The 72,089-nt window shown below is 33.6% G+C and overlaps 3 protein-coding genes across 7 annotated transcripts; all 3 read right to left on the minus strand.

Annotated features, from left to right (window-relative positions):
* Positions 1-374: 374 nt before the first annotated feature.
* Positions 375-2,792, minus strand: LOC139873528 (AT-rich interactive domain-containing protein 1-like). Its single transcript, XM_071861453.1, has 3 exons — positions 2,449-2,792; positions 544-1,107; positions 375-452 (listed from the first exon to the last, which is right to left on the minus strand). Exons 2-3 carry the CDS (start codon positions 1,022-1,024, stop codon positions 445-447), a joined length of 489 nt encoding a protein of 162 aa, XP_071717554.1. The 5' UTR covers positions 1,025-1,107; positions 2,449-2,792; the 3' UTR covers positions 375-444.
* A 19,155-nt stretch (positions 2,793-21,947) lies between these two features.
* LOC139873184 (uncharacterized) lies at positions 21,948-30,845 on the minus strand. Its single transcript, XM_071861118.1, has 2 exons — positions 30,623-30,845; positions 21,948-22,628 (listed from the first exon to the last, which is right to left on the minus strand). Exons 1-2 carry the CDS (start codon positions 30,654-30,656, stop codon positions 22,186-22,188), a joined length of 477 nt encoding a protein of 158 aa, XP_071717219.1. The 5' UTR covers positions 30,657-30,845; the 3' UTR covers positions 21,948-22,185.
* Positions 30,846-31,913: 1,068 nt separating this feature from the next.
* LOC139871669 (protein NRT1/ PTR FAMILY 8.2-like) lies at positions 31,914-36,094 on the minus strand. 5 transcript variants are annotated; one of them, XM_071859392.1, is made up of 6 exons: positions 36,042-36,094; positions 35,744-35,846; positions 34,239-34,410; positions 33,920-34,137; positions 33,270-33,823; positions 31,914-32,915 (listed from the first exon to the last, which is right to left on the minus strand). In XM_071859392.1, exons 3-6 carry the CDS (start codon positions 34,381-34,383, stop codon positions 32,030-32,032), a joined length of 1,803 nt encoding a protein of 600 aa, XP_071715493.1. In that variant the 5' UTR covers positions 34,384-34,410; positions 35,744-35,846; positions 36,042-36,094; the 3' UTR covers positions 31,914-32,029. The 5 variants fall into 5 exon arrangements, with proteins under 5 accessions (XP_071715493.1, XP_071715491.1, XP_071715489.1 ...); XM_071859390.1 differs by having other exon boundaries at positions 34,239-34,426; XM_071859388.1 differs by having other exon boundaries at positions 34,239-34,426; positions 35,725-35,846.
* Positions 36,095-72,089: the final 35,995 nt, after the last annotated feature.

Consider the following 72,089-nt stretch of genomic DNA (forward strand, 5'->3'; position numbering starts at 1 on the left):
CTCACATAGCCATTGATGAGCAATCTTACCTACAAGCTTATTAAGGTGTTGACTATCATAAGCATTAGATATTTAGATTTACAAGAACTTCTATCTAAAGTTTTCAACCTTGACTATGGATCCCCTTCTATGATTTTAGTTGGGAGAACGAAAAAAAACATTACGGTGAGAGGAACTATGAAGCTCATAATGAGCATTGAAAAGTTTAAACCTATATGAGTTTCTGATTTCACAAAAAAAAAAAAAAAAAAAAAAAAAAAAAAAAAAAAACACAGATAGATGATGCTTATCTTCGGCCGTTTAAGTAGTTGACCCTCCTAATTTTAGAAGTGGACCCTAAACCGTCAGGTTGAGCCCTTTTTTGTGTGCCTTTTGGACAAGGACGCGTTTTCTCTTCTTCATTGTCTGTGTCTACTGATGTACAGCCTGACCTGGTTTGCATACCTATTCTTCTAGGGAGGTATACGTTAAAGTAATAGCTCACTATGGTATTACGAGACTTCGATGGAAAATATTCCAAAGCAAGTTTTATAAAATTATTACCTTCTTTAATTGGATTTGCTTTTAGCATTCGGGCAAACTTCTGCTGCTCTGATTGCTTCCATAAGTTTGCAACAACTTCACCCATCTCGTCAAACTTCCAAATCTTGAAGGCGGGTCCCAGATCTTTCTTAAGGTGTGCTGTTTTCTCGCTGATGTGGCGCTTGACACAGAAAATAGATCCTGGGTTGTAGCAATCACAACGGTGAGATCTCCCTCTTCCAATTACATCCATTTCAGTTTCCGGGTTGGTACATTTGTCGGACCAAACTACAGTACCCAACCATTTTGAAGAGTCTGATTTACCGAAAATTTTGTTGGAGTATTTCCTTTGATGTGGGCCAGTCCACTCTGGCACATTAGTTTGAAACCGTGGTCCAATAGGAATAGCCAACTGCTTATTCTCATCAACCATGTAACTAAACCAGTCATTTGTAGCTGACTTTTGGTGTTTCGGACTCGTATGCTGTTTTGATTTCTTCATGCTTGAAAAGTTCAAAACTTTGTCATAAAACAGTGCAGCACAATATTTTCCTTCCAGTAAACTTCCTGCTCAAAGGTTAATTCCTGATTGTAATAAAAAAACACATAATACTTATTTAACATTGATGTGGTCAATAATATTGGTATGCAATATAACATATAGACAAAAAAACACAAATTCAATTACTATAGATATGCAGCTTTAGATACAAGAACATATTTCTTTTCTACAAATATGTTTGCAATTCGGCTGCCCTTTCAGATATTTTGTTGGTCAGTTGCAATTAGAAAAAGAAATTATATGACTATTTATTTCTAAACTGACACAGGTTATCTCCAAGTACACAGGTTATTCCCGACTAGCAACTTTTATAACCTTGGGGGTCCAACTGACATATACCACTGAGGGTCCAAAAGTGCAATCACATAAGCCTATCAAGTCTAAAAAATAAGTTGTTACACTTATTTCTAAAAAATTACTCGTGTCACAAGTGTTACATTTTTTCCAACTAGTTTACACGCAAAACTACAGGGATAGTATATAGACAAAGGTTGATTAGACTGAGCGTGATCTCGACAGGGCTCAAACTCGACTCGATATGTTTAAGGATAGATCAACGGAGCTCGAGTTGATCAATACTAGGTCAACTCATTTGCAGCCTATTTGAATTTTATAACTCAGCACCATGATTTAAAAATCTAATAGATACAAATGGACCACAATAATTTACAAAGCTGATATTTAACCTAAATTATTACTTTATCCTATATATATTCTACAAATAAGAAATAACAGTAAAGTAGTCAATTATCCCAAGATATCTTAATGGTTGGGGTCATAATATCAAAGGTCTCACTTCGAAACTTACCAAACACATATCTTAGGGTACCCCGAAAACGGGTCACAGGTTAACCCGGTTGGGCAGTGTACATCATAATAAAAAATACTCCCATCCACGGTAGCATCAATAGGGAAAACCATATCTGTCAACTCTATTTATATTTAACAGTTGAAATATTATCAAATTCTTTTTGACTATAACAAACCGTGAGGAAACATGTGCTTTCAAATCAAAGGTCAATTATTCCCAAACTTTTAGAAGTACAAGAACACATTATAATTTATTATGTATTATACTTATATAATACATATACATATTACTCCATATTATATCATATTTCGTATATATAAACATAAATGCATAATTATGCTATTAGCTAGGCTTTTAATATCTGAAAAGGTCGATAAGCTCATTTTAAAACTGTTACGAGTTGATCTAATTCCCTCCGTTTATCCATAAAACGCGGATTTAAGCAACAAAATGAAGGATGCAAATTAATTAATAACTAGCGCCGATTATTTCGCGTGTGATGTATTAAAAAAAAGGAAATACTGAATTAATAAAAATAACAGATCTAAATTACCTTTTTATAACATTTCGTTGATAAATCTGGAACTCAATTCAGCTCCGCGGCTAACAAATTGATAATAGAATCTACAATTAGACTTCAAGCTTTGATGAGAGAGTTTAATTTGTATTTTTGATGTGATTAAAATATATTTATTAATGTTGTGAGCACAAATTTTCAAATTTAATAATAAAAGGAAGAGACGTTGATGGAGAAGATGAAAACTGTTGTCAGATTGTAGTGATTGAATGAAAATCTACAATAAAATTTCTATTTCATAATTTTTAATGGAAAATGAAGATTTGTGGATGAAAGGATCTAAGAACCCTAGAAAAATTTTATTTTAGAGAGAAAAAAAAAATTAGAGGATGGTGGGTATGTTTGGCAAAACTATTTGATAGTTGGATTTTAGTAGGTAGCTGAAAGCATTTAGTTATATTTGAATGTTTGATAAAGTAGTTTGAGCTGTTTAAAAAATTAATAATGTGACAAAAATGGACACGAGGAAAAAACACGTTATCACAATAAACCAAGGTAGCATGAGAGAGAGGTGAGTGAAGTTCGCGAAGTAAAATATGTCTCAGCAACGACATTAGCAACCGCTCGATAGTCAATTTCGGTACTCGAACGGGATACGATCGCTTGTCTTTTAAAAGACTAAGATAGAATATTATCACTAATGAATACACAATACCCAGAAGTAGAGCGACGAGTATCAGGACAACCTCCCCAATTAGCATCAGAGTAGTCAATGAGTTTCGTGGTGGAGGACGGAAAGATCTGAAGCCCATTATCAAATGTCCAGCGAATATAACGCAACACGCGTTTAAGAGCACTGAAGTGCGGTTCCCTAGGTTATGCATAAACAAACACAATTGTTGAACAGCATACGTAATGTCAGGTCGACTAAATGTCTAATATTAAAGTTCACCAGCTAAACTGCGATATAAAGTAGGATCCGTGACCGGAGGCCCATTAGGTCCAAGTTTGGACTGTGTATCAACTGGAGTGCTACATGGGTTACAATTCGACATATCAACCATGTTCAAAATATCAAGTGCATATTTCCGTTGAGACAAAAACATACCCTGCGTGTTATGAGTGGCATATATCCTCAAAAAATAATTAAGCGGTCCAAGATCAGTCATGACAAATTCTTTGCCAAGAGAGGTTATAATCTTCTGTAAAAGAGAGGTGGACGAAGCATTGAGAAAAATATCATCCACATATAGTATAAAATAAGCATTATGAGTCCCATGTCAGTAAATAAACAACGATGAATCACAGCGAATTAGTAGTAGGCGGGATGCTAGGGATATCGGTGTGGTGGTGGAGTGGATGGGGTTGGAACTCTCCGGGTATGTTGAAAAATGAATACGACGGAGAGGAGTTTGGTTTCATAGAACCAAATGGAAATATAGTCTCATTAAATGTGACATGACGACTGATGATTATCTTCTTGGTTTCAAGATCAAGACAACGGTATCCACGATGATTGGATGGGTTGCCAAGAAAGATGCAAGAGCTGGAACATTTGGCTAGTTTGTGAGGTGTGGGATTGTGTGGGTAACACAAGCAACCAAAGACATGAAGATGAGAAAGTTTAGGGTTTTTATTAAAAAGTTTAGTAAACGCTATATCATTCGAGATGGAAGTGGAGGGAAGTGTGTTTAAAAGGTGTGTATTCATGTGAAGTGCCTCAATCCAATATTCATGAAATGTCCTGTTCATATTGATTATAAACGTTCCATATTAATTGATTTCGTCGCGAGGTTTTGCCCTCTATATGAGACGTTTTTCAAAGACTGCATTCATTTTTAAAACAACCATAACCTTTATTTTATCGATAAAGGTTTAAAAAGCATTACGTAGATTATCAAATAATGATAATCTAAAATATACCGTTTTGATGTGTGCATGGTAGTATACGAAATAGTTATATTTTTATTGCGAAATACTATTAAATATGCTACAATTTTACACAAGTTATTTATTTATTTATAGAATGGGATATACCTAAACCTTGCTACAACACTTATAGGCAGTGTATCTAATCGTAGAGTAGTGTAGTTTTTAGTAAGTCCGGTTCGTTCCACAGGGATACAACTAAATTTAACGCTATATTTATTTTAAACTATATTTGTATAAATATATATATAAGTAGTATTATTATTATTATAAAAGGGGGTTTTTACCGTTTAGTGACCGGTTTGTCGATTTTATGCCTTAAGTCACAATTAAAACCTAATGTAAAATATTAAAAATAAATATAACTTAATTTAAAGCGTAAAGTAGATGACGATAAATAAAATTGCGATAATTAAAAAGTACTATAATTAAAAGTGCGATAAATAAAATAACGGTAAATAAAAGTGCGATGAGATATAAAATAAAGGAATTATGCTTATTTAAACTTTCGTAATCATGATGTTTGACGTGTTGATTTTAATTTATTACCATGGGTTAATTGTCCTTTGTCCTGGATTATTCGATATGTCCATCTGGTTTTTGTCCATAACAGTCCATCAGTCATAAATATAAAGTGTGAGTGTCCTCGTCAAATTATCCTTATACCCGAAGTCAAATATTCTAACCAATTGGGGACTTAAACTGTAATAAGGTTTTAATACATTGTTAATGATTACACCAGGTTATCGACTATGTGCAATCTAAGGTTTTAATACTTTATTATCAATTACACCAAGTGTCCTTGTATGTAATCCACCCCTGTTTTAATGAGTCCATTGACTATTAATCCATTCCCGTGTCCGGTTAAATGAACGATTATTAGTATTTATAAATATCCCGCCCATCGTGTCCGATCGAGTGTATATGGTTATTTATAGATACGTCAAATTGTAAATCTCTATATTAAATTAACGAACTATTATTCAGTTAAACAAATATAAAGTCCATTAATAGCCCATAGTCCAATTTCCACAAGTGTCGTTCTTTTGTCCAAACCCCAATTATGGTCCAAAGCCCAATTACCCCGTCTTTAATATTTAGCCCAACATCACGATTACTTCGATTTAAATAAGCATAATAATAACTTAGCTACTAGACATTAATTTAAAAAGGTTGAACATAACTTACAATGAGTATTAATCGCGTAGCGTTACACGGACAGAATTTCGACTTACACACTTACAACATTCGCCACTATAACCTTATTATTATTAATCATAAATTAAAATTAAAATTATAAATATAAATATATATATAAATTGAGAGAGAGATAGATAAAAGGTGATGTTCATCGAGCAGAATTCGCTGCCTTTTATAGGCCCACGTTTCACTGTACAGCTCCGCGAGTGCGGAGCTTTTGTGCTTCACAGCTCAGCGAGTGCGGAGGTTCGACTTCCAGCTCACACAATTTGGATCCTAGCTTGCCGACGGTTTTTAATATATAAATATAATATATATAATTTTATAGAATTAATTATATATTATATTATATTTATGTGCATAGTTAATTTGTAATTTTAGGTCCGTTGCGTCGCGCGTTGATAGTTGGTTCATGTCTCGGTTCCGGATTTTCGAACGCCTTTTCTTATAATTTAATATCTTGTACTTTGCGTTTCGCGACTTGTACTCTTATAATTTTTAGATATTTCTCATCAATAATTTGAACCACTTGAATTGTACTTTGTACTGTTTAGCTTTTTGGTCATTTGCGTCTTCAATTCGTCGAATCTGTCTTTTGTCTTCACCTTTTATTATTTAAACGAATATCACTTGTAAATAGAACAATTGCAATTAAAAGCTTGTCTTTCTTGAGGGATAATGCTATGAAATATATGTTCATTTTTAGCATTATCAAATATTCCCACACTTGAGCGTTGCTTGTCCTCAAGCAATATAGAACTTGAAATTAAATCACACTTCACTCGAATCACTTTTTTTATTCTCACACTTTGTACAACAGTGATTTTAATACGGCGGTATAAACAATGATAGTAACGATGTGGTTTACAGTCCCACATGACTTATTAAAATTTAGATCCTTTAAGGAAATTGGATATTTATGAAAACATTTGATCTTTTGAAAATTCAATCTAGCTTTTACCCTAGATAAGTTTTCCGGAATAACCCTTCATTGGTGTTTGCAATATATTTTTGTGAGTTTTGTGGGTTTCAGATTTTAAAATTTTAGCTCAAAACTTGGGGTTTTGTGTCACCCACTTGCTAATCCTTGTATTAGGAAAGCAACACGTCCAGTTTACTTGCTCCGTATATTACCTTTCGGTAAACGACCAGTTGTAAAGGAAAGCGATGAACAAGAAACTGTTAAGGCAATGTCTAATGACATGCAGATAATTATGGTCAAAAACGTGTCGAATGCAATTACTATCCTTTGTAGGAGAAATAGTAAAGATCACCCTATATCTTTTCGGTCTGGCACAAGGTCCTGTCTTCGACCATGCTATGCAACCACCGTTCTTAAGTTGACACCCGATTTGGCTCAGGTGACCTAATGAATTCCAGGTGAATTCCTAGGATTTTACATTCAATGGTAATGAAAGCATTAAAAATAGGGTTTTCAGAAAACAAATCGGTTTGTAATTTGATCAAAATATTTTCTCGTTCAAGCTCGAGTTTAGATATCATTAAATTCCATGAGTTTGTAATTCTCAATCTTTAAGGTCAATCTCAAGGATTGAGTAATATCAGGCTTAAAAGCTGATTTTTAATCTTTAAGGAGATTATCCTTTCTGGGGGTCTGATTCATTAGTCTTATCAAGCTAATTTGCACTGCGCCCTCCCCATTTTACGAGACATGTCCTCTCATGGTTAGGATAAGTCTGACCACTTGGCGACCCTGTTTGATGCTGAGGTTCGTGGATTTCCTGCTGATTTTAGAGATGACTTTTCTACATTTTTCGTCAACCTACAGCTGGTATGGACGATAACTTCTTGACCTAAATCAAGAAGCGCGTGTCTTTTTCGGAAGACTTTACTTCCTTTTAATGATGGAATTGATTCATCGTGTAGATCCATCTTTCTTTTAAATATATTACAGTAATTCGGGTAAAACTGATTAGTATCGACCAAAACAAAAGTACCTGCAATAATCTTGTACAAAATATGTGATATATGTTTTAAATAACTTGGTAAATTCTTCCCACACTTAGCTTTTATTTATTTTTTTTCTTTGCCTTTTTATTCTCCTCTATTCCATTTTAAATGAATTCTAACGTTTTGGGTTGTTTCTCCATTTATGTCCTTTCCGAGGTAACAATAATTTCGATAATAAAACCTAGTTTTATCGTTCATAAATATGTATAAACATGATTTTGAATTCATTTAGTTGAAATTTTTTTCAAATTTTTACAAAATTTGGCAATTAAACTAAGTGTAAACCCGAGAGAATTTATAACCCTTCCCCAGACTTGAGATCATGTAATGCCCTCATTTACATGAAATCAGACTATAATTATAAATTCATGAGGGTGATTAGTGTAGAAAAGTGATTAAAAATACCGAGTTTGCAAACATATTATTTTATATCACATTTGATATTTTATGTCTTGTCGTTAAAAGTAGTAGCTTTTGCTGAACTTAATTTCAGTCTTTGAAAATGCAATGTTTTACCCTGTTTTGTACATAAGATAAACTACAAACATACATAATATTTTTATTATTTTTTTATAAAATCTTTATTTATTAAAACAATTTAAATGAATAATTTTTTTAAAATTTTGTTTCCTTTTACTTTAGGTAGTTTCGGTATGTTTACCTAGTCCGTCCCTCGACAAAATTTAAAATTTATCGTTTTTAAAGCGATTGTTTTAAAAGCAAAGATTTTTGGGTTTTTTAATTTTTTTGGTATACTTTAGATCAATAAAATTAAAAATAATGATAACAAAATTTTTCGCCCCGCCCTCGGGTAAAGCAATTTCGGTTCCATGACCTAGTCTTTAACTTACGTTGAATTTTTAGAAATCATTTTTTAAACTTAATGAAATAAAGTAATTTTTTTGTTTTTAAATTCACACAAAACTTAAATTTAAAAATGCATATTAATTTCATACAAAATCTACAAAACAAAAATTTAGAATGGGGGGAGAAAACTAGTTCTTTAGTGTCTGCTAGTGGAAAAGACCAATCAGATTCCATTCTCGGAACTACACGAGAACAGAACAACTAACTCTAGACAACGTTATTTCTTAGAACATTTGAATCTCCCCACACTTAGGTAGCTGTAGTGTCAAATTTGTGATTAACTTCATTGTCAATTTCTCTTGGACCATAATCAACTTGCATATCTGTGACTTTTGCTTTAAGCCATTGGTCGGATTCCTGTGTAATATCCACAAATTCAAGTAGTTTCGCCTTTTTTTAGGCGATAGATTAGATACTAACCGGTTACATAACTTAAAGTTCTCCTTGGTTCTAGCATCGCGAATCCGTTTAATAAGTTTCTTCATTGAACTATTAATAACGGGGTCGTTTAATTTCGCATCAACAACGGGGTTTTTTGTTATCAGGTCATCATTAGGTTTTACTTCATCTTCCCCACACTTAGGCGTTTTATTATTGTTAAGCACTACCGTTGGAGTTGGTAAAACAATATGGTTCTTTCCAATCATTTTTGTTGGTTCAACGGTTTTGGTTGGTGGAGATTTAGCCTTTCGACTCATAAAGGTGACCGATTTTTCATCATTACTAAGTGTCATTCTACCCTTTCTTACATCAAATAACGCACCGGTGGACGCTAAGAATGGTCGACCTAAAATTAGAGGAATGTTTGAGTCCTCTTCTATGTCAATGACAATAAATTCGACTAAAAAGATTAAGTTACCCACTTGAACGGGTAGGTTGTCAGCAATTCCAACTGGGTGCTTAATGGTTTGATCAAAGAGTCGAACACTCATCTCTGTTGGACTTAACTCACCTACTTCTAATCTCTTATATAATGAAAGAAGCATAACACTCACACTCACACCTAAATCTGCTAGTGCATCATACATGACACAATCACTAAGTAGACAAGGAACAATAAATTCACCCGGATCACCCACCCTGGGTGGAGGTTTTGGTGGAACTGTCTTCACCGGGTTTATCTTTACGGTTTTTGTTTCTTGTACTTTCTTATTCTTCTTCTTTCCAGAGGTATCACAAACTTTATTACCTATTACTTGTTCATACTCAACTCCTTTTCTTGGAAACAGGATGGGTGGTCTGTATGGTGCCACCACCGGCTTTACATACTCGGGTAGTGGTGATGGTGTTGTAACTTCTTCATTGTTACTCACATCTAAAACCTTCCCATCTTCTGAAGCTGGTTTTTCAGAATTCGTTGATACCATATTAACATTCTCATTCCGAGGATTTACTTCAGTATTACTCGGTAGCTTTCCTTGTTCCCTCTCACTCATCATGCTAGCAAGAGTACCTACGTGTTTTTCTAGATTCAAGATGGAAGCTTGTTGAGTTCTTAATGATTGATCAAACCTCTCATTTGTTTGGGTTTGAGATGTAATAAATTGTGTTTGAGATTCCATTAGCTTTGCCATCATTTCTTCCAGATTTGGCTTTTTCTCTTCGGTTTGTTATGGTGGTTTATACAAGCTAGGTCTTTGTTGATTGAAAGTGTTGTTTTGAGTTGGTTGGTTATTCGGACCTTGTTGGTTGTACGAGTTATTGTTGGGTCCATTTGGATTGTAAAGAATGTTTTGTTTTCGATTAAAGTTTGGCCTTAACGGTTGATAATTATTTTGATAATTATTTCCCAGCCTTTGGTTTATGTAGAAAACATTCTCACGCTGTTCCATCATTTATTCAATGTGACAATCTTTCGTTAAGTGTGGTCCACTGCATTGCTCACAACTGATTCGTACCGCGTGAATATCTTTATTCATCTTTTCCATTCGTCTCTCGAAAGCATCTATTTTTGCGGAAACATAATCAAAGTCATGGCTAGAATCGGCTCTAGCCGTTTTAGATGAACAAAAAATATCTTTTTCTTGATGCCACTCATGCGAGTGGGAGGCTGTGTTATCAATGATTTTGTGAGCTTCAGTTGCGGTTTTTTTCATAATGGAACCACCAGCTGCTATGTCGATGTCTTTTCGTGTAGTAATGTCGCATCCTTGGTAGAATATTTGTACTATTTGATAAGTGTCTAAACCATGTTGAGGACATCCTCTCAACAATTTTCCGAATCTTGTCCACGCCTCATATAGAGTTTCATTTGGCTTTTGCGTGAATGTAACAATTTCTCCTTGAAGTCTCACGGCTTTAGATGCCGGAAAGAATTGTTTAAGAAATTTTTCAACTAAGACATCCCATGTATCAATCGCCCCTTCAGGTAACGATTCTAACCAATCTTTGGCTTCTCTCTTTAAAGTCCAGGGAAACACCATGAGATAGATCTGTTCATCCTCAACTTCTCTGATTTTGAATAGAGTACAGATCCTATTAAAGGTTCGAAGATGTTCATTTGGATCTTTTTTTGACGTACCACTATATTGGCATTGATTAGTTACCATGTGTAGGATTTGTCCTTTGATTTCATAATCTGGTGCATTAATGTCTGGCTTAATAATGGCGTGACCTTGGCCAGTGCGTGTAGCTCTCATTCGGTCTTCCATACTTAGAGGTTCCAGATTCTCTATGATTGAATTTGTTGAATCTGAATCACTAGATGATTTTGATTTAACGATTTGTGGTTCAGGAGGAATGATTATTGGTTCAGGATCTTGGAATTGTCCTTGAATATCCTCCGGGTTCTCAATTGTGACGTCGGGTTCAAAAAATAGATTATTGGAAATTTGAATTGGAGTACTTGTTCGACTAGATGATGATTCTAAAGAAAAATTAACGACGACAATATTGGCTAGATGACTTGATCGAGTTACAGGTGGTGAACGTATGAAAGGTGGTGAACGTTTTGCTCGGTGCATTCACTGAATATCTTATTAGTTATAAAAATAAAAATTATATAAGTTATCAAATTAATAGACTTTTCTAATTTTGCCCACGTTTCGAATAGCCAATAGATGCAGTAGGTAGCCAGGACCCTTTAAATCGGAAGCCCACAACTCGCCACTAACAAATCCAACTATTACTACGAACCAGAAAATTTGGATGTCTATCAATTTAACCGCTTAAAATAATTTTTCGTCGAAATTTAAAGAAGATAAAAATCTATGTCCTAAAAACTAGAGCGTAGAAATGAGGAAGAAAAAGCGTGCGTCGAAAAAGGTCGAAAAATAAAAAGTCGAAAAATAATAATAAGAAAGTAAAGCGTCGAAACTTAAAAGGTCTAAAAACTACAAATTAAAAATTGCGTCTAAAGGTATTAAAGCTTAAAAGAATTCTAAACGGAAAACGGCAATTACTTAAAAGGCACTAAAATCTATTAAATATTAAAGCGATAAGCGACGTCGTAAAATTCTAAAGCGCCTAAATCTTAATCTAAAGAAAAAGCACTTAAGGGATTTTACGGCAAAGCCTAAAAACTAGAAATATAAAAATAACTACAGCACAAACTAAGTTTAAACTAATTACAAACGATAAATATACAAATTACAAATTAAACGATAAAAAAATACAATTTATAAAAAGAAAATAAAAAAATGATAAAATTATTTAGTTTTATAAAAATATTATTTTTGTATTATTATTTTATAAAAGTATTAATTTTATAATTAATAAAACTAAATAAAACTTAAAAATACAAATATAATTAAAACTAAAACTAATTAATATTTAATTAAACCCTAATTATAATTAATAATAATTAAATTATAACCCTAATTTCGTAATAAATGCAGGCTGAGTGTTTGACCTGTCAGACGGCTCCGCGAGTGCGGTTTTACGTGCCAAAAAAGCTCCGCGAGTGCGGAGTTACGCAGTCTCAGATTGATGCAGGCCAAAATATGCAGGTTCAACGTAATTTTTTTTTTAACTCTATTCCTGATTTTAATATATTTAAAATATAATTTAAATAAAAATTATATTTTAAAAATTACTTATTAGTTTTATAACTAAAAAAATTACACTTTTTAATTTCGTACTTAGAAATATATATATATATATATATATATATATATATATATATATATATATATATATATATATATATATATATATATATATATATATATATATATATATATTTATGTTTTTATATTTTTTTAAAAACTTATATATTTTTACAAAAATAGCTTAAAAACTTAATTTTTTTTATATATATAGCGTTTCGCTTTTTGTTCCCCGGCAGCGGCGCCAAAAATACTTGATGTGTGCATGGTAGTATACGAAATAGTTATATTTTTATTGCGAAATACTATTAAATATGCTACAATTTTACACAAGTTATTTATTTATTTATAGAATGGGATATACCTAAACCTTGCTACTACACTTATAGGCAGTGTACCTAATCGTAGAGTAGTGTAGTTTTTAGTAAGTCTGGTTCGTTCCACAGGGATACAACTAAATTTAACGCTATATTTATTTTAAACTATATTTGTATAAATATATATATAAGTAGTATTATTATTATTATTATAAAAGGGGGGGTTTTACCGTTTAGTGACCGGTTTGTCGATTTTATGTCTTAAGTCACAATTAAAACCTAATGTAAAATATTAAAAATAAATATAACTTAATTTAAAGCGTAAAGTAGATGACGATAAATAAAATTGCGATAATTAAAAAATACTATAATTAAAAGTGCGATAAATAAAATAACGGTAAATAAAAGTGCGATGAGATATAAAATAAAGGAATTATGCTTATTTAAACTTCCGTAATCATGATGTTTGACGTATTGATTTTAATTTATTACCATGGGTTAATTGTCCTTTGTCCTGGATTATTCGATATGTCCATCTGGTTTTTGTCCATAACAGTCCATCAGTCATAAATATAAAGTGCGAGTGTCCTCGTCAAATTATCCTTATACCCGAAGTCAAATATTCTAACTAATTGGGGACTTAAACTATAATAAGGTTTTAATACATTGTTAATGATTACACCAGGCTATCGACTATGTGCAATCTAAGGTTTTAATACTTTATTATCAATTACACCAAGTGTCCTTGTATGTAATCCACCCTTGTTTTAATGAGTCCATTGACTATTAATCCATTCCCGTGTCCGGTTAAATGAACGATTATTAGTATTTATAAATATCCCGCCCATCGTGTCCGATCGAGTGTATATGGTTATTTATAGATACGTCAAATTGTAAATCTCTATATTAAATTAACGAACTATTATTCAGTTAAACAAATATAAAGTCCATTAATAGCCCATAGTCCAATTTCCACAAGTGTCGTTCTTTTGTCCAAACCCCAATTATGGTCCAAATCCCAATTACCCCGTCTTTAATATTTAGCCCAACATCACGATTACTTCGATTTAAATAAGCATAATAATAACTTAGCTACTAGACATTAATTTAAAAAGGTTGAACATAACTTACAATGAGTATTAATCGCGTAGCGTTACACGGACAGAATTTCGACTTACACACTTACAACATTCGCCACTATAACCTTATTATTATTAATCTTAAATTAAAATTAAAATTATAAATATAAATATATATATAAATTGAGAGAGAGATAGATAAAAGGTGATGTTCATCGAGCAGAATTCGCTGCCTTTTATAGGCCCACGTTTCACTGTACAGCTCCGCGAGTGCGGAGCTTTTGTGCTTCACAGCTCCGCGAGTGCGGAGGTTCGATTTCCAGCTCACACAATTTGGATCCTAGCTTGCCGACGGTTTTTAATATATAAATATAATATATATATATAATTTTATAGAATTAATTATATATTATATTATATTTATGTGCATAGTTAATTTGTAATTTTAGGTCCGTTGCGTCGCGCGTTGATAGTTGGTTCATGTCTCGGTTCCGGATTTTTGAACGCCTTTTCGTATAATTTAATATCTTGTACTTTGCGTTTCGCGACTTGTACTCTTGTAATTTTTAGACGTTTCTCATCAATAATTTGAACCACTTGGATTGTGCTTTGTACTTTTTAGCTTTTTGGTCATTTGCGTCTTCAATTCGTCGAATCTGTCTTTTGTCTTCACCTTTTATTATTTAAACGAATATCACTTGTAAATAGAACAATTGCAATTAAAAGCTTGTCTTTCTTGAGGGATAATGCTATGAAATATATGTTCGTTTTTAGCATTATCACGTTTACATACGACCATTACATAATGGTTTACAATAAGAATATATTACATCAAAAATAAGTTTCTTGAATGCAGTTTTTACATAATATCATACAAGCATGGACTCCAAATCTTGTCCTTATTTTAGTATGCAACAGCGGAAGCTCTTAATAATCACCTGAGAATAAACATGCTTAAAAGGTCAACAAAAATGTTGGTGAGTTATAGGTTTAACCTATATATTATCAAATAATAATAATAGACCACAAGATTTCATATTTCAATATACATCCCATGCATAGAGATAAAATTCATTCATATGGTGAACACCTGGTAACTGACATTAACAAGATGCATATAAGAATATCCCCTATCATTCCGGGAAATCCTTCGGACATGATAAAAACGAATTCGAAGTACTAAAGCATCCGGTACTTTGGATGGGGTTCGTTAGGCCCAATAGATCTATCTTTAGGATTCGCGTCAATTAGTAGATCGGTTTACTAATTCTTAGGTTACCAAGCAAAAGGGGCATATTCGGCTTCGATCATTAACCCATATAATGTAGTTTCAATTACTTGTGTCTATTTCGTAAAACATTTATAAAACTGCATTTATTCTATCCCAAAATATTAGATTTTAAAAGTGGGACTATAACTCACTTTCACAGATTTTTACTTCGTCGGGAAGTAAGACTTGGCCACTGGTCGATTCACGAACCTATAACAAATATGTACATATATATCAAAGTATGTTCAAAATATATTTACAATATTTTTTAATACGATTTAATGTTTTAAATATTTTCAGTCAGCTGTCCTCGTTAGTAACCTACAACTAGTTGTCCATAGTTAGATGTACAGAAATAAATTGATATATATTATCTTGACCCAATCCACGACTCAGTGTATACACATCTCAGGCTAGATCACAACTCAAAGTATATATATTTTTGGAATCAACCTCAACCCTGTATAGCTAACTCCAACATTACTGCATATAGAGTGTCTATGATTGTTCCGAATAATATATATAGATGGGTCGATATGATATGTCAAAACATTTGCATACGTGTCTATGGTATCTCAAGATTACATAATATATTAGAATACATGTATAATACAATATAAGTTAGCTAGGATATGATTTGTATAGATTTGTTACCAATTTTCACGTAGCTACAACAAGTAAAAATATCCAATCTTGTTTTACCCATAACTTCTTCGTTTTAAATTCGTTTTGAGTGAATCCAATTGCTATGGTTTTATATTGAACTTAAGTTTATGAATCTATACAGAAAAAGTATAAGTTTATAGTAGGAAATACAGGTTACAAGTCATTTTTGTAAAGGTAGTCATTTCAGTCGAAAGAACGACGTCTAGATGACCATTTTGGAAAACATACTTCCATTTTGAGTTTAATCATGATTTTTGGATATAGTTTCATGTTCATAAGAAAAATCATTTTCCCAGAAGAAAAACTTTTAAATCAAAGTTTATCATAGTTTTTAATTAACTAACCCAAAACAGTCCGCGGTGTTACTACGACGGCGTATATCCAGTTTTACGGTGTTTTTCATGTTTTCAGGTTTTAAATCCTTAAGTTAACATATCATATAGATATATAACATGTGTTTAGTTGATTTTAAAAGTCAAGTTAGAAGGATTAACTTTTGTTTGTGAACAAGTTTAGAATTAACTAAACTATGTTCTAGTGATTACATGTTCAAATCTTCGAATAAGGTAGTTTTATATATATGAATCGAATGATGTTATGAACATCATTACTACCTCAGGTTTTGTGGATAAACCCACTGGAAATGGGAAAAATATATCTAGCTTCAAAGGATCCTTGAATGGCTTGAAAGTTCTTGAAGTAGAATCATGACACGAAAACAAGTTCAAGTAAGATTTTCACTCGAATTAAGATAGTTATAGTTATAGGAATTGAATCAAAGTTTGTATATTAGTATTACCTTGATTTGGAATGATATCTTACTGTAAACAACAAGGATTTCTTGAGGTTGGATGATCAATTTACAAGATTGGAAGTGAGCTAGTAAACTTGAAAGTATTCTTGATTTTTATGAAACTAGAACTTGTAGAATTTATGAAGAACACTTAGAACTTGAAGATGGAACTTGAGAGAGATCAATTAGATGAATAAAATTGAAGAATGAAAGTGTTTGTAGGTGTTTTTGGTCATTGGTATATGGATTAGATATAAAGGATATGTAATTTTGTTTTCATGTAAATAAGGCATGAATGATTACTAATATTTTTGTAATTTTATGAGATATTTCATGCTAGTTGCCAAATGATGGTTCCCACATGTGTTAGGTGACTCACATGGGCTTCTAAGAGCTGATTATTGGAGTGTATATACCAATAGTACATACATTTAGAAGCTGTGTATTGTACGAGTATGAATACGGGTGCATACGAGTAGAATTGTTGATGAAACTGAACGAGGATGTAATTGTAAGCATTTTTGTTAAGTAGAAGTATTTTGATAAGTGTCTTGAAGTCTTTCAAAAGTGTATGAATACATATTAAAACACTACATGTATATACATTTTAACTGAGTCGTTAAGTCATCGTTAGTCGTTACATGTAAATGTTGTTTTGAAACCTTTAGGTTAACGATCTTGTTAAATGTTGTTAACCCATTGTTTATTATATCTAAAGAGATGTTAAATTATTACATTATCATGATATTATAATATATTAATATATCTTATTATGATATATATACAGTTAAATGTTGTTACAACGATAATCGTTACATATATGTCTCGTTTCAAAATCATTAAGTTAGTAGTCTTGTTTTTACATATGTAGTTCATTGTTAATATACTTAATGATATGTTTACTTATCATAATACCATGTTAACTATATATATATATATATATATATATCCATATATATGACATCCTATAGTTTTTACAAGTTTTAACGTTCGTGAATCACCGGTCAACTTGGGTGGTCAATTGTCTATATAAAACCTATTTCAATTAATCAAGTCTTAACAAGGTTGATTGCTTAACATGTTGGAAACACTTAATCATATAAATATCAATTTCATTTAATATATATAAACATGGAAAAGTTCGGGTCACTACAATTCAGGTGGCAGGCGAACATGAAATAGGAAGGAGCAAATACTGTTATTAATAATGCGGATCATGCGTTCCGCCATACCATTTTGTTGAGAGGTATGTGACCATGAGAAACGATACTCAATGTCATGGGTGCGAAAAAGGTCATGGAATGAGGCGTTATTATATTCACCCCTGTTGTCACACTTGAAGGCTTTAATTATGGTGTTGAATTGGTTTTTATCATATGTATTAAAGTGTAAGAATGTAAAAAAGGCATTAGATTTCTTGTGGAGAGGATATATCCATATAAATGTGTGAAGTGGTCTAATAATAACATGTAATATTTAAAACCACCTATACTAAAAATGGGAGATGTCCATAAATCAGAATGGACCATTTCAAAATGTTTAGAAACAATAGAAGTAGAACGAGAAAACGAAAATTTAACATGTTTCTCTGATTGGCACGCATGGCATAAAGTTTTCATCGAGGCTTTATTACAATTAAAAAACTCACGCGAAGGAACTGTTACTAGGAGTTTTTTTGTAATAAAAATCGCCTATACATGAACAAATAAAAAACGGCCGATCAAAGATTAGGCGGCGGTTTGTTTGTAATTAAGCGTAGGGTTTAATTGGATGGGGAAAGAAAAAGTTGAGAATGAAAGAACATGAGAGAGATGATAAAACACAATGAGTAAAATTCTCTCCATTTCTTTAATAACACTATCTGGTAACATGAACACCGACGACTAATAAACTTGCATAGAAGAAAGAACTGACGTTATAAGTTGCACTCTACCCGCGAATGACAAGAATTTATTATTCAAATCATCGATCTTCCTTTCATTCTATCAATAAGACCCTTGCAATCCTTATGAAATAGTTTCTGCCAAATAAGAGGCACCCCAAGATATATGACAGGCAATGAACCTTCAACAAACGGCATAATCGTCAAGATAGCAGTTTTAAGAGTCTGATGTACATTGGCGAAAAATGAAGTACCCTTTTGGAAGCTAGGAACCAACCCTGAAAATCTTTTAAAGTCTTCCAGGGCATTCGCGATAATAGTAACAGAACCAATGTTAGCGTGCACAAAGATAAAAAGGTCATCAACAAATCATATATTCACAATTTGTTAGCTCTCGCACTTAGGATGAAACTGGAACTCTTCCGTCATACTAATGTTATGGTGGATCTGTAGTGTCAGAATCTCTATAACCATTGTAACCAAATAAGGAGACATTGGATCTCCTTGCCTTAACCCACGTTTTCCTTTGAAGTTCTCATGCAAGTCCGCATTAATACAAATAGAAAAAGAGGTAGATGTAACGCACTTCATTATCCATTTAATCATGGTTTTATGAAATCCATGTAACACCTCCAGTAAGAACTCCCAATCGACTGTATCATTAGCATTTTGAATGTCAACTTTGAAGGCACATCTCGGGACACCCCTATCCAGATGATAATTGTGCACCATTTTTTGCGTTAACATGATATTATCCGAGATTCTCCTTCCTGGCACAAATGCGGACTGATTATCACTAATGATGATGTCCAACGAATCCTTGATCCTGCTCGTTATGATCTTACTAATACATTTGTACAAGACATTACAACACAAAATTGGACGATTATCATTCACCTTCAATGGAGATTCCACTTTCGGCAATAGAGTAAGGATTGTGTGATTACTTTCCGTGAGTAACTACCCATTTACAAAAAAACTCTTTGATTGCACTACACACTTCATCCCCAACCATGTCTCAAGCCTTTTTAAAAAACGTGGACGAGTAACCATCCGGGCCAGATGCTCTATCTTCCCCAATACCGAACATAGCCATCTTAACCTCATCATTCGACACTGGTCTTACTATATTCAAAGCCACATCAGGTGCAAGTTTCGAGGTAAATAGCTACTGATCCAGCTCTTGTCTAGAAGTTTGCATATCAGACCCCAAAAAGTTTTTAAAGTGTTGGACAAAAACACCTGGTACCTTAATGGTGTATCCTATCGTATACACGCATAAAGACACAATATTCGCATGAAAATAGCATCAGGAACACTGAGAACAATGGTTTTGTGAAACTGTCCGTCAAGCGTTCTCCGCTGTGCAGGCTGCTTCCGTCATGCATAAGCCCTGAAGGCCGCCTAGCGCTTAAGCCCTGACCGGAGAACGTCACATCCAGCGCATATTTCGGATCACGAATAACAGAACTTATCATCATCTAACACGTGTCCCCAAATAATCCGGTGGATCTATCACTATAAATAGACCCCTTGGGTCGTCATTTTCCACATTCAGACATTCTGACAACTTGTGAGCAGAGATTTCACCTTTCTCTCTCACATAGTACTTTCTCTCACTAGAAGTCATCCGGCTAGTAGCTCAGCGCTCAGCGGACAAAAGATTGATTAAGCCACCCCACAATTTTATATACTTGTGAACCGGGTCTGCAGGGATTATTTCCCGAGGGTAAACATCAATCGACAACACTCTCCCATTCTTAGCCAGATACTTCTAGTATTGTGCTGATACACTAAGCCTTACCTCATAAGGAAATAGGTATCAACATACCTCATTTCCTTCAACTAAAATTCCATCACTATTTTTATGGGGTATTTTTTAACGTGTTATTTTTCTTTTTTTTGAAAGGCAATAATTTTATTAATAATAAAATAAAACTAGCAAGAAGCTAGTAATTACAACAATAAAAGAACTAAAAGCGATTTCACATTACACACGATATCACGACAAACACATTACAACTCGATTTAAAATACATCAATCTCGAATAAGCTAGGCTCTAATTCAACAATCCAAGGAGCATCCCGATATACCAATCAACACCGCACTGTACCACTTAACGGCAATCACTGGAAGAAAGCGTGTAAACCGATGAAAAACCAACCACGACTAACACAACACCCGAGCCTAAAACCGAACAGTTTGAAACACGCTCAATCTAACCTAGTGGTGGTACCGTGAAATGTAAAGAAGTATGCGGATAAATAATCTAAGATCGTCAACTAAAACCATATATCGCCGAAAACCAAAATCCACAACATGCACTCGAAACCACGACTATCAACTCGAAACCACGACTATCAAACCCGTTTGAAATGAACACAAAACTACGACCCGAAACTACAACCATTAACCGCCGACAAACACCACCTAAACCCTCGAAAACCCACCATAAGTCACTAGTACCGGCCAACAAATCAAATTAAACTAAGCAATGACAGTAGCAAGACAAAATGGACTAATAAAAGCAGAAAACATTACAGTGGGACTATAAGCAATCTTCTACCAATCTTCATTCTCTTTGAGTCTGAGTGTTCTGAAACCAACAACCCAACCTATCGATAGATCTGGTTTGCATTTTGGAACCACGATCTGCTAGCGACAACCAACCAGATACCACGAAAAAAAGTTTGCAACGATCAACCGTAATACCTCGAAAAACCGATTACCAGAAAACCCGATTGGAACCACGACTTATGGATCTACACCATATCCATTGGATCTAAACCACGACCCGATTAGAACCCGAATTTGGACCAGTTGGTCGGAACACCAGAAACTTCGATTAGAACCCGAACGGAACCACAATCCACCAAAATGACCTTAACAGTTGGTCTAAACACGATTTGAAAATCAGCGACGAAAAACCGATACACTCGAATTTAAAACTGAAAACAATAGCGAAAAAGCAAAAGGAAAGAAAAGAAGAAAAAATAAAGGACAAAGGGTGAGGGAGATGGTCCTCCGAACCGCCGGAGGAAAACCGACGGCCGGAGGAGATGTCACAGGGGAGGCGGCGACTGAGTTTAAGCTAGGGTTTTTTTACTTTATTACAAATCAATTAATATAAGGAATATTGTGAAAATGAAGGTGTGGGCGAAAGTGAAGGTGCAAAAGAAGATGGAGGTGAAGGTACGAAAAAAGGTGAAATTGAGGGTTGCAACAAAAATTAACGTGTTATTTTTCTTGTCTAGTAATTATGTGGTTTTTTTGTGTAGTAATTCTGTGGTGCTTGGTTCGATAGATTTTGTTTTGAGGATGTTACTTTTTCGCAAAGTCGTCGTATATGCTAACTTCTTGTTATTGTATCCTATATTTACAAAATCACTTGCCTTTTAAAAAAATAATTAAAAAGAAGTTAATACAATGACTGAATTTTCTTAAGATGTGTAAAATAATTACAATACTCTATAAGGGATTTACCAACTCAAGTAAATTGATTAAAATTGCCACAAGTACCATTCAAGACGATAAATTTAAACAAATATATCCACAAACAATATCATCAATAAGTTATAATCTACTGCTTTAATATAATTCAGTTCAACAACTGACCATCTTCTCGATCTGTATGAAATCAAGATACAAATTCATCCAACAGCCAAATATCAATACTTCAATCAAAAAGTTGATTCAACCCAACATTATTATACTTGCATCATCAAGTCCAACTCCAAAACATTCCATTTTACCTACAAATCATATCCTTTATCCCTAAGTTCTTGAACAACTTCATTCTTCATCCTCAACCACAACTTAAGTGCTTCCTGATCAAACTTCTCTTTCTGCAACTGTTTCTGATAATTTTCCGGGCCCAAGTCCATTTCTATAGTCCCTTTTGCACTCACCATTGTTCCGATCATCCCACCTTTCGCGATGAAATCAGTCATGGCCTCCTCGTCACCAGGGTAAGGGTAATTAATTCGTTGATAAAGGTGTGCAAGTTCTTTCTCTTCTTTAGGTACGGGTTTTAGTGTCCACCAACCAAGTGGGGATGTTTCGTTGAACAACCACATGGCACCGAATACGGTGTATGTGCATAAAAGTGCTTTGCCTATTTGTTTCCAGAAGTAGTAATCTTCCTTTCCTAAGCCTATTTTCTTTAGGTACTTCTCGGCAGTAAAAGATTTAGTAACTGAAAAAGAGTAATCAACGTTACAAGACTGACTCATGGGTACAATTAAGTATCAAGTTTAATAACTCTAATAAGTTCTCTAACAAGAATAGAATTCGAAATACCAATCAGATTATAGGGTATACGAAATAGAAAATGCTCAAGAACTAAAGTTGAACCTCCGAACTTAATCGAGTGGTGCCAGCACCATGGTAGACAACTTGATAACTTTAAGCTTATATGTAAAATCTTAAGCAAATAGTCATCATAAGTGTGTTCTTTCGATGCATTACCCAATACGCACATATAGTTGTTGAGACTGACGCGAGAGTCTGAGGGCATCCTATCCTTATAAAAATTAAAGGCCCAAATCATTTATATTTATATATCCTTAAACCTTAATATAATAGTAAATCCTAACTCTCATTCAATGATAAAATGACTAGCTAGTGTGGTCATGAATGTAAGCTGAGCAGCTGAACCATTCATATCTCATGTTCTTGATTTTTCTCATTCCTATAGTCATCATCATTGGCATACCTGTCGCTGATTAAGATTTTGAATTCGGTTCAAGTATGAGGGTATGCACTACTAATAACAAAAAGGTCCAGGTATGCACTATAATAGGAAATTTGTTATAAAAGTAATAATTGGATGATAATTTTATTATTATTATAGATATTGCATAGTATATTTTTTGAGTATAAATAGGTGTGTTGAGTTAGAGTTTATTGTATGTATTTTTTGGTTAACAAAAACACTCTCTCTCTCTCTAGATTCCAAATGCCACCAAACTCTCATTGTACATTTTTCTATAAATAAAAACCAATTACTCATACCTTTTGTTCAACCTTTGTTTTCTCCGTTTTACAGTATCTCTATCTCTATATACCTTCTACAGTCAAGAACCACTAAAGGTAGTTATAAGCCTACTGAATTATAACACGTTATCAGCACGATTATCTCAACATTTATACTAAATATGGTTGGCTCTGCCACCTAACTAATATATGGTCGGTTATACCACCTAAATGATATATGGTCGACACTGTCGCCTAATTTACATTTATGTTATCTAACATTTATTTATGTATACTAACATTTACATTTATGTTATCTAACATTTATTTATGTATACTAACATTTACAGTTATGTTCACTAACATTTATATTTATGTTATTTAAGTTATATATGGTCGGTTATACCACCTGAATTATATTTTCTGTAATCTAACTCTTATTAACTTCACTAACATTTATATTTATGTTAATAAGACCTCATGATTGTACGCAACACGTCATTTGACAACACGGTACTTTATGTACGCAACACGTCATTTGACAACACGGTACCATGGGTCGAGATTAATTCCGATCAATACGAATACGATGGGGTCTTTATATGTTATCTAACATTTATGATTACTTATGCAATTAATCATTATTTATTTCATGCATACTAATGTTTATTCTTAAATTTATAATCTTAAAAGTTAAAATAAAAAAAGTAGTTTGTATTTTTATTAAAAGTAAATCTTAAAAGTTAAAATAAAAAAAGTAGTTTGTATTTTTATTAAAAGTAAATCTTAAAAGTTAAAATAAAAAAAAAGTAGTTTGTATTTTTATTAAAAGTAAATCTTAAAAGTTAAAATAGAAAAAATAGTTTGTATTTTTATTAAAAGTAAATCTTAAAAGTTAAAATAAAAAAAGTAGTTTGTATTTTTATTAAAAGTAAATCTTAAAAGTTAAAATAAGAAAAGTAGTTTGTATTTTTATTAAAAGTAAATCTTAAAGGTTAAAATAAGAAAAATATATTATAATAATATATATTATAATAATATATATTATAATAATATCATTAATAATATAATATAATATGAACCTATATTCCCTTATGATTTTATTATTTGTAATCATACCATTATTCCTTTGTTTACTACTTATGAATCTAAACTAATTCTAATTGCATGTTGTTATTTATCTACGAAAAAAAAAAATATTATGATTATGATTATGATTTATGTTGTTCATCTTTCTGAAAATAGAAAATGTCAAACTTATCAAAGCTTGAGTTTGATGCCTTAGACGTATCGGGAACAAACTACACATCATGGGTTATGGACGTAGAAATAAATCTTGGATCATTGGGTATTCTAGAAACTTTAAAAGAAAATAATACTTGTTCCGATCAAGATAAATTAAAATCAATTGCTTTTATTCGCAAACATATTGATACCACCTTAAAACATATGTTTCTCACTATCAAAGATCCACATGTTTTATGGGAAAGTATCAAGAGTAGATTCGATAATCAAAAGGAAATATTACTTCCAGCTGCGAGGGAAGAATGGAGAAATCTAAGGTTCCAAGATTTCAAAAAGGTAAGTGAATACAGCTCGGCCATGTTCAAGATCCGTTCAAAGCTTCAATTCTGTGGTCAAGAAATAAGTGATGCTGATATGATGGAGAAAACTTTCTCCACAATGCATTCTGCAAATATAACTGTGCAAGAAAATTTAAGATTGCAGAATTATAAAACTTTTTCCAAACTTCAAACTTATCTCTTAGTTGCAGAAGTTAATAAAGAATTACTGATGAAAAATCAAGAATCTCGTCCTACCGGTGCGCTAGCATTTCCTGAAGCTAATGCTATTAACAATAATAATAATAATAATAAAAGAAGAAATGCACATGGACGAGGGCGTGGAAGAGGTCGTAGCCATATTGGCCAAAACCATCATCATGGAAATTACCATAACAATAATAAAAATCATAACTATGTTCGAAATCACCCTTATGGTAATGGTCATGGTGGTGGTGGTGGTCGTGGTGGTCGTGGTGGTCGTGGTCGTGGACAAAGAAATAATAATCCACAAAATTATAAAATCCAAACACCATACAATCCCACAAATCACAATGTTGAAGAAGGCTCTTCAAAGAATGTTGAAGATTCTTGTTACCGATGTGGTAAAATTGGCCACTGGTCTAAAAACTGCCGAACAAATCAGCATTCTATTAATCGGTATCAAGAATCTCTAAAGGGAAAAGGAAAAGAAGCAAATCTTGTGGATGACCTTGATACAAAAATCACTGAGCCAACTTGTGACTACTTTAATGAATAAATTTCTAATATCTATATATATATATATATATATATATATATATATATATATATATATATATATATATATATATATATATATAGATATCCTATTATATGTTCTCGTTAAATAAATGGTTGTAGATTTTCAATCTACACCATATCTAGTTTACTACATATTTCCTTATTATGTGCTATCGTTTGTAACATGTTTTGAATGTAATATATTGATGAATTATATACTCATTATTTGTTTCTCATATTTTTTTTGAAGTTCATGATGTATACTGCTGGAGTAAAAAATCAGTCAAATGGTGGAGATATTTGTATTGCAGACAGTGGTGCCACTCACACCATACTCAAATCTAAAAAATATTTCACAGACTTGAAAGCAACGGAAGGAACTATACATACTATATCAGGTCCTGTGGACTTAATAAAAGGAATGGGAAAGGCAAAATTCATGTTACCAAATGGTACGAATTTTCTGATAAATAATGCCTTATTTTCTCCCATGTCAAAGAGAAATTTGTTAAGTTTCTCTGACATATACCAAAATGGATATGATTATCAGTCAGTGACAACAGAAAATGAAAAATATGTAAGTATCACTGATAAGAATCGTGTAATTGAAAAACTACCAAGACTTCATTCTGGTTTACATTATACACATATAAATGTACCTGAAGTAAATGTGGTAGTTAAAGAAAAATTATGTGATCCTGTAATGATCAGTTTGTGGCATGAGAGATTAGGTCACCCAGGATCAACAATGATGAAAAGAATAATACAAAATACACATGGACATCCATTGGCGGATCAAAGGATCCCTCATGATGCACTTATCCCATGTACATCATGCTCACTTGGAAAGTTGATAATAAGACCATCACCTCTTAAGGTTGAAAAAGAATCACCAATGTTTCTTGAAAGAATTCAAGGTGATATATGTGGACCAATTCATCCACCATGTGGACCATTTAGATATTTTATGGTTCTAATAGACGCATCTAGTAGATGGTCTCATGTTTGTCTATTATCAAGTCGAAATATGGCATTTGCAAAATTTCTTGCTCAAATTATTAAATTGAGAGCACATTTCCCTGATTATACTATTAAAAGGGTGAGACTAGATAATGCCGGTGAGTTTATGTCTCAAGCATTTAATAACTTTTGCATGTCTATTGGGATTATTGTTGAACATCCCGTTGCCCATGTGCATACACAAAATGGTTTAGCTGAATCATTAATTAAACGATTGCAGCTAATAGCTAGACCATTGATAATGCGAACAAAACTCCCAGTATCTGTATGGGGCCATGCAATTTTGCATGCTGCATCATTGATTCGCATTAGACCAAGCGCAAGTCATACATATTCTCCTTTGCAACTTGCTTTTGGTCATCAGCCAAATATTTCCCACCTTAGAACATTTGGTTGTGCGGTTTATGTCCCTATCGCACCACCACAACGCACTAAAATGGGTCCTCAAAGAAGGATGGGAATATATGTTGGATATGAAACATCTTCAATAATAAGATATATTGAACCCATGACGGGTGATGTTTTTACAGCACGTTTTGCTGATTGTCACTTTAATGAAACATTATTCCCTAGATTAGGGGGAGAAATAAAAAATAAAGAAAATGATGTTTCATGGTGTGAACCTCAATTAATGTATCTTGATCCTCGCACAAAAGAATGCGAGATCGAAGTTCAAAAAATAATGCATATGCAAGAACTTGCAAATAAATTGCCTGATGCATTTACAGATACAAAAAGAGTGACTAAATCATATATACCAGCAGCAAATGTTCCAGCTCGAATTGAAATTCCAAAAACTGGCAATAATGTTATTCTTGAGTCTTTGCCACGCCAGAAACGTGGGAGACCAATTGGTTCCAAAGATAAAAATCCTCGGAAAAGAAAATCAGCTGATAATGAGGTAAAAGAAAGTGTTCAAGAAGAACTACAAATCAATACTCCTTCTGCAGAGGAGATTGATGATGTCAATACGGAATTTTCAATCAATTACGCACATTCAAAAATATTATGGAACCGAAATGAAATGAAAAATCTTGATGAGATATTTTCATATAATGTTGCATATGACATCATGAATGATGATGATGATCCAGAACCAAAATCTGTCATGGAATGTCAAAATAGACATGATTGGGATCATTGGAAAGGAGCAATACGAGCTGAATTTGAATCACTCAATAAAAGAAAAGTTTTCGGATCTATCATTCTCACACCTAAAGATGTGAAACCTGTGGGATATAGATGGGTTTTTGTGCGAAAAAGAAATGAGAAAAATGAAGTTACAAGGTATAAAGCTAGACTTGTAGCTCAAGGTTTTTCTCAAAGACCGGGAATTGATTATGAGGAAACTTATTCTCCTGTTATGGATGCAATTACTTTTAGATACTTAATCAGCCTGGCAGTTTCTGAAAATTTAGAAATGCATCTCATGGATGTTGTGACTGCTTATCTTTATGGATCACTTGATAGTGATATATATATGAAGATACCTGAAGGATTTAAGATATCAGAAGCAACCAATGCAAAACCCAAAGAAATGTACTCAATCAAGTTACAAAGGTCTTTATATGGGTTGAAACAATCGGGTCGCATGTGGTATAAACGATTAAGTGATTACTTGATAAGCAAAGGGTATACCAATAATCTTATTTGCCCATGTGTTTTCATTAAGAAAACAACATCCGGATATGTGATCATAGCTGTTTATGTTGATGATCTTAATATCATAGGTACAAATAAAGAGATCCATGAAGCCATTCAACTTCTAAAGAAAGAATTTGAAATGAAAGATCTCGGAAAAACCAAGTATTGCCTTGGTTTACAAATTGAACATATGCCTAATGGTTTACTTGTACATCAAACAACATATACTGAAAAGATTTTAAAACGTTTTAATATGGACAAGGCAAAACCATTAAGTACTCCTATGGTTGTTAGATCACTTAATGTTGACACTGATCCATTTCGTCCCTGTGAAGATCATGAAGATATCCTGGGACCAGAAGTACCATATCTTAGTGCAATTGGAGCTCTTATGTATCTTACAAATTGTACAAGACCTGACATTTCTTTTGCAGTTAATTTGTTGGCAAGGTTCAGCTCAGCTCCTACCAAAAGACACTGGAATGGGATCAAACACATATTTCGATACCTTCGAGGAACTACTGATTTAGGATTATTTTATTCTAACGAATCAAAACAAGATTTGGTTGGTTATGCAGATGCAGGTTATTTATCTGATCCACATAAAGCTAAATCTCAAAATGGATATGTATTCCTAAATGGAGGTACCGCAATATCATGGCGTTCTCAAAAACAAACACTTGTTGCAACATCATCAAATCATGCCGAAGTAATTGCATTACATGAAGCCAGTCGGGAATGTTTTTGGTTGAGATCAATGACACAACTCATTACTGATTCTTGTGGACTAGAACGCAATAAAAGTTCAACAACTATCTATGAAGATAATGTAGCTTGCATAACACAGATGAAAGAAGGGTATATCAAAAGTGACCGAACAAAACACATACCCCCTAGATTCTTCTCATACACTCAAAATCTCATTAAGGACAACCAGATTGAAATGAGATATGTTCAGTCCAGCAAAAAATCTGCTGACCTTTTCACCAAAGCACTTCCAACTGCTATTTTCAGAACACACGTTCATAATATTGGCATGAGGCATGTTCAGAAGATGTAACAACTCAGGCGTTGCCTACTTGAGGGGGAGTCAACTCTATGCTGCACTCTTTTTCCCTTAGCTAAAGTTTTATCCCAAAGGGTTTTCTTTAGCAAGGTTTTTAACGAGGCAGTACTAGTTATTCACTAATAAAATTATCATCCAAGGGGGAGTGTTATAAAAGTAATAATTGGATGATAATTTTATTATTATTATAGATATTGCATAGTATATTTTTTGAGTATAAATAGGTGTGTTGAGTTAGAGTTTATTGTATGTATTTTTTGGTTAACAAAAACACTCTCTCTCTCTCTCTCTTTAGATTCCAAATGCCACCAAACTCTCATTGTACATTTTTCTATAAATAAAAACCAATTACTCATACCTTTTGTTTAACCTTTGTTTTCTCCGTTTTACAGTATCTCTATCTCTATATACCTTCTACAGTCAAGAACCACTAAAGGTAGTTATAAGCCTACTGAATTATAACAAAATTTTTATTTTTATGAACTATATTACAATAATAGTTGGTCAATTATGCATTAGGCTACCACATGATACTTATCATATTATCATCGACTTTTTAAACAATCAAACCTATGCAGTGGCGGAACTTGAACCCGAATACAGATGGGGCGAGTGTAAAAATTTAATAAATTATTCAAAGTCAGCACGGGTAAACACTAAAAAAAACCTTATTTTTTGGTAATTTTTATTTTTAGTGTAAATTTTTTTTTTTCCCGTTAAATCTAGGTGGGCAGATACCCCTTTGTCCCTTTGTGATACACTAAGCACCGCCACTGAACCCATGACCAATTCATTTCATTATACATATAAATGAAGGTTAACAATTGATATATAAAGAAATTTGAAAGTGTATTCTAAACGTTATCTGTTCATACTTCATAGTAATCACCTGAAAGAGCGTAAGATTAAACTATTTGGGCCAGACATTTTAACAAACAGTTGGAGGGCAACGATCGTAATAGAAGCTGCACAAGCCCAAAGTACTACTCGAATTTAGTACCCTAAATCCTAATCAAAATCTCATTTCACATCGATCACCAACAAAGTGACCCACAAAATCACAATCATTCACAAGAAGAAATGAAAACACAAATTCCCAATTCAACGTTACAGAAAAATGAAATTTAGAATAAGATAAAAACATAGGGTTTAATTAATTACCTGTTTCTACAGTTCTATAGCTTTTGCGAACCATCGAGACGACCAGATTACAACCTGTTTGAGTAATATTACTTCATAAAAATAGGAATTTTAATGGAATAAAATAGTGAGTAAAAATACCCCAAGTATTTTCTGATACTACTCCGTGTCTGTACTATGAAATAAAATCACATATTGTTAGTTTAGCAATTTTTTTATTTGAAATCCTTTATGTTTAATGCTATTACACATCACCCCTTCAAGTTGTGTTAACAAATTAAACTTAACTTGTCTGACTAAAGATTTGATCGGTCAAACGGGTTAACGATAAACGGGTTATGACGTTATGTTCTTTATGTTCGGGCTGACCGGATAAGGAAAGTAATTGTTTGCTCAGATATACGCGAGTACGCGACCTATTGGGCTTATCTGGCTCCAGAAGGAAGTCTGAACTCAAAGTCAGTGTCTGAGCTTTAATAATAGACTGTTTCGAACCCTTTCTCAAGTTTTTTTTGCTTACTCTTTTATGGGACAACTTACGTATGAAAAAACATAACAATTCTTTTCAATAGTTTTAGTAGTTTTCATTACACATTTAGGTAGTATAGTTACAACTTATATTTCTTGACAACTCGCTTGTGTGCCCTTCATATATTATTTTTTTTTTCGTGGGACTTTACGTATATATAATATATCTATACTTTTTGTAGCTTTTTCACATGCTTTATTGCTCTATATGGTTACATGTTTGTATTACATTATATAGCATTTAATTTATACGTACTTACATATCACATGTTTTTATGCTAACATAGTTTACTTATTTGTCTATGCCTACATAGTATACCATCTATTTTAAACTGCATACTTTACCTACATGCTTCTTACCAACATGTTAACGTATACTTATTGTACTTACTTGACTTGTTATACTTACTTATTTGACACTCACATTTTTTTACTTATATGCTATATTACATTATATTGTTATATGCTTTATTTACCTATAATATCGTATTGGAGTATACTTTATTCATGGTGAAGTTTCTTTTTTATCAAATTTTTTTATTTTTTTTTACTTCAAATATCGGTTTTCATGGTTCTTTCTGGTCGGAGGTCCCTATGAAGCAGCCTCTCTGCTCTACAGAATAGGGAGGGACGACTTCCTCTACCTGAGGACCGATAGGTATCCTAGGTGGAGGAATGACTTCCCTTTTACTTTAGGGTAGAGGAAAGGACTGTTTACATCTAACCTCCTCATACTCCACTTCAGTGGAATTGGGTATTGTTGTTGTTGTTGTTGTTGTAGTTACAACTTAAAAATCAAAATGCAGGGTTACAATAAAAAGAAATGAAATTGAAATAGTACAATACATACATACAATAAATAGTAAACAAGAACTATATATTTAAAGAGAACAGATAGTTTTACTGCTCTGAATTTGTAAGTCTTTCAGTTGAAATAGTACCATTGTCCTTAAACTTGCTAGAAATGGTTCCAACTGGTTTCTTATAAGTGTACCATCTCGAAATCAGCAGAAAAACCCCGAAATTCAACACGCTAAGGATCGCTAACAACCAAAAGAAGTTTTGTAACTGACCATGGTTCAAATTATCCGGTATCCAACCGGGCTTACCTCCTTTAGTACTAATATTCGTTACGATCGTTACAAGCAACGAGCTCAAATAACTTCCAAGCGCAACAGTAGTCAACGATAACGCCGAGCACAAACTCCTCATCGAATCAGGAGCTTGCTGATAAAAGAATTCGAGTTGTCCAATAAACGTAAAAACCTCAGCACAACCAATCAAGAAGTATTGTGGGACTTGCCAAAAAATCGACATGGGCATATTTTGGAGATCGTAATAATTGTTTCGTTTAACAATTCCAAGTCGAACGACTTCCAAAATCCCCGCGGCTAACATTGCGAATATCGAGATTACTAGGCCTGTTCCCATTCTTTGGAGCTGGGTCAGGCCTGATTTATTGCCCGTGTATTTTCGGGCAACGGGTACAAGGATTTGGTCATAGACCGGGACCCAAAAAATGACACTTAACGTGTCGAAAATGCTTAGAGCTGCTGGTGGGATTTGGAATGAGTTAAGATTTATGTCCATGTACGAACCTTGTAACACGAATAGGTTACTCATTTGGCCATAAACTGTACTGAAGATGATCCCGGTGGCCCAAATCGGAAGCAATTTGATTATAGCTTTAAATTCTTCGACTTGGGTCACCGTGCAAAGCTGCCATGGATCGACAGATTCTTTTACATGATCCGATTCCAACTGCACTGCAGCCTTGTCCAAGAAACTGTGAATTGAAAAAATATCAGTTCTAAACTTTCATAACCATCATCATTAGGTCTTTATATTTTTATTTTTCAAAATTTTGTGGGTCCAATAAGAGTACCGGTGAATATAGCTACAAGGTTGTGGGTTCCACGGTCCTCACTAGTTTGAATTTTTTTCTGTTACAAAGTATCATTCAAATTGTATTGGGCACGACTAAATTTAAAGATAGGACTCCATATTTCTAAAAATAATGGTTTTATGCAAGTAAACAACCATTCTTTGAATTATTTTTTTTTTTTTCCAAAGCACTACTCAAATTGTATATGACCATTTGGAGTTTTAATTCTAGAATCGCTACCGAATAAAAGCATACCTGAACTTTTTGGTATGGTCAAGCTTGCGGCTTCCTACTATAGCGGACTCGTTGTCCCTAATCTCATACAAAGTTGACTTGTCTGCAGGCAAGTCAACTCGACGTTTCTTCCAAGAAGCCACGATGACCTGACAAATGCGGGTCAACGGGCTTCCACCAGGTTTCTGATTTCGATACAAACGAGTACCCGAAAAAAATGAGCAAACAGCAATCGCCATGGCGACAGCCGGGATTCCAAATCCCCATCCCCAACCCACATTATCTTGAATCCAAACAAGAACCGAAGACGCGATTAATGCACCAATATTAATTGAAAAATAAAACCAATTGAAAAAAGAGCTCTTGTGCTTCCTTTCCTTTTCATCAGCATCATCAAATTGGTCAGCCCCGTATGAAGACACGCACGGTTTGATACCCCCGGTTCCTAGAGCCACCAAATAAAGCGCAACATAAGTTACAGCCACTTGAGTAGTGGTCGCATAACAATCCTCTTTCGATACACATTTTGGCTTTAGACCCGTAACAGATGCTGATATCGTCAATAATGTCATTCCCTATACATATGACATCACGAAAAAAATCCAAAATCCGTATCAAGATAGCCTAAAGTTTCTAACTTTAAGTCATAATTTAAATGATATTTAACTTACGAAAACATATATGACCGAAAAGATTGCAATAGTCCAGTATCTGCCTAGATATGCATCCGCAGCGAATGCGCCTATCAATGGCGTTATGTAACATGTTCCTGACCAATTTGAGAGGTTTCTTGAGGCTGTAGCACTATGTTGATTAAGATTATATTTGAAATAAAGCAATAGATTTGTGCTCATTCCATAATACGCTAATCTTTCACAACATTCGTTTCCTGCCAAAACACGAATCAACGTATTACTATGCATATGTAATATGTTGATATTAAGTTGTCCAAGAAAGGTACAAGTTTTAAGGCATAAGTTACAAGTGTACCAAGAATGTAAGGACAAGCTCTCCAAGTTCCTGTAGTGTTTTTGTTAGCAGGGTTGTTCTTGTAATCAAGTGTGCCATCTTTAGTGTACACATCTTCTTGTTCTAATGTCTCAATCTTGTTGTAAGTATCTGGTGCATCTGCCATAATTTTGGGTCTCTTTACTCCCTTTAACTAAATCAATTAAGACCTGAAGATTTTAATCTTTGAAATTAGTGGTAAAACCCTGAGAAAGATTCACATAAGTACAGGGTTTAGTAATAACTGATATATGGGAAGTTACTTAGCCATCTAGCAGTACAGTAAATAAATAAATAAATAAAGTTACTTGACCAAGAAATCAAAAGCTTCAATTCCTAGTGAAAATGGTAAAGTAGTTAAAGGTATATATGGGATGATTTGATATATCGTTTTTATGCTCGTAATGAAGTTTGACTCACGACCTCTTGTTAAGATATTAGTAACTTAACCACCAGGGCGGATATTGGGGCAGGCAACGCATAGGGCCAAATATCCAAAAGGGTCTCAAAATTATTGTCCAACTTTACACAAATGAGTCCATTTAATTTTATATTACGTTTTCTACAACTGTTATTTTAATTGATGCTAGTACCTACGATGTTTTTGTTAGTATTATTGAAATTATTATTTTTGAATACTCGTAAGAAAAACTTTTGTATAGAAACGGTAATTGAACAGAGCCTATTTATTCAACAGAGCCATGAAAGTTACAGGCCCTGTTAACCACTAGGCTAAATTTGGATGATTTATTGTATATACATTCACACATATTTACGAGTACAAAATTGGCTGTCGTTAGGTACATCTAGATTAATTAATTGGTTCCTCACATACTGCTAGGCTGTCAGGTCCTTTGGTTCAACTAACACTACTTATCTTATGATTGTACTCTAGAAATTTTTACACTTTAACTAGTGAAATGACCCGTGGAACCACGGGTTTGTGTAAACGAAACAATTTAATGATATGTTTAGGCATTAAGTGAACGTAAATGCTAAAGTTATTTAGTTTAATGACCCGTAGAATCACAGAGTCCGACTAAGAAACTTGTCAGCTGAACATTTTATCAAACACCTAAAATGCATATTAAACAAATCACATCTAATCAGAAGAGATAATATTGGTTGTCATTTTATTTTAAAAATGTAAATTAAAATATAAATTTAGAATTGGTTTCTTTCTGTCTAGCTTTTATATCTTCTCGTACTGAATTCAAAATAATTAATTAAAATAATTCAAAATTATATAATTTTAATAATTAAAATAATTATAATTATTAATAAGATTTAAATATAATTAATTAATAAAATTTAATTTTAATTCAAAATTATTTAGATTTATGACATCACCTACCATGCTTAGATTTTTTTCTTTTTTTTTTTTTGAATTTTTCTTAAAAAATAAATTAGCCTGATAATGACATCATCTTTGTAGGATTTTAATATTAATTATAGATAGATGACTTGCAAAGAGAGGTTGACTGCACCTGCTACAATTCTTGACTTTGTCACTATGAAAGTCGAGTTCAAACCGTCATACTTTCTATAAGCGTAACAAACTCAAGCTTGAGTTGACTCCAATATATGTCCCTGCTTATGCTTATGAAAAAGAAAACAGTAACTGAAAGATGAGATATACATGAGCTGATCTAAAGTTGACTTGGCGTGGGAATAATACATCAGAAAGAAAGCTGAAATAAATGCAACTTTTTTTAGTGGAGGAAATGGATTACAAAAGTTCAATTATTAAATTGGGGTATTATTTAAAACAGGATTGCACTAAACTGAAATGGGAAATACCATAACAAGGTCTTCAATGGCAGTGGGTGTTTTCTTGCATAATGTTGAGCTGATGAGAAAAGGGTTTAAACTAGTATTTATGGATTTAATCAGACGGAGATACTTTTGTTTTGATGTATATTTTAATTTTTATTTTTTAATTTTAATTTTTATTAATATTATTCTATGATTTGAAATGGTTGTGAACTTTGGTTGAATAGTTGCAAGCAATATTCACTATTCAGAATATGAGGATGTAGAAAGGTTGCTCATAACTCATTACTAACTTTTAAATTACATGCAGTCAAAACAGAACCAGGGCCAGATCAGAATTTTAAAAGATTGAGGTTTTATCTATTCAAGTTATTCCTAAAGGATAAACATTCTTACTAAGATGTATGCAGTCTATCAAGCTATGTCATGAGTCATGACTCAGTTTAAAAAGGTTATATGTGTTACTATTATGATTGTTTTGTTAATAAAAATAGACAGGAAATTTTAAGAACTTATAAGGTTGTCATATATAGCCTAATGGTATTTAGATAACCCTTTCAATTAAGTGGTTTATGGTTCAAAATCGGACATGTATTTATTTGTGAAATTCGTGTATGGGTATATGAGTTTGTCTTTTAAAAAAAAAATACAACAAACTCAATGCTGCCTACCTATTATCTAAGACTTTTAGGTACAAAATTTAATGCCGAAACTTATCAATCATAGTTAACAACCCAAAATAGATTCAAGTTAAGTTGTTTTTTAAAAAGTCAAATGTTCACATTTGAAATTGCCGTTAGAAAAAAAAGAAAGTCAAATGTTTACATTAGAAATGACTTTGTTTAGACAAGAAAATATCCAATATAAAAAAGATTGCAGTTAATTTTTTTTTTTTTTCTTTTTCATATTTGACAAAATACAGTTGAAGAACTAAAGTACAAAGAGAAAATCCAAATGCATGGCCTGCAAATTCATTGGAATAGTCGTTGAGCTATGTTAACTAATGATAAATATAAGGTTGTTGCTCGTTTTATAGAGGGTCCTAGCTGTCAAATATCATCGAGTTTAAAATCTACAACAATTAATTCATCATAAACTTAATTTTATATCATAACCAGTACCTTGTGTCATCTGTTGACACATTTATTTCTTGTTTTAGACGTACGGTTAAATCATGTTTTCACATACCATTAGATTGATTTGAGGGCCGGAAATTATGATGTGCAAGGTGTGCCGTCGCACATGACCCTATATATATATATATATATATATATATATATATATATATATATATATATATATATATATATATATATATATATATATATATATATATGGAGAGGATCCACTGAGAACTTTTTAGTGTGAGAACTCTAGGAACTCCAAAAACACTGAAATTCGAGCAAAAAATGTGCACGGGCGAGGAAAAAAAAAGAAATTCGAGCAAAAATCAAAAACACGGACGAACAAAAAATTCATAATCGAGAATTTTTTTTTTTCGAATTTCAAAATGTAGAACACATTTTTGTTCGAATATCAGCGTTTTTGTTCGAATATCAGTGTGTTCTACATTTTTTTGTTCGACTATCAAAAATGTAGAACACAAAATTGTTCGCCCACCTTTTTTTGTTCGAATATCACTTTTTTGTTCGCCCTTGTCCCATTTTTTGCTCGAATTCCTTTTTTTTGTTCGCCCATGTCCAATTTTTGCTCGAATTTCCCTTTTTTTGCTCGAATTTCCCTTTTTTGCTTGAATTTCAGTGTATTTTTGAGTTCTCAGGGTTCTCACACAAAAAAGTTCTCATTTAATTCCTCTACTATATATATATATATATATATATATATATATATATATATATATATATATATATATATATATATATATATATATATATATATATATATATATATATATATATATATAAAAGCCATAATATTTAGCCTAATATTAGTTCATTTATTAATTAAGAATATAAATTAAAAGTTAAAAAGCACAATCAATGTCGACTTTACATACCTAGTACTTATTACTTTATTAGAAATACTAAACTTATTATTATGTATTAAAATAATTTATATGCAAAGGGTCTATTTTTGTTTATTGAAAATGACCTATAAAATTGATAGAACAACCCTGATTGATTTGTTATTACTTATCAGACGTCAAAGATTAATTACGCTATCCATTTATGGGTGCACAAATTCTTTATTGGATAGATACACAGATAAATACATATTCGAATATAGTTAAGTGTCGGACAGAGATACAATAAACCTTTAAAGTTGAGGTAGTGAGTTCAAATCTTATTGCTATATCATACTTTTACTATAATAATTTTCGGCTTAACTAAATTAAGTTGAGTAATGCATACAACATGTTGAATATGTAAATAATTACCTGAGTTGATAACTAGGTAGTCCTGGCTATGTCAATGGATTTGGGATGGATGGATAGATGAACGAATCAAGTAACGAAAATGATCGTTTCACTTGATGCACTTTCTAGTTAAGAAGTTAAGAAATAGAACTTATTACTCTTACTACTATTATGTTTGCATTGATTGATAGAAACAACATACAAGCAAATAATGTTACGTTATTGAAATGCCTATCCGTGTCAGTAATGGTATTCACTTTACTAAGCACATTGGTTTAGTTTTGACTGTTTTAGTTTGAGTGAGCACGGAGCTTAAAAAATTTTCACAAGTACTTTCATGAGTACTAAAATGTAAAACGGAGTATTGTTGAAAAATCGTGTGTACTTTTAACAATTCAGATTAACTTAGCGGATAGTTAAAATAATAATCTTTTATTATTTTATGAACAAAATTTTACAAGATTAAATATTCACTTATTTAATGAAACATGCACACGATTAATCTTTCCCAATGATCCAGTTACACCATAATAATTGTCATGAATATAAAACAAAAGAGGAGTTAACGATATACCTTTCTTGGAGAAATTGATGAGACGGAGAGAAACTTAAGATCAAAAGTATCACCGTCTCTTTGGATAGTCCACACTACACTTCAAACGACCGTCAATGGATGCTAGTCCAAACTCAAATATCGTATTAATATAATCCAATTATATTAATACATTAATCGATAATACTCCGTATGTGTATGTTGTGAGATTTATCAAAGGAAAGCAAAACTAAAATCTTATTTTTTCTCTTACTGATCACATAACCCAACGATCATATATATATGAATATATGATATACTCCGTTTGTTTGGTACCAAAAAAGCAAATCAAAACAATATATATTTTTCGATTTCTATGTCGGATGTAATATCATAAAGTTGTATTTCTCAAATACTTTAGGGGTATGTTATGTAACTTATAATTAATAATTTCTTTCATGTGAATAGTAAATTAATTAATTTCGTTTTATTTACTATTCATATGAATAGTAAATGAATTAATATCGATTTCAAATAATTTTGTTTTAACAAAATATTTTAACTTATTTTGTTACTTGAGTAATATATATACATCATATATATATTTTATTTGACGTCTCGGTGTATATGTGTGTGACCCCGAAGGCTCAAAATGAAGTTGGCCATATAATTATATGTTGTACCTTGCACATTAATCCTACAGACTCCCACTTGTGCATGGCACAACACCAAGTAACTATACAAACAATGGTAAGCGTCTAGCAATACGTCACTGTCCCCAAATTCACGTGAGGGTAGTTTCTCAGAACTGCTTATAGTAAGTGTTAAATGTCATTCGTCCATTTGTTTCAGATACTTTAGTTAAACTTGAGATATGGATCATCGGTCATTCTCATTTGTTTAACAAGTTTATTTCTCGATCTTAGAACTGAATTAGATCACCAAATTAATTAAGTATCATCTTAAATACATCTGGGTGCGACCACACAAATATCTTATTCATTCATCGAAGAGCTCAAAAGTATCTAATTCCAAACATTTCGGAGGAACAAATCCTATTTTGCATACACGTGTCTATCACGAGCTTTAGATTATACCCAAGAATGGCCTTTATTACAGTCTTATTCAGAACAGCATTTAACCATATCAACGTATAATGTTCCACACATCAAAACTGACGTGCACCTCAAGTCTAAGGACATAAAGACATAATCACTAAAAGATTCACTACTGACAATGATCCATGTAGTGACATCTCGGATGGGCCATTTCAATATTCATCATCAATGAATACATACGAATTTTGGCCTCTACAAGTTAACTATTTATCATCAATAAATATAACCAAAACTTCATATTAATCTTAATTCATGATATTCCCATAACATGATTGATTATGGAGATTTTGAATAATCAACAATTACTCATGGATTAAACATGCTAATATAGAACACGGTGATATATGAAAACGATCATACCATCAATATATCAATTCATTATGATAAAACTGTTTAATGTTCCAAAAATATCCAAATACTAAATTACAAATTAAAAATATCAGCAGCATAACGAAGTCCAATACTACTAGCATGATCATCATGCTTGTTGTGTGTCATGGATTTCGTGAACGGGTCAGCCACATTATCATCTGTATGAACCTTAAGAATACTAATATCATTCCTCTCAACGACTTCTTGAATGTAGTCAAACTTTCGAAGAATGTGTCAGCTACCTTTACGTACAAGTGATTCTTTCGCAAGTATATGTGACGACCCGAAAATTTGCGAACAAATTTAAACTTAATTCTTATATGGTTTCGACACGATAAGCAAAGTCTGTATTGTTGAGTCTTGATTATATTCATGTAATCAAATACCTTTTGTAACGACCCGTCAAAATCGCTATTGACGCGGCACGTTAATCATTGATTCCACAGTGAGGTTTTGACCTCTATATGATACGTTTTGATAAAATATTGCATTCATTAAAATAAGTGACTTTCTAAACATAGAAAGTTATAAACATGTGGGCGAGTGCTTAGGTATAAGCAAAACCCCAAAATACATAAGTCTTTAATTTACAGGTTGACATCACAGTCCAATTATTTATTACACAATACAGTTTTATTTTGAATGCAATAAACTTTGTACAAAGCATGAGAGACTCCATGCAGGCAACAAGCACATCACAGCGGAAGCAGTCTAAGGACCTGAGAATAAAACATGCTAAAAAGTCAACACGAATGTTGGTGAGTTATAGGTTTAATTGCTCGAGTCATAAGTATATAAAGATAGACCACAAGATTTCATCAAAACTTTATCAATAGATTCTACGTAACAGAGCACCCTGGTAACTAAACTTAACGCTATAATGATAATTACCCCATTCATTTTAATACACGCAAACCAACGTGTCATAAACTCAAATAACATACGTCCGTTAAAAGGCTAGCGCTCTAGCTCGGACGGGGATGTCAAGCCCTATGGATCCATATACAATTATTCGCGCCCACCAGTCCATATCCTATGTACTGGCAGCTACTAGTTACCAAAGCTAAGGGATTTTCGGTTTAACTCAGTGTAGAATTTAGTATGTACTTGTGTCTTATTGCGTTTAAAATAAATTGAATGTATTCTCAGCCCAAAAATATTTAAAGTATTTAAAAAGGGAGACTATAAACTCACGGTTCAATATTGAGACTCAATATTGTAGGCAAATTGCGTAGACGTAATGATGGTAGATGACTGTATGGTTGGCCTTGGATTCAAGAACAATACCCCGAATAATACCCAATATTTTCTTAGTTTAAAACGGTTTGAAACCCGAATTAAAACATCCGCGTATTATACCTTATTATTGTTAAACTTAAATTATAAATTATAAATTATAATTATATTTATAGATTACAGATGAAGAAAAGAAAAAAATGTGAGTAACTCGTCCGAATTCGTGGCTATTTATAGCACTTGGCCAGAATTTTGGGGCCATGCGATCGCATGGATTTCCAGGCCATTTCCCATGCGATCGCATGGGGTGGTCTGCCAGCTCATTTGTGCTTTGTTTTCTAGTTCGTCGACATCAAATAGTGTTACTGTAGCAATAGTGTTCAATGTAGCAAATAGTGGCCACTGTAGCAAATAGTGTTTACTGTAGCAAAGTCGTTTTCACTGTAGCAATTCACTGTAGCAAAGTCGTTTTCACTGTAGCTACTGTAGCAAAGTCATTTTTCACTGTAGCAAATAGTGTTTTACTGTAGCAAAGTCGTTTTTACTGTAGCAAATAGTGTTTTACTTATACATCTATACCGGTTTACATAATATTAAATCATATAGAGAATTGGTTTAAATTAGTCGAAATTTTTCGGGTCATCACAGTACCTCCCCGTTAAAGAAAATTTCGTCCCGAAATTTTGAGTAGTACCTGTTTTATGAGCGATATCAGTGAACAAATGTGGATACTTTTGCTTCATTTGATCCTCACGTTCCCAAGTAAACTCGGGTCCTCGTCTAGCCTTCCAACGAACCCTAACTATCGGTATTTTGCTTTGTTTTAATTGTTTGACCTCACGGTCCATGATTTCAACAGGTTCTTCGATAAAATGGAGTTTATCATTGATTCGTATTTCGTCAAGAGGAATTACGACATCCTCTTCAGCTAAACATTTCTTTAAATTTGACACGTGAAATGTGTCATGAACACTACTAAGTTCTTGCGGTAGCTTTAATCGATAAGCAACTGTTCCAATTCTTTCGGTGATTTCAAAGGGTCCTACGTACCTAGGACTTAGCTTTCCTCGTTTACCGAATCGTACAACGCCTTTCCAGGGTAACACTTTCAACATGACTTTGTCGCCCACTTGAAATTCTAGCGGTTTTCTTCTTACATCAGCATAACTCTTTTGGCGACTCATGGCCATTTTCAATCGCTGTTGTATTTGAATGATCTTTTCGGTGGTTTCGTGAATAATTTCTGGTCCGGTAAGTTGTCTTTCTCCTACTTCACTCCAACAAATAGGAGATCTGCACTTTCTACCGTAAAGTGCTTCAAATGGTGCTGCGTTGATGCTCGTATGATAGCTGTTATTGTATGAAAATTCTGCCAACGGTAAGTGTCGATCCCAACTGGTTCCAAAGTCAATCACGCATGCCCGTAACATGTCTTCCAATGTTTGTATTGTTCTTTCACTTTGACCATCTGTCTGTGGGTGATAAGCGGTGCTCATATCTAATCGAGTTCCCAATGCTTTTTGTAATGACTGTCAAAAACGTGATGTGAATCGGGTGTCGCGATCAGATATGATGGAGATAGGTACACCATGCCTGGAAACTACTTCCTTCAAATATAGGCGTGCTAATCTCTCCAAACTGTCTGTCTCCTTTATTGGTAGGAAGTGAGCTAATTTAGTTAGACGATCAACTATCACCCAAATAGTATCATGACTACTTGCAGTCCTTGGCAATTTCGTAATGAAATCCATGGTTATTCTTTCCCATTTCCACTACGGAATTTCCGGTTGTTGTAGTAATCCTGACTGCTTTTGGTGCTCAGCTTTGACCTTCGCACATGTCAAACATTTGCTTACATAAGTAGCAATTTCTGTCTTCATATTAGGCCACCAATAGAACTTCTTGAGATCGTGGTACATTTTCCCGTTTCCTGGGTGAATTGAGTACCTCGTTTTATGTGCTTCATCCAGTACTAGTTGCCTTAGGTTACCATGTTTTAGTACTCATATCCTACCAGCAAAATACAGGGTTCCATCAGCTTTTACTTCAAGCTGTTTTTCTAATCCTTTGCTCATTTCGCCTTTTTCATTTTCTTCTTTTAAAGCTTCTAACTGTAATGCTTGAATTTGCTTTGTGAGATTGGTACGAATTGTAATGTTCAAAGCTCGGACCCTAAGAGGTTTTACTCTTTCTTTTCGACTTAGGGCATCAGCTACAACATTAGCCTTTCCGGGGTGGTAACGGATATCACAATCGTAATCGTTCAAAAACTCTATCCAGCAACGTTGCCTCATATTGAGTTGTTTTTGATCAAAAATATGCTGAAGACTCTTATGATCGGTGTACACTGTACACTTGGTGCCATATAGATAGTGTCTCCATATTTTGAGTACAAAAACTACTGCTCCAAGTTCCAAATCGTGCGTCGTATAGTTCTTTTCATGAATTTTTAGTTGTCGTGAGGCTTATGCGATAACTTTTGTGCGTTGCATTAATACACAACCTAAACCTTGGCACGAAGCGTCACAATAGATCACGAAATCATCATTTCCTTCCGGTAATGACAAAATAGGTGCAGACGTTAACTTCTTCTTTAATAACTGGAATGAGGATTCCTGTTCCGTGGACCAATCATACTTCTTTCCCTTTTGAGTCAATGCAGTTAAGGGTTTGGCAATTCTCGAGAAATCTTGAATGAATCTTCGGTAGTAACCAGCAAGACCTAAGAATTGGCGGATTTGTGTTGGAGTCTTCGGTGTTTCTCATTTACTAATGGCTTCGATCATGGCAGGGTCAACTTTAATTCTATGTTTACTGACAACATGGCCCAAAAATTGTACTTCTTGTAACCAGAAATCACACTTCGAAAATTTTGCGTACAATTCTTCTTTCTTGAGTATCTCTAGTACCAGTCTTAAGTGTTGCTCATGTTCTTCTTTGTTCTTCGAGTAAATCAATATGTCATCGATAAAAACAATGACAAATTTGTCTAAATACGATCTGCAGATGCGATTCATTAGATCCATGAATACTGCTGGAGCATTAGTCAATCCAAAAGGCATGACTAAAAACTCATAGTGATCGTAACGGGTTCTGAACGCGGTTTTAGGAACATCTTCTTCCTTCACTCTCAGCTGATGATATCCAGAGCGTAGATCAATCTTAGAATAAACACTTGATCCTTGCAATTGATCAAACAAATCATCAATCCTCGGTAATGGGTACCGATTCTTGATCGTTAATTTGTTTAGTTCCCGGTAATCTATGCACATTCTCATAGATCCATCCTTCTTCTTGACGAATAGAATAGGAGCACCCCAAGGTGAAAAACTGGGACGAATAAATCTACGGTCCGATAATTCTTGCAACTGGTTTTGTAATTCTTACATTTCTGAAGGTGCAAGTCTATATGGAGATCGGGCTACAGGTGCAGCTCCTGGTATGAGATCAATCTGGAATTCTACACATCTGTGTGGAGGTAGCCCTGGTAATTCTTCTGGAAATACTCCGGGATATTCTCTTACAACCGGCATGTCATCAATGCTTCTTTCTTCAGTATCGATCTTCTTTACGTGTGCCAGAATAGCATAACAACCTTTTCTTATAAGTTTCTGAGCCTTCATACAGCTGATAAGGTTCAGCTTCGAGTTGCTCTTCTCCTCATAAATCATTAATGACGTTTCATCCTTTCGAGGGATGCGGATCGATTTCTCAGCGCAAACAACTTCCGCTCTTGTTTTGGACATCCAGTCCATGCCAACGATTACATCAAAACTTCCTAATTCTACGGGTATCAAATCGATTTTGAAGGTTTCACCAGCGAGATTTATTTCGCAACCATGACAAATTTTATCGGCTTTTATCAGTTTACCATTAGCTAATTCAATAGTATATTTATCGTTTAGAGCCAATGATGCACATTTTAGTTTAGAACTAAAGTCTTTACACATATAACTTCTATCAGCACCCATATCAAACATAATAGAAGCTAGTTGATTATTAACGGTAAACGTACCCGTGACAAGATTAGGATCCTCACGTGCTTCACTGGCACTAACATTAAATGACCTCCCACGTGCGGGTTCTTTGTTCTTCTCCTTATCAGGGCATTGATTTATAAAGTGACCAGACTTCCCGCATCCAAAACATTTCTTGACATCGGTCGGTTTTGTCTTTACTTCAGAAACGGTGGCATAACAATCTTTCGCCACATGTCCTTTCTTGTTGCACTTATCACAGACCACTTGGCAATAACCTGCATGATGTGTGTAACATCTTTTGCAGAATGGATGGGGCCCCTTATAGTTTGGACTTGCAGTTGCCCCATCTTGTTTACCTTTAAAAGTTTCTTGTTTCTTCAGGTGAGTACTTTTTCCCTTATAGTCTTCCCATTTCCTCTTTCCTTCAGCTGTCTTGACTTCGGTAATTGGTGCCTTAATCGAACTCTCTGTGATCTAGTCCATGAGTTGGTGTGCCATTGTCATGGCTTCCTGCATCGTATTCGATTTGGACGATGTAACATTTCCTTTGATATTGATCGATAAACCGTCAATATACATTTCTATCTTTCGTCTCTCGTTTGGCACCAATTCGGGACACAACAAGGCTAGTTCCATGAAACGCTTTTCATAGTTATTGAGATTCGCGCCGAAAACCTTCAGATTACGTAACTCAGATTCCATTTTTATGATCTCGTTTCGAGGACAGTACTCCTCGATTAGCATCTTTTTCAGTTCTTCCCAAGAGATATCATATGCCGTATATACTCCTTCTACTTTAGCATAATTGTTCCACCAAGTAAGTGCACCGTCTTGCAATGTGCACGAAGCATACTTTGACTTGTCTCCGTCCGCACAATTACTGATTTTGAAAACGGACTCCATCTTTTCAAACCATCGGGTTAGACTGACTGGTCCCTCGGTTCCACTAAACGTCTGTGGTTTGCATCCTTGAAAAGTTTTGTATGAGCATCTGTTTCGTGAGTTTGTGTTTACGGCTGCTGCTTCGGCTGTTGCTTTTGCTGCCTCAGCTGCTGCAATTCTTTCATTCACACGTTTCTCGACTAGTTCCTCAAACTCAGCATCCGACATTTGAGACATGTTTCTTCAATAAATACAACAGAGATAATTTAATCATATAGAATATTATAGGTAAAATGAGTTGTCAATAGTTAATCGTAGCATATTAATAATATGAACCAATTATTATAAAAGCCTTTTCTTCTTATTAGCATTTTATAATTATTTCTAGGGTATTACCTACCTGTTAAGTTCATACATAATAGCTAGTACAAGAAATTAACTACTAAAATCCTAATAATATTCCACTATGAAAAATTATAGCGAGTTACTACGTTATTATGTAATAATAATAAGAAGAAGTAGTAATAATACAAATAATCATTCCATTTATTTATTATTAATAAACCAAAATAATACAATACCATACAATACCGATATTTTACATATACTTATTCTACATAACAAGATAGAGTAGCACTCATAAGCAATAGAATAGCGCTTGGAAGATTTATGGTTGCGAGGTCATTTATTCAGAACTATCAGAAACTTCTTCCCATTTGGTTCTCTCTGCCAATTGTTTGTGTGTGCAAGGTCCGACAGACATTCTAGCAGTGTATTTAATTTTTGGTTGGGGTTTTGAGGTACCCGTTGCCTCAGTGGGTTTAATACAATAAGGGTGGTTACGGATCGAATGGTCCTGTACCTTTTTAATAATTAAGGACTTTTTATTTTTGTGGTTGTTTTTATTATCTATAGCAAGTTGGAATTTCTCCTTAGTGACTTCTTTTATTTCATTAGCGAAATCCTCTTCCTCACTAATCTCGTCTGATGACGAACTGTCTGAGTCATGTGTAGGAGAATATGATGACGAACTGTCTGAATCATGTGTACCAGAATATGTACCGGTGGTCATGAACCGAAATCTGCCAGGCGTAATCTGCACAACCCGCCCGTCGGCGGTGTATCTGGCCCAATGTCCATGTTCATTTAGAAATGGACGATCCTCTTTTACTCCAGGGATCATGGGTCCATGCCAACGATACTGTGGCTCCGGAAAACTAAAGCTGGGTGGAGCTAGGACCTCTTCTGGGTTAACCCGAAGTTGAGATTCCCCAACTAACACAATTTCTTCTTTAATATGTATTGGAATGCTCTTTTTAGTTGTAGATAGAATAGATTCAGTGTCTGATTCCGAGTCGTACAAAATGATAGGATTAGAAGAAGTCATCTATCACATAATTGAAACAACAATTACGTTAGTATATAAATATATCACATATAATGTTTTTGACAAAATGATAAGCAAAAATCGATAAAAACAGATATGGTCATAGTCCAGACTCACTAATGCATACTAACAATTTCCAGTTAAACACATTAATGCAAATTCTGGTTCCCTATAACCTCAAGCTCGGATACCAACTGTAACGACCCGTCAAAATCGCTATTGACGCGGCACGTTAATCATTGATTCCACAGTGAGGTTTTGACCTCTATATGATACGTTTTGATAAAATATTGCATTCATTAAAATAAGTGACTTTCTAAATATAGAAAGTTATAAACATGTGGGCGAGTGCTTAGGTATAAGCAAAACTCCAAAATACATAAGTCTTTAATTTACAGGTTGACATCACAGTCCAATTATTTATTATACAACGCAGTTTTATTTTGAATGCAATAAACTTTGTACAAAGCATGAGAGACTCCATGCAGGCAACAAGCACATCACAGCGGAAGCAGTCTAAGGACCTGAGAATAAAACATGCTAAAAAGTCAACACGAATGTTGGTGAGTTATAGGTTTAATTGCTCGAGTCATAAGTATATAAAGATAGACCACAAGATTTCATCAAAACTTTATCAATAGATTCTACGTAATTGAGCACCCTGGTAACTAAACTTAACGCTATAATGATAATTACCCCATTCGTTTTAATACACGCAAACCAACGTGTCATAAACTCAAATAACATACATCCGTTAAAAGGCTAGCGCTCTAGCTCGGACGGGGATGTCAAGCCCTATGGATCCATATACAATTATTCGCGCCCACCAGTCCATATCCTATGTACTGGCAGCTACTAGTTACCAAAGCTAAGGGATTTTCGGTTTAACTCAGTGTAGAATTTAGTATGTACTTGTGTCTTATTGCGTTTAAAATAAATTGCATGTATTCTCAGCTCAAAAATATTTAAAGTATTTAAAAAGGAAGACTATAAACTCACGGTTCAATATTGAGACTCAATATATGATTAATATACATAATTATTAATTGTATGAATATTATAATATATAAAAATGTAAAAATATTGAATATTAAATATTTGCTATTATTTAATATATATTATATTACATAAATAATAATATGTAATATTGATATATTCAATTTAAATTTAATAAAAAAAAATATAGTTGTTATACTAATATTATTATTACTTCATGATTATTAATAGTAATATTAATAGTTGTTATACTAATATTATTATTACTTCATTATTACTAATATTATTATACATTTAAATTGTTATAATATTATTATTTCTAAAATTATTGTTATCCTCATTAATATCATTTTATTACACTTAGTAATAAATATTATGATCTTAGTCATTATTATAAATATTATTAGTGTTAATGTGATTATTATTATCTTTATCATTATTGTTATTAATAATATTATCATACAATTATTTTTAGCATTTTTTTCTGTATTTATTATTATTAGTAATAATAGTATCAATGTTATATCTTGATAGGAAATTTGACACAATTATTATCATTATTAATATCATTATTAGTATAATTAATAGAAAAATTATATTTAATATTATTATTATGATTACTATCATTATTATTACTAAAAATTATAAAATTCTATTTAAAATTATTATTATCATCATTACTTTTATCAATAGTCTTATTATTATTGAATTTATTTTATTATTATTGTTAGAATTTTTATTATTATTAATAAAAATATCAATATTATTATTATTATTAATTATTAATATTGAGTAAAGATAATTAAAAAAAATAATCAAATGATTCGTACCATCTGCTTTTAATCACAATCAACTGTGATTTAATTTTGTTTCCATCCACGATTACAAACAAATTCAATTACAAAATCTGTTAGGGGTCATTATCAGATTTTATTTTTCTTCTCTAAATTGCTCCTGATTGAAAATTTTGTACTTCTTGTCTGCTACGGTTACAAGCCGATTTCAATTAGTCACTCCACAACAAGTTTGATCAATTATATGTATTGCAATCCATTCAATTACTTGACACAATTCATTTTTTACTGCAATTCAAAAACAGAAAATAAGAAGCTCGATAAACCTCTGTTCCTATATCTTTTTATCAAAATTTAGAAATCGAATGAAAATTCAAAATGTATAAATGCAGTTATGTTTAGATTACTCTAGTTGATCTTTCTGTAAAATTTTAACATCCAATTCCTCTTATCGGTTTCTAATTTCTGAGTCAAAGTTCTAAATTGAAAAAGTCAACCATTGTGTTCATCCCAAAATTCGATATTAGTGTTATGTTTTAAGTTCAATTATGGTTATAAAAAGTTTCTAATATAGATTTAACACCTTTTTCATGTTACACTCTTTATCTAAAACGTTCTTGAATTTAAGATTGAGGTTTGGGTTTCAAATGTTCTTCGCGTCAATATCATACCCTCTTTTTTTTTTTTTTTTTTTTTTTTTTGATTTGCTTTCTGTTAATGCTAATCGGTTATAGCTAATTATTTCTGTTTTAATTCTACATCCTAAAACCTATGTGAAACTGTGTTGATATGTTTGGTCTGTGATTAATTCGAAATACGAAGAAGAAGATGAACACAAAGTTATACGGGTTAATTAAATAATAGGTTAGTATAATTACAGAAAAACAGAAATGGATTAATGGATTAGAGTGCTAGCGGATGAGCGAGTGTCACGGGTTTGAGCCCGGTTCGGGGCATTCTTTTTATAAAAGCTTCTAAAGGTAGTTTTACAATTTTTTTAAAATCATTATAATTATAATTATAATTATTATTATTATTATTATTATTATTATTATTATTATTATTATTATTATTATTATTATTATTATTATTATTATTATTATTATTATTATTATTATTATTATTGTTATTATAATTATTATTGTTATGGTTATTATTATTATTATTATTATTATTATTATTATTATTATTACTATTATTATTATTATTATTATTATTATTATTATTAGAATTATTATTATTATTAAAGTATTAGTATTATTATCAATAGCATTATTATTATTATTATTATTATTATTATTAAGTATTATGAACTTTATCATTATTATTATTACTAACACATGTATTATTATTATTATTATTATTATTATTATTATTATTATTATTATTATTATTATTATTATTATTATTATTATTATTATTATTATTATTATTATTAGGATTATGACTATTATTATTATTATTAACATAAGTATAATCATTAATAATATCATTATTATTATTAATATCCTTATATGTATTGTTATTATTAAATTTTTTATCATTTAGATCATTTACTATTATTATTATGACTATAGTTACAAATAAGATTATCGTTAATATTAAGTATTAAAAGTTTATGACCTAAAGTCATATGATATTGAGTAAGTAAGTATGTATATAACTATAAAGTTTATATTGATTAAGGATATGAATAACATAGCTATGATCATGAAAATTTATAAACAGAGTATTTATAAATATGTACGTACAGACATAAAACCGTTAAAATCTTAAGATATTAGGATATTATGAAGAATGTTATGAAGTAAAAGTATTATAATTAAGTTATGATCTAAGTAATATAATTAAGCTTAAGTAAAAAATTATGATTAAATGAGCTATTAATTATTATTATTATTATTATTATCAATATTATTACTAACACTACCATTTATAATAATTAGTATTATCATTATTATTATCATTTTTAATATTATTACTAGTATCATTATTATTAAGATAACTTTTAGATATATAAAATCATAATTAAAACAGATAACCTAACTCTATTATTATATTTTTAATAAGTATTAATTAATTATTCAAGATATATAAAAATAAATATATCTAAGTTATTTATTAAACATGACATATGAATCATTAAATATAACAAGTATATTAATATTATTAATATATGAACTTGTTATATGTTTTAATACATATATGAATGATATATGTTCGTGAATTCGAGGCCAACCTTACAGTTGTTTAATGTCATCATATGTATTTTTACTACAAAATACAGTATTGTGAGTTTCATTACTCCCTTTTTATATATATATTTTTGGGACTGAGAATACGTGCGCTGCTTTTATAAATGTTTGACGAAATAGACACAAGTACTTAAAATTACATTCTATGGTTGGATTATTAAACCGAATATCACCTCTTTTAGCTTGGTAACCTAAGAATTAGGCAGACGAGAGGTTCTGTTCCTAATTAACGCGAATCCTAAAGATAGATCTATTGGGCCTAACAACCCCCATTCAGGTTATGGATGGCTTTAGTACTTCGAGATTATTATTATACAGATGAGAGGTTCTGTTTGGGGATATTCTATGCATTAAAGTTAATGTCAGTTACCAGGTGTTCAATTCATATGAATGATTTTATCTTTATGCAGACGAGAGGTTTTGTTTATAAATACGATAAATCTTGTGGTCTATTAAAATTATGGAAATGATTGATTACGATAAACTAATGAACTCACCAACCTTTTGGTTGACACTTTAAAGCATATTTATTCTCGGGTATGAAGGAAACCTTCCGCTGTGCATTTGCTCATTTTAGAGATATTACTTGGAGTCATTCATGACATATTTCAAAAGACGTTGCATTCGAGTCGTTGAGTTCATCAGGATTATTATTAAGTCACTTATAGTTGGATATATTATGAAATGGTATGCATGCCATCAACGTTCGATGTAAAGAAAGATTGTCTTTTAAAAACGAATGCAATGTTTGTAAAACGTATCATATAGAGGTCAAATACCTCGCGATGTAACCAAATGTAATGTATTCGTCCAGATGGATTAGGACGGGTCGTCTCAGTATAATAGCACTTGAATTATCACAGTACATTTCCATAGGGGATTAAATGCTGGGAACTACTCCGAGTTCAGCAATAAACTTCCTAATCCAGATAGCTTCTTGAGCAGCTTCTGAGGCAGCAATGTATTCTGCTTCCGTTGTAGACTGTGCAACTGTGCTCTGCTTTGAGCTTCTTCAATCAACTGTCCCGCCATTCATGACAAAGACATATCCTGACTGGGATCGAGAATCATCTCGATCAGTTTGGAAACTAGGATCCGTATAACATTTAATACTCAACTCTTCTTCCAAACCACCGTAAACCAAGAACATATCTTTAGTTCTTCGCAAATACTTAAGAATGCTCTTAACAGCAATCCAATATTCTTCACCTAGATTCTGTTGATAACGACTCGTCAAACTCAAGGCTAACGAGACATCAGGTCTAGTAAATAACATGGCATACATAATGGATCCTATAGCCGAAGCACACGGAACACATTTCATTCGTCTTATCTCATCAGGTGTGATAGGACTTTGAGACTTGCTCAAGGTTATGCCCCGATAGTGCTCCAAATGAACATATATTTAGACTCAATATCATCATAATGTAGTGACCCGAACTTTTCCATGTTTATATATATTAATTGAGATTGATATTTACATGATTAAATGTTTCCAACATGTTAAGCAATCAAACTTGTTAAGACTTGATTAATTGAAATATGTTTCATATAGACAATTGACCACCCAAGTTGACCGGCGATTCACGAACGTTAAAACTTGTAAAAACGACTTGACGATATATATATGGATATACATATGGTTAACATGAGATTATGATAAGTAAGTATCTCCATAAGTATATTAACAATGAGTTATATACATATAAACAAGACTACTAACTTAAGGATTTCGAAACGAGACATATATGTAACGATTATCGTTGTAACGACATTTAAATGTATATATATCATATTAAGATATATTAATATATCATAATATCATGATAATATAATAATTTAACATCTCATTAGATATAATAAACAATGGGTTAACAACATTAATTGAGATCGTTAACTTAAAGGTTTCAAAACAACACTTACATGTAACGACTAACGATGACTTAACGACTCCGTTAAAATGTATATACATGTAGTGTATTTAGATGTATTAAAATACTTTTGGAAGACTTCAAGACATATATCAAAACACTCATACTTAACGAAAATGGTTACAGTTACTTTCCCATTCTTTTCTTTCATCAAGAATTCTAGTCGTATTCTTACCCGTATTATACACAGCTTCAAAACGTACTTACTATGGGTATATACCAATAGGAACTAGCATGGGATTCCACTCTTGATTATGTCATGTATGACTAATCAATTTTAACTTCTACCATGAGCTAGTCAACTAACTAGAACTCCTTTTAACCCCACTCACCACTCACCAATTAACACTCATCATTCACTCCATTTCACTTCCAAATCTCTTTCTAATTCTCTCTCAACACACCCACACTATTATGAACGTATTTTTCCAGTAGTTAATCATCATCTTCATCAAAAATCACTTCAAGAATCAAGCTATAATCATCATAGGAAGAACACTTCAAGAATACTTCAAAAATCCCTTCAAGTTTACTAATTTACTTCCAAGCTTTCTAATCCATTCCAAGTAATCATCTAAGATCAAGAAACCTTTGTTATATACAGTAGGTTATCTTTCTTATTCAAGGTAATATTCATATTCAAACTTTGATTCAATTTCTATAACTATAAACTATCTTAATTCGAGTAAAAATCTTACTTGAACTTGTTTTTGTGTCATGATCCTACTTCAAGAACTTTCAAGCCATCCAAGATCCTTTGAAGCTAGATCATTTCTTGTCACTTCCAGTAGGTTTACCTACTAAACTTGAGGTAGTAATGATGTTCATAACATCATTCGATTCATATATATAAAACTATCTTATTCGAAGGTTTAAACTCGTAATCACTAGAACATAGTTTAGTTAATTCTAAACTTGTTCGCAAATAAAAGTTAATCCTTCTAACTTGACTTTTAAAATTAACTAAACACATGTTCTATATCTATATGATATGCTAACTTAATGATTTAAAACCTGGAAACACGAAAAACACCGTAAAACCGGATTTACGCCGTCGTAGTAACACCGCGGGCTGTTTTGGGTTAGTTAATTAAAAACTATGATAAACTTTGATTTAAAAGTTGTTATTCTGAGAAAATGATTTTTATTATGAACATGAAACTATATCCAAAAATTATGGTTAAACTCAAAGTGGAAGTATGTTTTCTAAAATGGTCATCTAGACGTCGTTCTTTCGACTGAAATGACTACCTTTACAAAAACGACTTGTAACTTATTTTTCCGACTATAAACCTATACTTTTCTGTTTAGATTCATAAAATAGAGTTCAATATGAAACCATAGCAATTTGATTCACTCAAAACGGATTTAAAATGAAGAAGTTATGGGTAAAACAAGATTGGATAATTTTTCTCATTTTAGCTACGTGAAAATTGGTAACAAATCTATTCCAACCATAACTTAATCAACTTGTATTGTATATTATGTAATCTTGAGATACCATAGACACGTATACAATGTTTCGACCTATCATGTCGACACATCTATATATATTTCGGAACAACCATAGACACTCTATATGTGAATGTTGGAGTTAGCTATACAGGGTTGAGGTTGATTCCAAAATATATATAGTTTGAGTTGTGATCAATACTGAGATACGTATACACTGGGTCGTGGATTGATTCAAGATAATATTTATTGATTTATTTCTGTACATCTAACTGTGGACAACTAGTTGTAGGTTACTAACGAGGACAGCTGACTTAATAAACTTAAAACATCAAAATATATTAAAAGTGTTGTAAATATATTTTGAACATACTTTAATATATATGTATATATTGTTATAGGTTCGTGAATCAACAGTGGCCAAGTCTTACTTCTCGACGAAGTAAAAATCTGTGAAAGTGAGTTATAGTCCCACTTTTAAAATCTAATATTTTTGGGATGAGAATACATGCAGGTTTTATAAATGATTTACAAAATAGACACAAGTACGTGAAACTACATTCTATGGTTGAATTATCGAAATCGAATATGCCCCTTTTTATTAAGTCTGGTAATCTAAGAATTAGGGAACAGACACCCTAATTGACGCGAATCCTAAAGATAGATCTATTGGGCTTAACAAACCCCATCCAAAGTACCGGATGCTTTAGTACTTCGAAATTTATATCATATCCGAAGGGTGTCCCGGAATGATGGGGATATTCTTATATATGCATCTTGTTAATGTCGGTTACCAGGTGTTCACCATATGAATGATTTTTATCTCTATGTATGGGATATGTATTGAAATATGAGATCTTGTGGTCTATTATTATGATTTGATATATATAGGTTAAACCTATAACTCACCAACATTTTTGTTGACGTTTTAAAGCATGTTTATTCTCAGGTGATTATTAAGAGCTTCCGCTGTCGCATACTTAAATAAGGACGAGATTTGGAGTCCATGCTTGTATGATATTGTGTAAAAACTGCATTCAAGAAACTTATTTTGTTGTAACATATTTGTATTGTAAACCATTATGTAATGGTCGTGTGTAAACAGGATATTTTAGATTATCATTATTTGATAATCTACGTAAAACTTTTAAACCTTTATTGATGAAATAGAGGTTATGGTTTGTTTTAAAATGAATGCAGTCTTTGAAAAACGTCTCATATAGAGGTCAAAACCTCGCAACGAAATCAATTAATATGGAACGTTTTTAATCAATAAGAACGGGACATTTCAGTTGGTATCAGAGCGTTGGTCGTAGCGAACCAGGTCTGCATTAGTGTGTCTTATGTAGTTTGTTAGGATGCTTTAGTGAGTCTGGACTTCGACCGTGTTTACTTGAAAAATGATTGCTTAACAAATTTTGTTGGAAACTATATATTTTTAACATGTGAATATTATTAGATATATTAATCTCTTAACGCGTTTGATATTATGTGATAGATGTCTACCTCTAGAACAAGTCCCATTGACTCACCTAATAATAATGAAGAGTCAAATGTAAATTGGAATGATTCGTGGACTGATTCACAAGTTCCCGAAGAGGAACCGGAAGAAGAGTCGGAACCAGAAGAAGAATCGGAATCGGAAGAAGAATCGGAACCGGATGAAGAAATAGAACCGGTGGGGGAAATAATAAAACGGTTAAGTAAAAGAAAATCCTCAACCAACCGACCAAGGTTAATTATGGTCAATGGTGTTTCCGCTAAGGAAGCAAAATATTGGGAGGATTACCAATTCTCCGATGAATCGGATTCCGACGAGAATTCCGATGATGTTATAGAAATTACCCCAACTGAATTTAAAAAGGCAAAAGAAAATAATAAGGGAAAGGGTATAAAAATAGAGAAATCTAATTCCAACCCCGATGAACTTTATATGTATCGTCAACCCCCGAAGTCCTTAAGTTGTAACAATGACCCGGGAACCTCTAAACCACCAGGTTTTTCTAAACCAATGTGGAAAATAACGGCTCGTATTAGGGGAACATCATATATCCCTAGAAACTTGGGAAAACGAACCAAAACCAAAGAAGAAGAAACAAGCGAGTCGGAATAAGATAGTTGTATTCGTGTGGTGTAATATATGTAATATAGTGTGCTTATGCTTTATGATATATGTAAAAATTGCTTGTATTAATAAGTATTTTTTTATGAATCTAACTCTTGTCTATTTTACAGTATAAAAACACAAAATGGATAGACAACCCAATATTTTAAGAGACCTACCCGGAGACATGATTGATGAAATCTTGTCTAGAGTCGGTCAGAATTCCTCGGCACAACTATTTAAGGCGAGATCAGTTTGTAAGACATTCGAAGAACGTTCCAAGAATGATTTGGTTTATAAAAGGCTTTCGTTCAGAAGATGGGGGATATCACATTGGGAAATCCATAAGTTACGATGTGTTTACTTTGACGCATATATTGCGGGGAACCCAAATGCTATTTTACGCAACGGGTTAAGAAATTATTTTGACTCAGTATATCCAAATATAGGACTTCGTGATTTAGAAAAAGCGGCTAACATGCAACATAAAGAAGCATGTTATGCTTATGGGTTAGTAATGTTCGCTTCTCACCAAAGTGAGAATAAGAACATCGGGCTACAACTATTAAACAAAACATTCCCTCAAGTGACGGAGTCGGTAATTGGGGTAAGAAATGAGGTTTTTAGGTTATTACGAGACTGTTGGTCATTACGTAACCCTCGTCCCTTTGACGATGTTACAACACGCTGTCTTATCAACGGCCATAACGGTTATGTTCCACAAGACCAAGGATGGGAAGTAATCCTAGTAAAACCAGAATGCATGACTTGTTTCTGGACGTATGAATTACGTGTCTTTATTGCCTTTGCTGAACGACTTGTGTACTAGCTAGAATTATCTTCACAACCATCTTGTATCAAATTTATTGTGTGCTATATTTCATGCTATATGTAAAATAAGCGGTATTGTAAGTTTGTAAAATATTGTGTAAAAGTTTGAACGTGAAATATTATTACAATCAGTTTTTCATATAGAATTGTAGTAGTTGAATTGTATATTAGCTACTAAGTATGAACTTAACGGGTAGGTACTACCCGAATTTAAACTTATAAAACGCTAATATAAAGAAAAAGCTTTTATAAATGAGTTCATATTATGCTACGAAATACTATTAACTACTCTTAATATTCTGTATGATTAACTTGTTCCATTTAACTATTTTGAAGGAAATGGCACCGACTACTCGACACACCGTGAATATGAATGAAGAGGAATTCCGTACTTTTCTAGCTTCAAACATAGCCGCAGTACAGGCTGCGCTATATACCAACAATAACCTTGGATCTGGCAGTACAGGAAATCGTGTAGGATGCACCTACAAAGAATTCACTGCCTGCAAACCTTTGGAATTTGATGGAACCGAAGGACCGATCGGATTGAAATGGTGGACCGAGAAGGTCGAATCGGTGTTTGCCATAAGTAAGTGTACTGAAGAGGACAAAGTGAAGTACGCTACGCATACCTTTACAGGTTCTGCGTTAACATGGTGGAATACCTATCTAGAGCAAGTGGGACAAGATGATGCGTACGCACTACCGTGGTCAGCATTCAAGCACTTGATGAACGAGAAGTACCGTCCCAGAACTGAGGTCAATAAGCTCAAGACAGAACTTAGAGGGTTACGAACCCAAGGATTTGATATCACCACGTATGAAAGACGATTCACAGAATTGTGCCTATTGTGTCCGGGAGCATTCGAAGATGAGGAAGAGAAGATCGACGCGTTTGTGAAAGGATTACCGGAAAGAATCCAAGAAGATATAAGTTCACACGAGCCCGCCTCCATACAACAGGCATGTAGAATGGCTCACAAACTAGTGAACCAGATTGAAGAAAGAATTAAAGAACAGACTGCTGAAGAGGCCAATGTGAAGCAAGTCAAAAGAAAGTGGGAGGAAAACGGTGATAAGAATCACCAATACAACAACAACAGCAATTACAACAATAATCGCAACAATTATCCCAACAATCGCAACATCAATCGCAACTACAACAAACGGCTCAACAACAACAACAACAACAACAACAGCAGCAACAGCAACTACAACAATCATCCCAACAACAATAATAACCGCAACAACAACAACAATCAGAAACAGCTATGCCAAAGGTGTGAAAAGTATCACTCGGGGTTCTGCACCAAATTTTGCAACAAGTGTAAAAGAAATGGTCATAGCGCGGCGAAGTGTGAGGTCTACGGACCAGGGGTTAATAGAACAAAAGGAACAAATGGTGTCGGAACGAGTAATGGCGGAGCAAGTAGTGTCGGAGCAAGCTATGCCAATGTAGTTTGTTATAAATGTGGAAAACCGGGCCACATTATTAGAAATTGCCCGAACCAGGAGAACACGAATGGACAAGGCCGCGGAAGAGTTTTCAATATTAATGCGGCAGAGGCACAGGAAGACCCGGAGCTTGTTACGGGTACGTTTCTTATTGACAATAAATCTGCTTACGTTTTATTTGATTCGGGTGCGGATAGAAGCTATATGAGTAGAGATTTTTGTGCTAAATTAAGTTGTCCATTGACGCCTTTGGATAGTAAATTTTTACTCGAATTAGCAAATGGTAAATTAATTTCAGCAGATAATATATGTCGGAATCGAGAAATTAAACTGGTTAGCGAAACATTTAAGATTGATTTGATACCAGTAGAGTTAGGGAGTTTTGATGTGATAATCGGTATGGACTGGTTGAAAGAAGTGAAAGCAGAGATCGTTTGTTACAAAAATGCAATTCGCATTATACGAGAGAAAGGAAAACCCTTAATGGTGTACGGAGAAAAGGGCAACACGAAGCTACATCTTATTAGTAATTTGAAGGCACAAAAACTAATAAGAAAAGGTTGCTATGCTGTTCTAGCACACGTCGAGAAAGTACAAACTGAAGAAAAGAGCATCAATGATGTTCCCATTGCAAAAGAATTTCCCGATGTATTTCCGAAAGAATTACCGGGATTACCCCCACAGCGATCCGTTGAATTTCAAATAGATCTTGTACCAGGAGCTGCACCAATAGCTCGTGCTCCTTACAGACTCGCACCCAGCGAGATGAAAGAACTGCAAAGCCAATTACAAGAACTTTTAGAGCGTGGTTTCATTCGACCAAGCACATCACCGTGGGGAGCTCCTGTTTTGTTTGTCAAGAAGAAAGATGGTACATTCAGGTTGTGTATCGACTACCGAGAGTTGAACAAACTTACCATCAAGAACCGCTACCCACTACCGAGAATCGACGACTTATTTGATCAACTACAAGGCTCGTCTGTTTATTCAAAGATTGACTTACGTTCCGGGTATCATCAAATGCGGGTGAAAGAAGATGATATTCCAAAGACTGCTTTCAGAACACGTTACGGTCATTACGAGTTTATGGTCATGCCGTTTGGTTTAACTAATGCACCAGCTGTGTTCATGGACCTTATGAACCGAGTGTGTGGACCATACCTTGACAAGTTTGTCATTGTTTTCATTGATGACATACTTATTTACTCAAAGAATGACCAAGAACACGGTGAACATTTGAGAAAGGTGTTAGAAGTATTGAGGAAGGAAGAATTGTACGCTAAGTTTTCAAAGTGTGCATTTTGGTTGGAAGAAGTTCAATTCCTCGGTCACATAGTGAACAAAGAAGGTATTAAGGTGGATCCGGCAAAGATAGAAACTGTTGAAAAGTGGGAAACCCCGAAAACTCCGAAACACATACGCCAGTTTTTAGGACTAGCTGGTTACTACAGAAGGTTCATCCAAGACTTTTCCAGAATAGCAAAACCCTTGACTGCATTAACGCATAAAGGGAAGAAATTTGAATGGAATGATGAACAAGAGAAAGCGTTTCAATTATTGAAGAAAAAGCTAACTACGGCACCTATATTGTCATTGCCTGAAGGGAATGATGATTTTGTGATTTATTGTGACGCATCAAAGCAAGGTCTCGGTTGTGTATTAATGCAACGAACGAAGGTGATTGCTTATGCGTCTAGACAATTGAAGATTCACGAACAAAATTATACGACGCATGATTTGGAATTAGGCGCGGTTGTTTTTGCATTAAAGACTTGGAGGCACTACTTATATGGGGTCAAAAGTATTATATATACCGACCACAAAAGTCTTCAACACATATTTAATCAGAAACAACTGAATATGAGGCAGCGTAGGTGGATTGAATTATTGAATGATTACGACTTTGAGATTCGTTACCACCCGGGGAAGGCAAATGTGGTAGCCGATGCCTTGAGCAGGAAGGACAGAGAACCCATTCGAGTAAAATCTATGAATATAATGATTCATAATAACCTTACTACTCAAATAAAGGAGGCGCAACAAGGAGTTTTAAAAGAAGGAAATTTAAAGGATGAAATACCCAAAGGATCGGAGAAGCATCTTATTATTCGGGAAGACGGAACCCGGTATAGGGCTGAAAGGATTTGGGTACCAAAATTTGGAGATATGAGAGAAATGGTACTTAGAGAAGCTCATAAAACCAGATACTCAATACATCCTGGAACGGGGAAGATGTACAAGGATCTCAAGAAACATTTTTGGTGGCCGGGTATGAAAGCCGATGTTGCTAAATACGTAGGAGAATGTTTGACGTGTTCTAAGGTCAAAGCTGAGCATCAGAAACCATCAGGTCTACTTCAACAACCCGAAATCCCGGAATGGAAATGGGAAAACATTACCATGGATTTCATCACTAAATTGCCAAGGACTGCAAGTGGTTTTGATACTATTTGGGTAATAGTTGATCGTCTCACCAAATCAGCACACTTCCTACCAATAAGAGAAGATGACAAGATGGAGAAGTTAGCACGACTGTATTTGAAGGAAGTCGTCTCCAGACATGGAATACCAATCTCTATTATCTCTGATAGGGATGGCAGATTTATTTCAAGATTCTGGCAGACATTACAGCAAGCATTAGGAACTCGTCTAGACATGAGTACTGCCTATCATCCACAAACTGATGGGCAGAGCGAAAGGACGATACAAACGCTTGAAGACATGCTGCGAGCATGTGTTATTGATTTCGGAAACAGTTGGGATCGACATCTACCGTTAGCAGAATTTTCCTACAACAACAGCTACCATTCAAGCATTGAGATGGCGCCGTTTGAAGCACTTTATGGTAGAAAGTGCAGGTCTCCGATTTGTTGGAGTGAAGTGGGGGATAGACAGATTACGGGTCCGGAGATTATACAAGAAACTACCGAGAAGATCATCCAAATTCAACAACGGTTGAAAACCGCCCAAAGTCGACAAAAGAGCTACGCTGACATTAAAAGAAAAGATATAGAATTTGAAATTGGAGAGATGGTCATGCTTAAAGTTGCACCTTGGAAAGGCGTTGTTCGATTTGGTAAGCGAGGGAAATTAAATCCAAGGTATATTGGACCATTCAAGATTATTGATCGTGTCGGACCAGTAGCTTACCGACTTGAGTTACCTCAACAACTCGCGGCTGTACATAACACTTTCCACGTCTCAAATTTGAAGAAATGTTTTGCTAAAGAAGATCTCACTATTCCGTTAGATGAAATCCAAATCAATGAAAAACTCCAATTCATCGAAGAACCCGTCGAAATAATGGATCGTGAGGTTAAAAGACTTAAGCAAAACAAGATACCAATTGTTAAGGTTCGATGGAATGCTCGTAGAGGACCCGAGTTCACCTGGGAGCGTGAAGATCAGATGAAGAAGAAATACCCGCATCTATTTCCAGAAGATTCGTCAACACCTTCAACAGCTTAAAATTTCGGGACGAAATTTATTTAACGGGTAGGTACTGTAGTGACCCGAACTTTTCCATGTTTATATATATTAATTGAGATTGATATTTACATGATTAAATGTTTCCAACATGTTAAGCAATCAAACTTGTTAAGACTTGATTAATTGAAATATGTTTCATATAGACAATTGACCACCCAAGTTGACCGGCGATTCACGAACGTTAAAACTTGTAAAAACGACTTGACGATATATATATGGATATACATATGGTTAACATGAGATTATGATAAGTAAGTATCTCCATAAGTATATTAACAATGAGTTATATACATATAAACAAGACTACTAACTTAAGGATTTCGAAACGAGACATATATGTAACGATTATCGTTGTAACGACATTTAAATGTATATATATCATATTAAGATATATTAATATATCATAATATCATGATAATATAATAATTTAACATCTCATTAGATATAATAAACAATGGGTTAACAACATTAATTGAGATCGTTAACTTAAAGGTTTCAAAACAACACTTACATGTAACGACTAACGATGACTTAACGACTCCGTTAAAATGTATATACATGTAGTGTATTTAGATGTATTAAAATACTTTTGGAAGACTTCAAGACATATATCAAAACACTCATACTTAACGAAAATGGTTACAGTTACTTTCCCATTCTTTTCTTTCATCAAGAATTCTAGTCGTATTCTTACCCGTATTATACACAGCTTCAAAACGTACTTACTATGGGTATATACCAATAGGAACTAGCATGGGATTCCACTCTTGATTATGTCATGTATGACTAATCAATTTTAACTTCTACCATGAGCTAGTCAACTAACTAGAACTCCTTTTAACCCCACTCACCACTCACCAATTAACACTCATCATTCACTCCATTTCACTTCCAAATCTCTTTCTAATTCTCTCTCAACACACCCACACTATTATGAACGTATTTTTCCAGTAGTTAATCATCATCTTCATCAAAAATCACTTCAAGAATCAAGCTATAATCATCATAGGAAGAACACTTCAAGAATACTTCAAAAATCCCTTCAAGTTTACTAATTTACTTCCAAGCTTTCTAATCCATTCCAAGTAATCATCTAAGATCAAGAAACCTTTGTTATATACAGTAGGTTATCTTTCTTATTCAAGGTAATATTCATATTCAAACTTTGATTCAATTTCTATAACTATAAACTATCTTAATTCGAGTAAAAATCTTACTTGAACTTGTTTTTGTGTCATGATCCTACTTCAAGAACTTTCAAGCCATCCAAGATCCTTTGAAGCTAGATCATTTCTTGTCACTTCCAGTAGGTTTACCTACTAAACTTGAGGTAGTAATGATGTTCATAACATCATTCGATTCATATATATAAAACTATCTTATTCGAAGGTTTAAACTCGTAATCACTAGAACATAGTTTAGTTAATTCTAAACTTGTTCGCAAATAAAAGTTAATCCTTCTAACTTGACTTTTAAAATTAACTAAACACATGTTCTATATCTATATGATATGCTAACTTAATGATTTAAAACCTGGAAACACGAAAAACACCGTAAAACCGGATTTACGCCGTCGTAGTAACACCGCGGGCTGTTTTGGGTTAGTTAATTAAAAACTATGATAAACTTTGATTTAAAAGTTGTTATTCTGAGAAAATGATTTTTATTATGAACATGAAACTATATCCAAAAATTATGGTTAAACTCAAAGTGGAAGTATGTTTTCTAAAATGGTCATCTAGACGTCGTTCTTTCGACTGAAATGACTACCTTTACAAAAACGACTTGTAACTTATTTTTCCGACTATAAACCTATACTTTTCTGTTTAGATTCATAAAATAGAGTTCAATATGAAACCATAGCAATTTGATTCACTCAAAACGGATTTAAAATGAAGAAGTTATGGGTAAAACAAGATTGGATAATTTTTCTCATTTTAGCTACGTGAAAATTGGTAACAAATCTATTCCAACCATAACTTAATCAACTTGTATTGTATATTATGTAATCTTGAGATACCATAGACACGTATACAATGTTTCGACCTATCATGTCGACACATCTATATATATTTCGGAACAACCATAGACACTCTATATGTGAATGTTGGAGTTAGCTATACAGGGTTGAGGTTGATTCCAAAATATATATAGTTTGAGTTGTGATCAATACTGAGATACGTATACACTGGGTCGTGGATTGATTCAAGATAATATTTATTGATTTATTTCTGTACATCTAACTGTGGACAACTAGTTGTAGGTTACTAACGAGGACAGCTGACTTAATAAACTTAAAACATCAAAATATATTAAAAGTGTTGTAAATATATTTTGAACATACTTTAATATATATGTATATATTGTTATAGGTTCGTGAATCAACAGTGGCCAAGTCTTACTTCTCGACGAAGTAAAAATCTGTGAAAGTGAGTTATAGTCCCACTTTTAAAATCTAATATTTTTGGGATGAGAATACATGCAGGTTTTATAAATGATTTACAAAATAGACACAAGTACGTGAAACTACATTCTATGGTTGAATTATCGAAATCGAATATGCCCCTTTTTATTAAGTCTGGTAATCTAAGAATTAGGGAACAGACACCCTAATTGACGCGAATCCTAAAGATAGATCTATTGGGCTTAACAAACCCCATCCAAAGTACCGGATGCTTTAGTACTTCGAAATTTATATCATATCCGAAGGGTGTCCCGGAATGATGGGGATATTCTTATATATGCATCTTGTTAATGTCGGTTACCAGGTGTTCACCATATGAATGATTTTTATCTCTATGTATGGGATATGTATTGAAATATGAGATCTTGTGGTCTATTATTATGATTTGATATATATAGGTTAAACCTATAACTCACCAACATTTTTGTTGACGTTTTAAAGCATGTTTATTCTCAGGTGATTATTAAGAGCTTCCGCTGTCGCATACTTAAATAAGGACGAGATTTGGAGTCCATGCTTGTATGATATTGTGTAAAAACTGCATTCAAGAAACTTATTTTGTTGTAACATATTTGTATTGTAAACCATTATGTAATGGTCGTGTGTAAACAGGATATTTTAGATTATCATTATTTGATAATCTACGTAAAACTTTTAAACCTTTATTGATGAAATAGAGGTTATGGTTTGTTTTAAAATGAATGCAGTCTTTGAAAAACGTCTCATATAGAGGTCAAAACCTCGCAACGAAATCAATTAATATGGAACGTTTTTAATCAATAAGAACGGGACATTTCACATAATATGTAAAGTTTTTAGTTTTAATTATTCTATTTTTAAGTTGTAATCGTTTAAATAAATAAATGTGAAGACGAAGCACGGAGATTAAAGAATTGAAGAAAAAGTGCCACTAAAGCTTGAAAAGTGCCACTAAAGCCATAGTGCACTCAAAAGTGCCACTAAAAGTGAGTTAAAGACTTGAGCGAATTTTGGGAGTTAAGGAAATAATTTTTTGTGCAAATTACAAATTGTGAAACATAAAGTACAAGATATTAAAGCGTACGAAAAGACGTTCGAAAATCCGGAACCGAGACATAAACCGAGCATCAACGCGCGAGACAACGGACCTAAAATTACGAGTCAACTATGCACAAGAATATAATATAATATAATATATATATATATATATATATATATATATATATATATATATAATTATATAAAATTATATATATTATATTATATATATTAAATTAATCAGCAGCCCACATTTTAAACTCATTTGGAGCTGTACAAGGCAGCCATGCGATCACATGGCCAGGAAGAACAATTTCCATGCAATCGCATGGGGATCAATTGCTGGCCAACTCTATAAATTGCAACATTTCCTGCAGAACTGAACACACACCTTCACTTCATTTTTCTTTTTTTCTTCTGTAAGAAATATATATATTTATCTTTATAATATTAAGTTTAATTTAAGTTTAATAATAATAATTGGGTTAATGTAAGAAATATTTTAAAGTCGAAACTCTGTCCGTGTAACGCTACGCGATTATGTAACGACCCAACCCGTTATCCATCCAAAAACATGCCATAAAAAAAAATTTTGTAACATAGTTCATCTGGACGGCGTTCAGTTATCTGGACGATGTCCAGTTGTGAATACCAGGACGGCGTCCAAGCCTTTTGGACGGCGTCCAAATGTACTAAAAGTTCCTAATCAGTTTGTCAAAGTTACGCAGACGAAAAACCCGCTTCCCGACACTTTTAAATGAAAACACTTTCACAATATGTTATAATAATTAAAACTAAGAGTTTCCCACGATAAAACCGAGTTTTACGACACCGGGCCCAAATCGACCGTTTTACGACTTTCGTACAAAATTACGAGTTTTCGACCACGTGAATTTTAACATAAACTAAAGACCGAGCATGGTGATTGGAGATACGCTACCCAATCCTAATCTAATCCAAAAGCAAGATCTTCTAGAGCAACTAAGCAAGTCAACTAGTTCCCACGCTTACCCGAGCCACCACATCCATGCAAATCTATAAAAATGTAAACAACGAGAGGGTAAGCTAACGCTTAGTGAGTGAGAATATACTACATACATATATATGCATAAAATAGACACGCCACATAAGTAATCAAATAACGCATACCGGAGCATCCAAGCATATAGGCAAGCTAAGCTAAGTATACCGTACGATCACTAAGCATCAAGCTAATAATAACAACAAATATAAGTTCACCAACGACGATGTGAACAACGACAATAAGATACACCCAGAGGGTTAGCTACAACACAACAATACGACAATATATAAACAATATACAAACGTCTAAGGTTAACCCCTTAACCTAATACCGGAACCGACTACCAATTACCAACATGAAGATTGGCCGAACTACACGAGCCTTAGTAAATCCGCATCCACACGAGATTACTATCTTCAATACCACAACAACATCGAGGTTGGCCGAACTACACGAGCCTTAGAGAATCCGCAACCACACGAGATCACTACCTCAATAAGATGATCGAACTACACGAGTCATCGTGAATCCGAACTACACGAGACTCACTTTCTCAATAAGATGACCGAAACTACATGCGTCATCGTGAATCCGCATCCACACGTGATCCACTTCTCCAATCACAACTCAATACCAACCTTTCGCCATTGGGGTTGTATAATCTACATCACAAGCGTATGTGATATCGTACACACAAAGTGTGCACCTCGCCAAAGGTGGTCAACCAAAATGCACAACCGTGCCAATTAGACTCATACATAAGTCCATCAAATCCACCTATATGTGAAGTGAGCTCTATAACCGAGAACCACTTCACCCGACCCGCACCCATCCTACACATACATATGGACATAGGATATTAACACTCACCTTGTCGCCTTGATGAATGCCACCGAATAACCCGCAACTCGCCGATGGAATGTACCTATTCCATTATCACAAATACAACAACACAATTAGGGAGGATTTACAAACCAACCCAAATTGACAACTAGTGCAATCTCTACCCAAATGCACCTCCAAACACAAACCGTGCCCAAACTAACCAATAATCACTAACACAAGTGAAAATGGTCCTAATACGCCAATTAAACCCGAACACAAGTGTTAAACACTCGTATTGCCCAAATTGACACCAAACTCTAATTTTGACCCATTTCAAAATTAGTCAACCAAATACTCCTAAAAGGGTTCCAACACTTCCATAATCACTAAACCTAGTGATTAAACCCATCATCAAAGCCTAATCTAGGCCAAATCGTCAACCAACCCAAAACCCGCCAGGTGACAAGAATAACTAGTCACCATAACCCACTTCATCATCTAAAAGGGTTTCACAACTAATCAAAATCAAACCCTAACTTGAATATCAATTCTAACAAATGAAATTTAGAGTTTGAACTTACCAATACTACCACAACTTAGCCATGAACGAGATGGACAACTTTAAAACCCGAGCTTTGGTGAGAATCCGACTCCTTCTTCTCCAAATCAAGCTCTCTCTCTCTCTCTCTAAACCATTCCTCTCTCTCTAGATATGGTTGAGAGTGTTTGTGTTGGTAAAGATAAGGTTGAATGAGCTCAACCTTGCCCATTTGTGGCTTAAAACCAGCCACCAAGTGAAAAGACCAACATACCCCTTTTAAAATCTAAAAACTACACAGCTGGCCAAACAGACCAATTGGACGGCGTCCAACATTCTGGACAGCGTCCAGTCCTTCTCTGCTGGACAGCGTCCCACCATCCTGGACGGCATCCCGAATAACTGAACAAAGCTGAAACCGAAACAGGGTCTTACAACTCTCCCCCACTTAAACATGATCGCGTCCCCGCGATTTGCGCCACTTAACCACACGGACCACACTCAACGGTCCTCAAACATAAGTCCTAATCCGACTTCCTTATACAATTCTTCCCAATGAATCATCCTTAACAACTAAATCGTCACCCGCGATTTATCAAATCCACCAATCTGAGCACTAAAACCTTGCTCATTCCCTCACATCGGGAAAAACTCAACCAACCACGAACCGAGATATCAACCCTTTAGCGTACCCTTACCAAGTACAATGCTAAAGTAACCGCATACCAACCTAAGGTCAACAACCAAACCGACGAAGACCGAAATAAAAGTGAATCCTTACGGATAACACTTACCACTTAACATCCCTTGTAGTGTGCAACACGACCAATACGCAACTATCGTAACATCATAAACAAATGGCTAAAATCGATAGCGCCCAAACGACTATGGCAATGCAAATCCCAAGGCGTATAAAATCGATTATTGTCACACCCGTAACAACATGTGAGCAAAACACGGCTATCGCATCACTAATCATATAACATGGTCCTCACGACCCCACCATCGGTGTATAAAACAACCAACATATCACACAACATGGTCCTTACGACCCCACCATTGGCGTATAAAACAACCAATATATCACACAGCATGGTCCTTACGACCCCACCATTAGCGTATGAAACAACCAATAGATCACACAACATGGTCCTTACGACCCCACCATTGGCGTATGAAACAACCAATAGATCACACAACATGGTCCTTACGACCCCACCATTGGCGTATAAAACAACCAATAGATCACACAACATGAAGACTGGCCGAAAACTACACGCGCCTCAGTGAATCTGATAGGTCAGATCATGTTGAGATTGAGAGAAAAGATAAGATATAGTGAGATTCGGTATATAGGAAGAAGACTCGGTATGAGAGAGAATCGGTACAAATTAAATTCCACAGCTTCTAGAACTCAGTTACAATGCAATGGCTATCTAATTAGGACTACATAGGTTTCTTATATAGCCCTCTTCTAAGGAACCTTCATTTAAGCTTAATTCACATTAACACTATACAACTTCGGGGTCCTAACAATCTCCCCCTTAGTGTTAAATGTGAACTTTATAATATAATCCTATTGTGAAATCTTGAGAGGTCCAAACGTTAGTTTCCATCGTGAGCCATCTGGTTTTGAAACTTCTACTTGATTTTCTAAAATTTTCTTAGAAGTTTTCCAGACTCCCCACGTTTTCCTTGGATCTCCCTCATGTAATGGATATTCATCCATTTCCTTGAAATACCTTCTCTTTCTCTGGCCACGAAGAATCTCAAACTATCTTGTACGGATTTGGAGCTTTAAACGATCTTTGATATGCTTTATAAACTCTCCAAGACCCATTTTTGTATCAAAGTCATCAACTTTTCTTTGACGAATTTTAAGATACTTCAGTGCAGTCTTAAGGGTTCCATCTGAATATTTGTTCAGCTCTTCAGTACGAATGAACACCTTTTCCTTTTGAGAATTTACAAATACAAACCCTCCGGGTTCGAATTGCATTTGAAACATCCTCATATCCTTCAGTCCCTTCGTAAATTGATTCGGACACGTTATTCGAATCTTTTTCCTATTTGCTTCGAGACCTATTTGAAAATATTCACGTCTCATCAGTTCAATTGTCTCCATCATGTATCTTTTCACAGCTTCCAAAGCTTGAGCCTTAGCAAAATGTCGAATGGTGATGATACTGAGGTAGTTGTAGATGTGAATGATGTCAAGCAAATCAAGATTATGAAAATCTGCTTCTGTGAACTTGTACTCTTTCTCATCTTCTCTAATAACGTGGAACTGACTGATGACATCTTTCTTTTCACTTATCTCTACTCCGACTCGAGCAATATTCAACACTTCTGAAATACGATATTTTCTTTGAAGCCACAAATCATCTTCATCTTTGTTGATATGTTTCCTCCACATAAACTCATACCAATTCCTTTCACTTGCTGGAAGCAATCGTGAACCTATATAAGTAAACCTTTTACTCCTTGGTGTATCTTTGATGCGGAAGATCTTGTAAGCATTTTCTTCGATGAATGTGTTTCGTAACGTTATAAAATCATGTTCAACTCCCAATAACAATATTTGTTCCTGATTCTTAAAGAATATTCCATGGTTGTATTTGAATCTGGAATTTACTATTTCACTTGATGCAGATGTACCAGAAGTTGAGCTTTCATTAGCATTTGTTGGATGTGAACTCGATGAGGGTGTAGAATTCGATGAATGATCAGTTGGATTTGTTGCATCATCATTTGGAACATCATCATCTTCAATATGATCAAAGATATCATCTTCATTTGGATCAACATAAAGATTGTCTTTATCATCATCAGAAGAATCCATTTCATCATCACTTTCTATTACAGGATCAGGATTCCCTTCATCTACAATCTCTACATCTTCCAGAATTGAAGATACTGAAGATAACTTGCTTAAGATGACAAACCCATCATCATCCGTCTCTTCAAGATAAAAATCACTTAATTTCAAATCCTCATCTAC

Source organism: Rutidosis leptorrhynchoides, chromosome 10 (assembly GCF_046630445.1).
Source record: "Rutidosis leptorrhynchoides isolate AG116_Rl617_1_P2 chromosome 10, CSIRO_AGI_Rlap_v1, whole genome shotgun sequence".
NCBI classification, from domain to species: Eukaryota; Viridiplantae; Streptophyta; class Magnoliopsida; order Asterales; family Asteraceae; genus Rutidosis; species Rutidosis leptorrhynchoides.

Coding starts and splice junctions, on each gene's coding strand:
- LOC139873528 (XM_071861453.1), bottom strand. CDS start 1,024: ATGAAGAAATCAAAACAGCATACGAGTCCGAAACACCAAAAGTCAGCT.
- LOC139873184 (XM_071861118.1), bottom strand. CDS start 30,656: ATGGTTCGCAAAAGCTATAGAACTGTAGAAACAG. Junction 22,629..30,622: donor CTATAGAACTGTAGAAACAG/GTAATTAATTAA, acceptor ACTCTTTTTCAG/TTACTAAATCTTTTACTGCC.
- LOC139871669 (XM_071859392.1), bottom strand. CDS start 34,383: ATGGCAGATGCACCAGATACTTACAACAAGATTGAGACATTAGAACAA. Junction 34,138..34,238: donor AGCTTGTCCTTACATTCTTG/GTACACTTGTAA, acceptor GTGTTTTGGCAG/GAAACGAATGTTGTGAAAGA. Junction 33,824..33,919: donor TTTCGGTCATATATGTTTTC/GTAAGTTAAATA, acceptor TCATATGTATAG/GGAATGACATTATTGACGAT.